This window comes from Camponotus floridanus, unplaced genomic scaffold (assembly GCF_003227725.1).
Source record: "Camponotus floridanus strain SB8 unplaced genomic scaffold, Cflo_v7.5 scaffold29, whole genome shotgun sequence".
NCBI lineage: Eukaryota > Metazoa > Arthropoda > Insecta > Hymenoptera > Formicidae > Camponotus > Camponotus floridanus.
This window is the reverse complement of record NW_020229425.1, coordinates 1,344,723-1,416,811: the sequence shown is the minus strand read 5'-3', so window position 1 is coordinate 1,416,811 and position 72,089 is coordinate 1,344,723. Positions and strand designations below refer to the sequence as shown.

Here is a 72,089-nt window from a genome sequence, read left to right as displayed (position 1 = left end):
AAATAACATCACATTGCAATATTACACACACACAGTAGAAAATTGCGCCCATATGTTAATATGCTTTCTTGTGTTACCACGTTTTGATTAGTATCTTAATGTAAAATTAACATACAACTTATATGTTATTATTTTTATAACGTTTTCATGTGCTACATTTATGTCAACTTCATAACTTGACACTTTGTATATGTCTTTTAGAAATGGAATATTATTTTGAGTATTTTTAACATAATTATTTTAGACAATCAGCATGTCTTAAAGTCAGTTTAACATTCTAAGAAAAGTTAAAGTGAATCTTCAAATAATCTTGAACCTTGACATACAATAATCAAATTTACTAAAATCAAATGCTTCTGTTACAAATAATTTAAGTTAAAATAATTACTATTATATGTTAATGTCCTCAACATTTCTTAAATTATTGTAACTATTTTTTCATGTAATTTTTAATTAATTTGTATGTTATTTTTACATTACACTTAGTCACAATAACAATAATAAATGTAAAGTATCGTGTCAATTATTTAACATTTTTAGTTTGTCGATAAGAAACATACGACGAATGAGTTAATTTAATTTAAAATTTAGAGTGAACTTTCTGGGACACGTGAAAAATGTTAAAATTAACATTTTATTTTTATTTTATTATGTATCAGAATGTTGAAATTATTACGGGATGTATGTGTGTGTGTGTGTGTGTGTGTGTGTGTGTGTGTGTTCTCCCAATTTATAAACTAAATACGATATAAAGACTCTCTCCTAGTTAAATTTTCCTAAATAGAGAGAGAAAAGACGTAGAGTCAGGCACGAAGCTTGCAAATGTAACTATCCAAATACTTTTCGAGCGTATCGAGAGAATTCGCGGTTGATATACATATGTAGATGTTATTTAATAGCGGCCAACCGTTGTGGGCGCAGTTAGCCGCAACGCAAATTCGGCTGTTGCACAAATTAGAGTGTTGGCGAATAACATGAATACTCGAATTATATATTGGTACGCGTTTAATTCTTATAATTAAATCGCGTTGTCAGTCTACGCGATAATACATCGAGGTACTATTTCTAAAAATTTTGATATATTTGAGGTAATTCGAAGTGGACGCGATATTGTATCTGTATATTAGAAGATCACCTGTTCTCTCGCGAAAGAAAAAAGGTACAAAGCTAATGAGAGAGAGAAAGAGTATATCGCGGGTAAAAATTTAACAACGGAACAAATTTATTATTAATTGGCGCAAAGTTTAATTTTAAATCAAATATAGTTGATGCGATTAATTCGAACTTATTCGAATTATCGCGCGCTCGAGAATTCCTTCCTTTTACAGCGAATCCACGTGTTATGAAAATATCTCGAAATAACGCTTCGAAGAGAAACATTTTAATAATTTCAGATTTATTTTACGTTTTCGATCCCGTGATTCTCAAATATATCCATGTCATTATTCCAACTCACGCGCTTTACTCTTTTTCTTTTCCTCGCGATCGTGTAACGACCACGATCGCTCGATCATTAACTCTACCAGAGGTCATGGTAAGCTCTATTCCCTCGCATCAGGAAAGTAGCAAAAATGTCGACATTTCTTCTATATATTTTTTATTAAGAAAAATAGAGTATAGTTAAATATAGTTAAATAAGTATAGTTAAATTAATTTAAATTAAATTAATTAAATTAAATTAAATGGAGACGAAAGTTGAACGATTTATAGAAATGTCATCTCGATCTTTTTAACAGAACGTCCGGAATTTTGGAAACGATCCAGCAAACACTAAATAACAGTTATGTAACTATAAGTAACATGTAATAGTTATATTGCCGAGTGGGAAATTACAACTAACAGTTAAATATTACTTGGTGTTTCCTAGAGAGTATATCTGGAAACGCAACAGGGGCTTGTGAGAGAGTCGAACGATTTCATTAGCCTCGGTCTAAAGGACTCTTTGTCTATCGACCACCAAGTCGACCGTAAGCTACTTGACAAACTTGGTCGCGACTAATTCCAAATGTATCCCGTCGCAAATCCAATCTGGCTCGATGCAACGCGAAACCGCGTTTTCCAGACACTACGCGCGGACTCTCGCCGCCACCTCGTCGTCGTCATCGTCATCGTCATCGTCACGAGCGTACGCACGCATACAGTGCAAATGCGTGCACGCACTCGAAGGGGGAAAACGGCCGGGGTGGAGGAGACGGGAGGAGAGGCTCCCCATGTTTTCGCGTCGGGCAGTAGCTACTCGCACGCAAAAGTGCATTTCGACGGACGAACAGACGGACGGACGGACGGACGGACAGTCGCGCCGACAGCAGGAGCGTCCCCATTCTAGTTGGGCTATCTACATCGACTAAGTTTACGTAATCGCACGAAACCCGTCGGCCGACATTTCGGCGCTAACCGGTGACATAACGTAACCGATGGCGGCCGCGCTCTCTCTTTTTTTTTTTTCCCGTCACTCGACGACTCGTCTCTCCCCCTCCTCCCTCTCCCCCCGCGTCGTGGATTAGCCGGACGGCGATCGGAAACCGCAAGGGCAGACTCGCCGCCTCCCCCGTCCCTCCCCCGCCTCTTCTTCCTTCGCCGGAGGCTTTCGCCGCCACCTCGCGAAAATCAACGTCCCCCCTCGTCGCCGATCGATCGTCGCCGGCGCGCCACTGAACCAGATTGCTAAGCGCGATCGATCGCGATTCGGGGAATTATATCGCGCGGGGAAATGTCAGCGATGCACTCGTCTCGAGACTAAACCGCGCCATTTTACACGCGCATTAATAATGGTCGATATCGTCAGCTTTGGATATTAGATTTCCTTCATCAGCGATTTGCCCCTCCCCCCCCATTCATTCTCTCGATATTAAGTATGTCAGTGGTTCGGAATAGCCTTGCAAAAAAAAAGAAAAATATATCTAAAGAAATACACACACTTTCTTAATCAAAATTTTAGATTTTTTTAGGAGGGAGAGGAAAGGGTTACGCATAATTTTCAGAATATTAGATTGCATGTGAAAAATATACCGAGACTCGATTTTTTTTGTTTTACTGCATAAAAGCACAATCTGTCTCTCTTTTATAGATACTTGTATAGGAAGCTATTGATTATCTTATAGTCTTTAATGTGCGGAATATCAGGCAGCCAACCACCGATGGAATTTAATGATCGAATTCAGTCGGAATATAAACTTGACTCGCGTGCGCGACTTACGCAACTATACAAAGCACTTGAACACACTGCGAGTAAGTTAATTAACTGTGGATTTTTGCGATATATTCGCCATCTTTTTTCCTTCTTCTTTCAAATTACACGCCTGTCTATCAAGTAGCGGAAGCGAGGTTAATTTAAAGGTTAATTAAAATTTTTCCCAGTCGTGCGATGGATCTTCGTGTACGAGAAATATCGTATCTCCATAACACAAAAAAAATTCGCATTAGTGTCGTGTAACAAGTACGAGATATTAGATTCAAATCGAGACGAGAAATTCAGATTCCCAAGATTATATCGGGAGGGATAAACAGAGAGTTCGATCGTGTTTGTCAACACGTGAGATGTATTTTTAGAGACTCATCATTCTGCGATGTGTCATTTATCGGCGATAAAACAATAGAGCCTCCTCCGCCTGAATTTGCCCTCAATTTTCTTCTCCTTGTGTCCGCTTTTTATTTCTTTTTTCAATCAGTCTTATTCATCTAGTCTTGGGTATGAAGTGTGCGATTTTGCCAACTTGATTACTCGAAATGATAAATAAGTGCGAATTAAAAATTAAGCATTCGATCTAATGAAATGAGGGTACGATTTTATATTTTTAAAATTTTTCGAAAGATATTTTCTTATAATAATTATGAGAGCAAAGGGTTGTTTGTCGAAACTAGCTCTAATACACACAAGTATTTATATCCGTGAAGGCACGTTTTTATTGTTAAATAAAAGCGAAAGGATTTGCCTCTCTCTCTCTCTCTTTTTTATCTACCAATTATGTCGCGAATTTGGCGTTGTTCCCGGAGTGCCACCGGGTGCAAATTTGACGTTTCATCGACGACGAAAGCAGCCGCGGATGTCGATATATATTATATAGCGATCGTGGCTACGTCGTGAGTCAACAAGTTATTCACCAGCGCAGACCAACCCCTTCCCTCGACTAAATTCCACTTCCTATAATTATTAGACGTCATGTATCGCGCCGGTGCCGACCAATTTATACAGCGGGACTGACGCGATGCATCGTAACCTCCGGCCGGTCGGAGTGTTGATTTTCGTGGCGCGTTTCAATTTTGCACATTCCCTGCCTTCGCATTGCCACGTGATTCCGGTCTATCCGTTTCGTTCGATCCAGCGCGCCCCCGCGCTCCCCCCCCCCATCCCCCTCGTTTCGCGCTCGAATTTTCGCGCACGCAGTGCATTACGAGCACCGACCCGAAGTAATTTATCCCGGCAATGTTCAACGATACTCTTTCGATACATGACGAGCGATCGGGGAATCTTATTTCGTAATTCGCGAAAAGGGGGATGATGTTTGATGCGAATAAAGTTTTAATTCATACATCTTTGAATTTTTCTATCGCAGACGAGGAACGAAATTTCGCGCACGCAGCGCGTTACGAGCACCGACCCGAAGTAATTTATCCCGGCAATGTTCAACGATACTCTTTCAATACATGACGCGAGGAATACATGACGAGCGATCGAGGAATCTTATTTCGTAATTCGCGAAATCAAAGGAGGATGATGTTTGATGCGAATAAAGTTTTAATTCATACCATCTTTGAATTTTTTTATCGCAGACGAGGGACGAAATTTCGCCTGGGGCGCGCTTTTCGTAAAGATAAAATTGCTAAGCTGTGAAAATTGCTAAGAATGAAGTTAATTTAATAAGGCTTAATTAAATTAATTTTACGAGGATTAGAGAAGCAAGTGTATATATATATATATATATATTTCCCGTGCAGTTTCGCCGCGAGAGCGGATTCGTAGATGGGTCGTTAAGGCGCACACGTATACGTCCGTGTGTAAGGAAGTCACAGCGAGCGCACGGGGAAACGTACCGTCGATACGTTTCTTTATACACCTATACGCGCGGCCAGGTCAACGCCCTTTCACCTCCCGACGAGGCGGCGGAGGAAATATTAATTTCAAGATTTTTTGTCGACCTTTTCCTCGCTCCACCCTCCTCGGCTCCCTTCTTCCTTGCGCGCGCCCCCTCCCCCCTCCCACCACCTCTCGGGCAATCCCAATACCGACAAAAGCGGAAGCGAGGAAGAGCTCGCGGCCGGTCGGCCGGGGCATTAATTTGCAAAGTCGTAAACAAGACGGCGCGCTGTCGATACTTTTAATAAAATGCCAGCAATTAAATTGTGCGGGGACCAGTAATGGTCGGATGGCCTCTGACGAGGGGGAGGAGGATACGGCGAGGGAGAGAACGGAAGAGGACGTTCGCGGGGGTGGTCGAGCGAGAGCGGTCGGGTGAAAGGTAATATCGAACTCGTATTTTAGGTGGACGGTGATAGGAAGTGAGGTGGAGAGAGCAGGCGGTGGAAGGAGGAAGCGAACGGAGGATGAGAGGGCGGATGAAGCGGGGGGAGGGGGGATGGCAAAGGCGAGCGGAGGAATCGAAGCTCTCTGACGGCGGGATGGGATGGGGTTGGGGTGGGTGGGTGGGTGGGTGGGTGGGGTCGGGCAACGGGGAAAGAAACAAAAAGGAACTCGCGGGGAACAAAAAGAAAGCCGCGTCTTTGGGGGGTAGTGGTAGTTAACCCCCACCCTACGCGCGCGTACGGTCCGCGACAACCCTCCCACCTTGTGCCCTCTCTTTTCGCCCCCCTCCCGCCTCCCCCCGCCGCCACCTCCGCCGCCTTTCCAGCCTCCTCGTCCTCCATTTCCCTCTTCCTCCGATTCTCTCGTCTTCTCTCCGCGGCGTCTCCCCCTCTTCTTCCGTCTATATCTCCTCGTTTCTGAAATTTTTGAATATCCGATCAATAGGTAGCCGCTCGCGCTGGGAAAAAACCGGGTGGGGAGACACGAGATGAGTACCGTCGGAACTGCCGTCTCTCGCCCCCCCTCCCACACCCCCTTCCTCCCGCACAACCGCTCCTCTACCTCTCTGCGTTGTTTCAGACAAGGTTTATCCGTATTTCATCGCGAGCGGGGAGGGGGAGGGGGAGAGGCCGATGGCACAGCGTGTCTTCGAATTAATTATTCGATATCCGCTCGTCGCTTCGCGCGTTTCGTTTTTGCATTCGGAAATGCTCGAACGCGATATCGCCAAGATACAACCCCTCGCCGTATCGGGGGTTGCGCGTACGTTACGTAATTACTCGTTACTTAACCCGCGCGGGAATACGCGCGATTTCGCTTCATCATCCACGAGAGAATATTTGAAACAAAAAAAAAATGTATGCAGAGAATATATATTAATCTTCTTTTTAATGCGAAACAATTGTGCGGAATAGACGCAGGGTAACGTCGGTTATTCGATAAATTTATTATAACCACTCGAGTTCCAATTTTGTCATCGACTCTCTCTCTCTCTCTCTCTCTCTCTCTCTCTCTCTCTTGCTTTTCGTGTCAAATACAAGAGCCGAAATATATTACTCGATTATATTCGTCGCGGAAAATTAAATGAGCGAAATTCGGTGTCCGTCGTACACTTTCGCGACACCTGTGGAACTTGCGAGTATCGATCAGCCTTTACTCTCCGCACACATTGTATATCCGTTCGGTACTTCTGTGCCGCGCGACTTCTTCGGGGCGGGTTGCACGCGAGAACATTATTCATGAGCGAGTCTTTCGGTAAGTTGGCATATGTGCATGTGGTATATGTTGCATATCGCGAGGACGAACATGTGTATACACTATATGAGAGAGAGAGAGAGAGAGAGAGAGAGAGAGAGAGAGAGAGAGAGAGTGAGGGGGGGGATCGCGAATCCGATCACGCGGTTAATGCGCTTGCACGTTTTCGCTCATCCCCTTTCCTCCCCCTCGGAAGCGGAATTTCCTCCTCATCCGCCGGCGAATATTATTCATAAGAATGCGAAGTTCTCGGCCTGTGTCTCTGAGAAACGACGCGCGAATATCGAAGTAACCACCTGTCACGCTTCCGAGATCGGGCTCTAGAGCTACCCCGGGGTCCTCTACGCGTTTCACGACGTAGACAATATAATTCCACCGCGCTCGGTCGTTGGATCAATTCGCGGCTATAATCAAAATGAGCCGCGGGTCTTAAAAGTATTGCTGGCTGGCTGGCTGGCTTTTCGTGGGATGGATACCACGGGAAATCCAGAGTGTATAACCCGTATGACTGAACCCGCGGGCCGTTTCCGCGAATATATATATATAAATAATCGATGCGTAATGCTTTTCACCTTTGCATACTTTAGTATAGGGCCTAATGATACTCGCAATTCGTATCGAATTGTTATTATTTATTTATTTTTTTTCTCTTAAACTACAGAGTCGCGGTCTTTGTCAACGGTCTCGATTGCTTTCATTGTTCTTTCAAAATCTTATCCCGCAACAAAAATAATTGGATTTCAAGTTACAAACATATTTTTGATGACATTTAATTAAATTGATCACACAACACGATCTCTCTCCCACAAATATCAAAGATATATAAATATGTTTGAAAAAAGAAAATGGGACTCTATCAAGAATGTATCACACAGATTGGGGGAGTTAAATCATCGCGAGGACCCCAATAATGTGCGAGGTTTTCGACAAGAGCACACTCTGCCGAACACCCCGTCTGCGGCGGACTTATCTCGCCTCTCGAAGTGTCCCTCTTCCCTTGCCAATGTCTCGAGAGAAGAAAGAGACGTAAGATGCCGCGCACAAAGGAAAACGCGCGCCCATCGACGTTCGCACATTTTCATTTGCCAAAAACGCCAAGGGGGAGAGCGTTTTTCGCGTCGGAGCGAGTGGCTGCAACGACAGAGTGCATCGACGGGATGCAGCGACGCGTCGCGGACCGAGGGCGCGGGGCGGGGGGGGGGCGAGAGGGGGAGATGAGGGGGATGAGAGAACTCGACGCGACGCTTTTCATCGGTGGTCCGCCATCCATCCATCCAGTCGTCTTCACGATGGGATTCACGTCGTTGCGGAAAAGAGCGAGAGGGTCCGAGGGGTGAGCTGGGGGGGAAGGGGTGGGGGGGCAGAGGGGAATACACTCCTATTTCGGAGCGTTTCATAATTGAGACCGCGCGTGGAGGCGGCGAGAGAGCGAAGGATCAATAGCATTTTTTTTTCGTCTTTTTTTTTCCCTTTTCGGGGTAGGAACCCAGACGCGTACGTGTTCGTGGCGTAGGGGCCGCGGGGGGCCGCAGGGACGGGATGCGACAGGAGCAGACGAACGAGGCTGGCAGGGTTGGTCGGGGGCGAAGGGAACGGGGGAGGGGGAGGGCAGGATGGAAACGAAGGGGTTCGCCGCTCGTGCGACACGTCAACGTGCGTGGCGCGACTCGTATAGCGGCAACGACGTGCGAAGAGGGTGCGCACGTAGACGACGACAGGGTAGGGACGACGACGTGGGGATTCGGGAGGGGGGGGAGCACGGGGGGGTCGCCCAGGGAGGGCTTGCTTTTCGACAAAGAGGCGACGACGTTTTTTTATAATTGCGTTTTTAATTTGATGGATTCTTTGATGCGTTTCGTCGTCCTTTTCCCCCGCGGCGAGGGAGTTAGCGGGCAAAGGAGCGAGCGAGAGGACGCAGAGAGAGGGGAGAGAGAGAGAGAGAAAGAGAAAGAGAGTGAGAGAGAGAAAGAGAGATCTCGCGCGCACGGTTGTGTGCACGCGCGTGCGAACGAGTGTAAAAGAGGGTGGTGGGCGAGAGAAGAGGGTGGCGGCCGAGACACACGACGAGAGAAGCTACGAGAGAGCTTTTCCCGTGCCCGGCGCACCCCGCCACCCTCTCCGCGCGCCCCCTTTCTACCGCTCTTCTCCCTCGCTCTTTCGCAATCTGGCGACGCGCACATCTTTATCTCTCCGTAGCACTGTCGTCGGTCGAGAAACAGTTTCCCTCTGCGCACGAGGATACGAGACCGACGTCCGTCGGTCATTGTCCGTCTCTCGAATTTTCTCTACCGCGTTTCTCTTAAGAGAGAAAAAAAAAGAAAGAAATAAATAAAACACTTTTTAGAAACACCTCTTAGAAAGCCCGGCTTTCTTAAATTTACGATAAGCTTAGGCTTCTGTAATTCTCTTGGCTTTTCCGCCACTTTTGACACGTTACGTCTCTTGAGGACTTAAAAATTGCTCGACAGATTTTTTTCAGTTACGCAATCTTGATAAATCTTTCAAATTTTAATTCGTTTAAAATTTTAATTTTTTTGCTTGTGGATTAATTTGAATCTGAAATGTGTAAGATTTTTGTACTTGACGTCATATAATTTATTTATCTATAATTTATTTGATTAGAATATATATGTATATTATATATACATATGCTTTGTATTTTAGTTTTCAAGAAATATAATTATGTTACAAAAAGATATTGAATATTCAAAGCGTACGATTTGCATTCTCTTTTCTCAATTAACATGTACACATATATACATGTCTGTGCTCTCTTAATTTCAAAATAACTTTGTTGCGTTACATCGTCATTAATATAATGTATCCGCGCATTTATGGAATGTTATGAAGCGAATGATATATATCGCGAGAGATTTATAAAATTTCATAAAAAGTTACACAATATAACAATATCATATTATATCATTTAACGATACGAAAATGTGATTCATGTTATAAAAAAAGATACACACACATATATATATTTGTTTTTGGTGGAAATAATTATTCCGAAAAATTAATGGCACAGAAAAGCTACTAAACCGCGCAAATAGCGCGATACGATAGCTTAATAAAAATCTCATTGACGCGAGTCCGAGTTGCCGGTGTGCTTTTTTTTTCTCTCTCCCTCTCCCTCGTCAAATCATAATTAATTTCATCCGATGTGCATTATCCCGCGGCGCGCGCGCGTTTTTTGCACCAGCGCGACGCGTGTGTGCGGTTCTCTGGGCTCGTTTTCAAATTCTCTCGGATCGCGGCGGCGAGCGAGCAAGCGAGCGTGCGGGTGAAACGAAGCGATTTTTATTGCATTTCGCAACTCGGTACCGCGGCTGGAAATTGCGCCCAAACATTTTGTTTCACAGCGTTTTCATCGTCCCTCTTCCATCCCTCTTCCATCTCTCATCCTTGTTCTCTCTCTCTCTCTTTCTCTCTCTGTCACGAGAGCAACCAACGCCTAACCAATGTCCACATTGGCCGCGCGACTTGTACGATGCATTTTGCGATGCTTTTATATTCCCGCTCCAACAAATAATTCGCTTCCCTTGCCCCACCCCCTCCCCCCATCGCAACCCTCGTTATCGCGTCATCGCGGTCATCGCGCGCTTTGCGATTGACTCGGAAATTGAAACAATTATATCGCCGTGGCGAGAACTTTTAATCCATTAGCGGTTCGAGGGCGTGTCGTGCATTTTTTTACGGCGGGATTTAAATAAAATCCTGGCTGCTGGTGGCTGCTTGTCATTAGCGGCGACTTAGGCTCTCGAGGATTCCATCTATGATCGAATGCGGCGATTTATCAGGAAAGTATCGACGCTTTAATCGCGGATAAGTGGAATCCAGTATCGGGCCGATCGTTTCGGCGAGTCCTTCGCTTCCTTCCTGAAGTGCGATTTCGATCGTACCTCGTATAACTGATGTGCGGGATAATTATCAATAATTACGAAAGCCGATATCTGCTCGCGAGCCTTTCCTATACGAAAACAATGGACGATTAATGTTACGTAACGCGTATCGTTGAAATAAAAAAATGTACCTACGAGCGCACCTCGATATTTAATTTGTACTATTAGACGCTCGTCAATCAAAAATTTGCCAATATCCACGAGTTTGTATGTATTGGTAAATTTATCCGCAATTTTCCATATCCGTAACGCTGCACCAACCGGCGTTATACGGGGGATATCGCGTTAAAATCGTTGCGCATTAATTTATCGCTGATTTCGCTTTTTACTCTGAAAACAAGCCCGAGCGTAGATCGCCATTAAATTGTCATAAAAGTATCGATTGAATTTTAACGACCCGTGTCCCGCGCCCGCGCCGCGCATATTCCACATCATCTCGTGAACGTTATCTTCCGCTTCCTCTCCAAGCTTGTTTACAACATATCAATAATAATACCAATACCGGTGCAACAATTTTCTTTTAAATCTATTTAGGAAGCAAGCCTTCCGTAGAAAAACTAATAAACTTGGAATAAATATCTACAACGCTGACGGCGGTGTATTCTTCTATAATAGTTTTAAAGCGTTTCACTTCTGCAAATCCCCTCCCGAGTTTATTTATTCTTTTTTCCTTGCGAGAAAAAAATACTGTAACTTTATCACGAATTGAATTTGCATATATACACTGAAAAAAGAGGCCAACTATAATTGCGTAGTAAAAAAAAGTTATAGTTGACATTTCTATTTTTAGTCATTACTACTATGTTGATAATAATAACCTTATGCGTAGTAATAATAATTTTAAATATAGCCGCCGATAAAAATAACTACATATTTTTGATAATTATTTTTTTATCAGTGTAGGGGACATTAAGTCAAAAATAAAATTTTTTTTTTAACTAAGGAAATGACTTATAAAATTAAATCGTACAAGAACAAAGGTGATTTCTCATATTTATTTATGTCTATAATTTTTTTTTAATGTCTATGATTTATTGTAAATATTTTAAAATTTACAATTGTTGTTAAGAAGGATATATAAAGTCTTTGTTATCAACTTGTATCATTGAAAAGAATTTTCATTACAATGTTGATGTTACAAGTTCTTACACATCCCCAAAAAAATGTACAACAGATGTGCCAGACATGGCTAGAGTAGAATTCACATGATCGCATGCTTTCATATGAGGCTGAATCTCGCATTGTGCGCGTCACATGCGGGGTAGAAAGTGGCGTCTGAAGTGTTAGGGTATCTCTTTTAATGTCGCGACGGTATTCCTGTAAGAATCGACCTAGAGTTAGTAGTTTGCAAGAAAGACGATAGAGGAGAAGAGGCAACTCGTCGGATGGACTGAAAGGGACGGAAAGTAGGAGCCTAAATTTACTCGACACCCAAAGTATAGTCGTGCAAGGGTGTATAAGAGAAGAGAAGAGGGAGTGAGTAACAGGGGGTGAAAGAGAGAAAGAGAGAGAGAGAGAGAGAGAGAGAGAGAAAAGAGGAGAGGAGAGGGAGAGAAAAGGAGAATATCAGAGCCTGGGAGTAGGTCGGAGGAAACTCTGTGCATTGGCGGCGGTTTAGGGTGGCAAAAGGAGGACAGAGGGTGGTGATGGTAGCCGAGGATGAAAGGAGGAGGGAGGGGCGAGGAACGAACTGTTGCTTCCCGAGCCGAGAGTCGTGCCACGTTGAGTTGCTTCCAGAGAGTGCGGGATTCTCGAGAGTTTCGAAACAGGATTTAAGCCTCTTTACCATCCGCGAAGGCTATCGTTTCCTAATATTCCACGGCAATTTTCCACAAGACGTTCCTCGGCTAAAGCAATCACCCATCCCCGCTTTTTGGTCGGCTTGGTTTTAATTCTTTCTTTAATTCGCTTTAGGGGAATTGCCTGATGTAAAATGCTGTTGGATCGATAATTTTCAACCGAGGTTTCCCAGTTCGACTTGGCCGGACTACTTCGTGATTTATACAACTGATCGCAACGCAATGATTACTGCCAACGTGAAATTACATGAGATTGAAGTTATATATTGATCGTATCTCTTTTCATACAGTGTACACGTATAAATATATATAATTACACGCGAAATTATTGTACGAAGAAAGTTCAACACAGCGCCCGTTCTAGCCTTCTAAACATTCTATGTGCTCCGCAACAAAAAAGAAGTATAGATAATTCATTCCTAATTTAATGATTGAAACGCAAACTCATCGTAAACGGATACAAACAGATATGAATCGAATGCGCTTGACAGGGAAAGCTGTGAGAAGTGAAACAGACATTGAAGTAGAGGGACAACACTGACAGTCGGTCAATTGCTGTGAACTATCCTGGACGATCCTCAGTTACTCAAGAGAGCAACAGAGTGAGAAAGGAGAGACAAGTGCGAGCGAGGGGAGGACACAGGAGGAGGAGGGGAGAGTATATAACCTTCTCTTCTGCTGCCTGCCACTGACCCGGGATTCTCTTTCTCTGTGAACGATACGCTACGTGCGCTACGCATCGTGTTGAGAAACTTCATAGACATCGCATACGACGTTACATTTTCTTAAAGAAGATAGTCACGCATCGCTATAAAGCTTATAAACGTGAAAAAATATACGCGTATTTTATATAGATGTAGAGAGATTAAAATTTAAATTTCGAGATACCTATATTTTCCTTACGAGATAATTTATTCGGATTCACTTATTTATCTTTAATCTAATAAATTGTGTGTTTTTTTTTAAGAGAAAAAGGCTTGCGAATTTTGCAACATTTTTTACCACTAATCGGATTTCAAAAAAAAACTGTCTGAGCAAGACAGTTTGCGAAATGACAGTTGCCATCGTGAAGATCTCATCTAGAGCTTGTCTCTGCAATGAAATGGTGGAAGATCAAAACCTTGGGATATCTTATATGCGAGACAGTTTATCCCGATTCACTTATTCATCTTTAATCTAATAGATTATGTTTCTTGAAAGGATTACGAATTTTATAACGCTTTCTACTATTAATTCAACTTGGAGCGAGAAAAAAAAACGTCTGAGCAAGACAGTTTGCGAAATGGCAATCGCCATCGTGAAGACCTTATCTAGTGCCTGTCGCGATCGCTGCTCGGAGCAGAATGTATCTCTCGTCGTGGAAAATCGATTCGAAACCTCGGGATCTTGACTCAATTGGTCCTCTTTCGATATCGTCCCGGACGCGATTCTTATCGGCGATGCTACGACGGTTCTGCCTTTGGCAACAAGTTGCACCAGTGACCCCGGGTCTCGGCTATAGAATGCCTTTGTAAATACTCGCTGCTCTCGTGCCTCTTAGAAATCCTTTGAGATTTTCTCGCGAAGCTGCGCATCGCAGCAATATTGCAAGTGTACCGTGCGCGCAACTTTAGTGCCACGATATTTATTCCGGTGATGCAACAGCGTCCTCGTTGTATTTGCAATATTAACGACCAGCGTGGTTGCAACAACGTGGTTAACTCTAGCTAAATAAGTTTTTCTTCTACGTCCATGTTACAGAAGATAACTCTATAATCCATAAAGAGAGAGAGAGAGAGAGAGAGAGAGAGAGAGAGAGAGAGAGAAAGAGAGAGAGAGAGAGAGAGAGAGAGAGAGAAAGAGAAAGAGAGAGAGAGAAAGAGATAAAGACGTGTTATCAATTTAGATGTCCGGTAATTGCGGCCTGAAATTACGTATAATTTACGAGTTTATATAATTGAAAAAAGAAATTGAACGACAAGCATGAAATTATGTTTTGTAATTTTTACTTATCAAAGTCTAGGTCGAAGTTAGAGCGAGGGAAATCGATCCGAGAAGCTTTAAGTGCGGCAACGATGTAGATTTGCAACTGAAAATATTGATAAGAAAAACTTCAACGCAAGAGCAGTCGAGAACTGCCGTTCGTAACGAAAGCTTTCCATTTTATTCGCGAAAGGAAATAAATAATGATCAAAGTGAAAGTCAAGTTATATATTTTTTTTTACAATTTACGCACACGAAAAATTTACAAAAAAAAAATTACAATCTTTGTAATATAATTAATTAAAAACAACAATCATCATGCATCATAAAGTAATTATGAAATGTAACTACTTTATAAACACAAGCTTAGAATAAGTTTAAATGAAGTGGCACATAGATTGTCTGTTATCGATCGACCAGTATATATATGTACGATCCTTTGTACGTACAACTTACATAGAGCCTCACTTAGATGGTATGCAGTAAGTGCAAATAAATAGCAACAGGAGGGTAAAACACCTCGTGTCGGCCATTGAGAGGTTCAACTAATCCGCATAATATCGCTCGTTTCGCGAAGTTCTCCACGTTTCCCTCTCGTAACAAAGGCTAAAAGGGGTAAGTGGGCTCTACTAATGGTGCTAGGGTTCACCAAAGCCGACCGGCCTCGCCCTCTCGCTCAACATTTCGTTTGATAATCGTAATCTTTTTCTTCTCAAAGTATTGCGTCAAATAGAGATGGACTTATAAACGCGGGGGAAAGATCAGAGGAATCTATTCGAGAGCAGACACTAGACTGAATCGTAGTTTACTGACATGTTGTAGTCATATCGTAGATTTCACGCATCGATACTGAAATATATTTAGTGCAGAGTCTATAAAAAAAAGGTCGATGTTGATATATTGTCATTGTAAATAAAAAAAAACTCAAAAATTCCAAATCTTTGTTATTAATAAAATGTATCTCACATTTCAAAGTGGACATACGATTAATTTCAAGCGACTAGATACATTTTAGAGTGACATTTTCGAATAAAAAAAAACTCAAAAATTCCAAATCTTTGTTATTAATAAAATGTATCTCTCACATTTCAAAGTGGACATACGATTAATTTAAAGCGACTAGATACATTTTAGAGTGACATTTTCGAATGTAATCCAGGGTAGAGGATATGAAAAAAAGGTTACGGGAGATAGAAAGGGACACGCAGGTACGTGTGCCGAGCTCGGACCAGAGGTTAGCGTCGGGAATATGAGGAGGCGCGGATGAAAGAAGGGAAAAAGCGCGAGACGACGAAAGGATGAGAGAGAAACATACAGGAGTACCATATCAAAGGGGTGGCGCCGCTAAGGGAGACGAAGGTGGAAGAGCACGATGGGAGACGCGGACGGAGAAGGAGAGGAAGGACGTAAAACAAAGTAACGACGAAATGCACTTCCCCCCGGTTCCATCCCCCTCGGCCACCCTCGCGCCCACTCGGCGTTCACCCGGAGGGAAACGTCGAACGAAACGTTAAAAACTGGGGGGAAAGAGGAATGAGAGGACGAGCGAGGATGAGAGGAAAGAGGAGGAGGGGGCGGGAGGTGAGCGGGCGTGCTAGGTGGTGGCTCGTCGGTTCGTGGGCCCCGTGGAGGCGCGAGGCGGAGGTTGGATGAGAGGGTGGGTTTGCTGTGGCAGGCGGGCCACCCTGGGAGGTTGGCGGGAGGTTATGACAGCCGAGGTATTGAGCGGATCCTTCGTTAAAAAAACGAGAAGCACCGCGCTGAGGCGTGCGGCAGGGAGAAAGAGACGGCAGAAAGGGAGAGTGAGCGAGAGAGGGAGCGAGCAAAGGGAGAGCGACGGCGAGGCGGCGACGGGAGAAAGACGGAGGGAAGAGAAAGAGGTTGCTGCCAGGAGCGGAGATGGGGGATGGAGTGTTACGGCTGCTGCCGCCGCCACCGCCGCCGCCGCCGTTGCTAGAGGCGGCGGTAGTGGTGGTCCAAGGGGTGAGACCAAGTAACCGAATCCAACGCACCCTTGCTTCGCGCCCATCGCCACCCCCAGCGGGGAAAAAAACGGAGCGCAAACGGATCTCCCCTACTTCTCTTCGCTCTCTCGCTCCTCGATCGCCCCCGACTGCTCTTCCTGGAACAGTTATGCCATCGTCTTCCTCTCTCTCTCTCTTTCTTTCTTTCTTTCTCTCTCTCTCTTCTTTCCTGGCCGCTCTATCTTGTTTGCTCATCGACGGGTTCCTTCCGTCTCTGAAAAATATTTTCATGTGGCCGGCATAACGCTAGGGCGATGATGGCGATGGTGTAACGTGGCTGCGAATCGAACGGCACAAAAGGTGGAGACCTCCCGGCGCGACTCTTGATTACTATTTTAATTCCATCGACGTGCCGCGGAGAAATGCGCCCGACGCTAATTAATTCTCTCCCGCGGGTCCGCGAAATTTGCAACCACCTCGAGAGAAAGAGAGAGAGAGAGAGAGTGAGCGAAGGGGGAGGGGGAGGAGAGAGTCCGCGATTACCCCGCGTGGAAACTTGCTGACCGTGGATATTAAACTTCAACGTCGGGCCGTCGTCTTCGATGCCCGCGAGCCGTATCGCGCCTCGATCAAAGGGCTCTTAATTGAAAGAAACGCAGGAAGCAATTTCGCGAGTCAATAAGACCCGCCACCGGCTACCGCGCCACCGGCGTTTTTCTCGTTCTTTTTCAAACTCCAATCTTTTGCGAAATTCAATACCAATTTAAATACGAAATAGAGATGCTAATCACGGTACCTCGATGTATTTTAGCATCCATTTTTTTTTGAGTTACATAGAGAGGGCATTTCATCTGACACTGTAAGAGAGTTTAGTTTGAGGGGAAAAATTTTTAATTGAAACCTACCATTGCTGATTGTGCTTCTGTCATTTATTTTTGAATAAATTTTTATTTATGCATGTCGCTCTAGACAATTTTGACGAAAACAATCATAATTAGCTTAATTTAATTCACGCTAAATATTTTTACTAAATAATTATTAAATGTATAATTTATAATCGTAAATAACACTAAGACACGATTACATCTTTTCATTTTTTTAAGTCATATTTTCTTCAAAATTAATCGCATACTTGTAGAAAATAAACGTATCGTGAAACGTTGCTTCTACTAAATTACTAAGATTGTTTCGAGCAAAAATATATCGCGATTAAATGATCTTGAAATCTGACGAATATATGCGAGTGAAAGAATAAAAGACGAGACGGACAAGGACGGACGACTGGATGACACATGGGCAAGAGCGGGAGATGGGGGCGGCGAGGTGAGAGGGTGGGAATCGAGAGTTCGTTTGTTCGTCGCGCAATGGAAATGCAGTCTGGAAGGGAGAACGTGTACACGGGGGGTGCTTTCCGGATTCGCGTAATGGGAAAATCGATTAGGGGCCGAGCGAGCAAGTAAGGCGACCGGCCAAGGTGTCGCAAGGACTGTCCAGGATCCTTCGGCTCGATTTACGCGCGTCGGAAGCTGCTCCGAGAGCTTCGGAGACGAGAGGGTAATCGAGCGAATGACACATCGGTGTTGAATTATTTTGGGTACCGTTAGATGGATCGTAAAATTGTTCTCCGTCTTTTTTTTCCACACGTGACTCTCGTAAAGATTGAAGGAACACGAACGATCCTCTCGGTGTTTACGCGCGCAAATAAGGCCGTTGTGTCTCGACACGTTCGCGTTACGCAAGAATACGCGTACATTCGAGACGCCGTTGCATTCCTCGCTGGCATTCGCGAGAATCGTAGAAATAATATTTACATATTCATAGCAGCAGCCCGTGCAACGCACGAGCGTTTGTGGATTCTACTCTGGCGAATTGTGCGCGTTGCGTTTTCTTATCGGTGACTTCCGATGACTCGGTATAGTTTCATAAGAGAAGAACAGTGCTTTGCGATAACAGCTGAATTGCGGCTCTATTTATGTATGTACAATGTACAATCGATACGCAGAGAACATTTTATTAAGATTTATAATTTTACTGCGACAGAAAAACAGATGCAGCCTCAGATATATTTTATTTTTATAAATATTATTCATTTTTATATTTTATATATATTATTCGTGCGACATTTCCTTTACGTTTTAACATTACTCACTCTGACAAAATTAGATGTTTAAAAAAAATTGTTGTATATTTGTTATATATTTGTTATATATTTATTATCTATTTATTATCTATTTATTATCTTTTCAAAATTTTATATATATATAATATTTACGTATAAATATCGCATCTTTATATTTCCTCGAAGAGGCAAAGTCGTACATCTTTTATTCTAGCTCGCATTTCTAGTTTCTCTTTCAATGAGACATGTAGAGCAAGAAACAATGCTACGTAAAATCATAGACATGTAGATCTGTACAAAGTTGATGCGTAGCTCAATTATTTTGCGAAAATTCGATCTTTCGCCAGATCTCAAAGGATCTCTCGTCTAGTTGGTTCGCCAAGTGTACGAGTATTATCGAGTAGTTTGATGGAAGTTGTCCGGTGTTCTTTGCAACCGGCATTCCATAATGACTCACGTCGTTACTTAGTGACATTCTATGCTAAATCGATTCGCGAAACGGACATTGTAACGTGGACTCTCGTACACTAAGGTCCCTCGATAATTAAATAACGACTGTGTTTAATTTTCACCTGCTCAAACTTTAAGTAAACTGTACGTTTTAACAGAGTTCCTCGAATGAAATAGAATCGGAATATATGTAATTAGACATTAGATTTAGCGTGATTGCAAATTATTTTAATTCACACTACATATTCTCGTATTTATATTTCCATTTTAATTTATTTCATTTCAATTTAATTAGTGTGAATTACTCATGCGTATTGTGAGAACTTGAATTTGGAGAAATTTTCGAAACTTGTCTTACATGAAAAATTTCATTTCGAGTATATATAATATGCAATTTCGACGAAAGTGCATACATCTGAGAGAGTCGGGAGTCGAAAAGGTTGACACGCAGACTTGATCGATTAATATTAGATTTCGTCCTGTGTGATCGAGCGATTCTAAGTCGCGCATACCACGACGGATGAGCATGCAAAATTGCGCGCCCCCGATATCGGGGTCCCTTTCTCAAAGGCATTAGGTATCGACGACAAACAGCTTGCATCGCGATGACGTCGATCGTGTATCGAACACGCGTGTGCATAAAGATATCGGCGTTTTTCGTTACCTTCCTGGAACGAATCGATGGCTTCTCGAATTCGAATATTCATCGCGCGACACTCCAATCGATATTACATAAAGTGCTTTTTGAGACTGAACGGGTATCAGGGATGAACATTTTCCACCGTATGGGAAGTTTGCGATAGTTCAATAACGATCATATATTGCAGAGAGATGTACTTGTAGGATAAAAGGAATTTGACGTCGCGAATTTTGAATTTCAAAATTATACAAGGCAATTTTCTTGTTATTTCTTGATTTATGCAAATTAATATTATCCATATATCGCCTTAATTTTCAGGACAAAAATTGAATTACATGAATCTTGTATACAGGGATACAGTAATTAAAATTTTGTTGTCAGTATTGATTGTTGTTGAACGTTCAATTGTGAAAGAACATACGCGAGTTTGTTCGATTAAATCATATGGGATGTTTTCAAGTGTATTTGTTTTCTACTTCTTCGTCCAGCTTGGTTCAGGCTCGATCGTAAGTTGAAGCGTCTATAAATATAAAGTGACCGAAGTGTAATACATTCAAGGATATTGAAGGCTGCGTGCCATAGAACGAAAGATGATCTCGATAATTATTTTTGAGAGACTTTTTGGATGTTGTATAAAAAAATTCTATTTTATGCATTATTCATAAATTAAATCAATAGTTCGAAATAGTATATATATAATATTCGTCTTTTTATTTATGCCAAATGATATCAACTGTTATCAAGTGACAACAATAAAATTGTCTATATCAAATTTTACAAAAAATAATATAAAGTGTATATAATATAAAGATACTTTTATTTTTTTTCGTAAAAATATTATATTGATATTGAGAATTTTCGAAACTTTAAATCTTCTCGGTTTTGAGTGAATCTTTGTAGAAAAAATTTCGTCTTGTATTGTCTCGTTTATGATTTTATTAATTTTTATTTAATATACTGAACTATTATTTTTAAAATAATCTTTATAATATGTAATAATTTATATATAAGATAATTATTTATACTATTTATGTCATTTGTTTACTTTTCAAAACATTATATATGTATTTTGTTAGCTTTATAAAAAAAACAATTGCATACAATAATATCAGAACAGAACGCGGTTCACGCATACACAATCAGAGAATCGCATAAATGTGACGCATGCAAAATTTTACACAGCTAAACTATTTTGTAAAATTTTATATTGTTTATTAATTGATTCTAAACTTTTTATTTATATTAAGTAAAACTTTAATTTCATATATATAATATAGTGTGATTTTTTCTGATTTGCAAATATACATATTTTAATTTTTTTCAAAATAATAATCTTGACAATTTTAATCTTGATAATTAAAAATCTTGTCTCGAATTTCGAGGCAAAACAAGGCAATATCAAGAATCTTGATATCTCGTGCAACTTTAATTCAACTCTAACATATGATATCTAAGTCATGAAAACCTCCTCTCAAATTACCCAACCGATCGTGGGAGGAGGTAATGATACCTAATTCCGAGATGAAAATAATTCCGGTCGTTTCGGAAGGGTTCAATGACGTCGTCGGGAGTATTCATTTCTATATACCTCGTGACAAAAGCGTAATGCGGACGGATAGCGAGACATATAGGTTCGATCTATGATGGATCCAATTGAGAAAAAGGTTGTCCCTGTCGCGTGTTCGCGCTTATAGTCATATGTGGCGGGTACCGACTAATTGCCAAGGTAGCGAGAGCTCTTAGAGTCGCAGCCTCATCAGCCGAGGCTGAATGACGTCGTCAGGCGGAGAACGGGGGAGAACTCGAGAGCACCCGGTATACATTCGCACATGCATGCGGCGAATGCGGAGCTGTGTGTGTACAAGCCTCGAAAGCCCGGCGCGTTTCATCGATATCGCTCGCATAGGCTTACCTAGGTACGAGCATCGAATCGATCTTACACCGTCAGCGGTATCGCTGCAAGTTAACCCGGACTGCGAACCACGAGGAGACGCGGGCACACGCGAGCGGAATATCAATCGCGGGGATCGAATGCTTTTAAGGAGCAGCGCTGGCCGCGACTTGGATCACTACGATCATCGCCGGATCTCGTTGCGTCTCTCGCGGAACATCTATGAAAATCGAAGCCGTGCATAAGTGTGCCTTCAGCTTTCCTAAACGCGCGCGATACGAGTGGTCAGGTTCGATAGACCATCAATATCGAACGAGATAATCGCGATCTGACCTTAAATATGCATGCAAAACTATTTTGAATTTTATCGCGAGAAATGTCAATATTGAACGTCAAATTTTTATTTTCGGTATTTCCCAAAAAAAGCTACACAAATTTCTTATGAATCATATCAATCGTATTCTGGAAGAGAATATGTGCGATATAATTGTTTCATGGATCACACAGTTTTCATCTCGAGATAAAATCGCGACGATCGAGTACAAGTCCTTTTCCCGAAAACGCGATCGAATCAAAGTCAGATACGCACAGTTGGTGAATTTACGGCGACGGGGGCGAGGAAAAGGGTTCGGGGACGCACGGCCGAACATAAAATATGCAACATTCTTCTTCCGGACAGCCGCGGAGCGAAACGTGTGCATGTGTGTGTGTGTGTGTGTTTATATATATCAACCGACACACGCTCTTTCCGCGATCTTTGGTATAAGTAAATTGCACCTGTGCGAAAGAAAGAGGCGCACACACTCGTACCTCGTCACGTGACCGTCGTCGTAGGTGAACGTGTCCTCGTACTTGTTTCTCATTATTGTGCGCGACGTAGAGTATAATTTCGCTTTGGGTCAACTGACCGCTAGAAACGCGGACAAACCGACCGGAGGGAATAAGTGCCCGTTCACGATGGCATCTTTCTCGTTTTATCTCTCGTTAATCTTTCAGAGCGCGGTGCGTATTTTCTTATTAATTAACAAAGTCACAAGGACATCGGGCGACTTTAAACCATCCTTGAAATCTTAATTCGCCCTTTGTCTCTCTTACTCGGTTTTGGATTAATTTTCAGAAACGGTGATTTACAAACCGCCCTTATTTACACACACGTGCGTCTTGTGGATCGTAAACATTAGCTGAAATAACTTGAGATTAATCTTTATCCGCTTGTCGGGGACGATCGATAATCTATTATATTCCCTTGTATTTCCACAAGCGATATTTGGAGAGACGCGGACATTTCTTGATCTCCTCGAGCATTCGCAAAGTAACGCCAGTTTAATGAAATCAACGAGGGTGTCGGGACAGAAGGAAAGAAATAACCAGCTAATTAGGTGATGTTTGGTCTTTGAGAACCGAGACAAACTTAGGCGCGCGCTAGGGCGGATGTCTCGGCAACGAAGGCGATGGAGTGGCGGAGTTTCGCGATGAACTCAAGAGAGAATCGAGAATGGGGGAAGAAAGGGGGGGTTGAAGGTGGCCGGCAACGGTGGGTTAAGAGGGGCGATGGCGCAAGGATGGAGACCGCCGAGACGAAAGGAGGCGAGAGAGCGAGAGAGGAGGAGGTGGGCCGCGAGAGAGGAGGACAGGGCGAAGGACGAGGTGTCCGCGGGGGCGGATGAAAGGACGCTTACCAGCTACTACCTATTGATCGCCAATTCTTTTTCTCTTGTTGCATATTAGGCGCACTCTTCCTTCTTTCTCCTTGCCCGTCTCTCTCCTTCTTTCGGCTCCCGCCCGATTTCTCTCTCTCTCTTCCTCCCTTCGCCTGTGGTGCGCTCTCTCACCCCTCCTTCCCTTCCCCCCCTGGTCGCGTCTCGCAGCCAACCTGCCCCCTCGCGGACGTAGAACGCGCGAATCCGCCCCTATAACCACCCTTCCGCGTACTCCCCTTCCTCATCCTCTTCCTCCTCTACTTCTCTGCTCGTGTCGCCTCACCGCGAGAGAGTGCAGGCCGTCCCTACCACTCATCTACTACTACCTACACCGCCGGTCCTGACGCTCTTCTTACCGGCAATGTTTCATTTCGAGCAGCAGCAGCAGTAGCCTGCCCGTTGGGGCCGGTGGCCGCCCACACTTTACTTTTCTCATGCAGGTGCAAAGGCAAAGTCGCGACGAAGTTGTAGACCAAATAGGCCAAACTTATGCATGCGAGGTTAAATAAAGCGCGAGAAGTTTAACTCGAGTCTTTTAAGAATGCAATGTAACACGACATCTTTCCCCGAGTACAGCATTTAAGAAAGAAAGGGATAGGGACAATTATCTCCAAGATGCGAGAAATTTGGCTGCATATCCAGACCGACGTTCTGACCAAGCACGTTCTCGTTTCTGTTTCAGATAGCAAGCGGCGATTTGCCGCGGAGCGTCTTCGCGTGAGGCGACGGAAGGCGAGAGAAAGGTGCGAGGAGCCTCCGATCGGAGAAAGGAGGATTCGGCGGAAGAAAAGGTAGAGGAGGGAGGGAGGGCGGCGGAGAAGGACAGAGGGAGATAGACTCGCCGGCGGCGACAGACTGCACTCTCGTGACGCTCAGGGCGCAAGCGTGCACGTGTGTTGTGCGTTTCCGTGCCCTAACCCTGTCCCGCTACCTGGGAGGAGTAGCGTGGTCGTCATCCCTCCGCGGCTACATCCCCACCTCGCCGCCGTTGCCGTCGTTGCCGCCACCGATACCGCCACCGCCAGCGACACCGACGCCGACGCCGCCGTCGGCTCGCCATCCCTCCGACGCTCGCGGAAGAGCGCTGCACCGCGTCACGGCCGACGAAACGACGGCGACGACGACGACGACGACGACGACGACGACGACGACGACGACGACGACGACGAGGACGACGACGACGACAACGACGACGACGACGACGAGGACAAGGACGACGACGACGGCGACGACGACGACGACGACGGCGACGACAGAGCCGCCACTATTGTTGCCACTAACATTGCACGTGCGGCTTGCAACGATAACAGCAACAACAACAACAACGACGACCACGGTGTCTCCGGCTGTTCCTGTCGCCGCGATACGTCACGCGTGACGTTGCACACCCGTTAGCGCGGCGACGTGGACACGCGCGCTACCCTTCTCCCTCACGCACGTCTCACGCTTACGGCGCGCGTTGAAAGACAAGAGAAACGTCGACAGCGGAGGAGCAGAGGGAAAGGAGGGACGGAAGGTGGTCGACGTGGAGGGAGCGAGGGTTGACGGGAGGAAGGAGGAAATCGGAAAGAGACGCGGAAGGGAAACTAGGGCCGTAGGGGTAGAAGGGGGGTGAGGCAAGAAAGAGGAGAAGGAGGAGGAGGAGGAGGTGCGGGAGAACGGCGACGAGGACGACAACGGCGACGACGACGACGACGACGAGGACGGAGGAGCGCCGGCGGTGGAGGGGGTGGACATCCACGCGGGAACACGAGGCAGGCGCACCCGGCCGGCACGCGCACACACATCCTAAGATGTGATTTCAAAAATGGCGGATTGCCCCTATGCCCGCTGCATACAGGAACGCAGACACATCCGACGGGAGCTGCTGCGATGGACAAAGAATATGGTCTTCGTAGTCGGTGAGTAAAGAGTCGTGTCGTTCCTCGACAGGACTTTGCCTACTTTTGCATGTCGTAGTACACGGATATGCACACGCATTGCGTGTGCGTGCGTGAGCAAAACATCCGCGCGGGGACACACGCGTGCACCAGCATGCGCGACCGACCGCTCGCGCGCGCAAGAGGCGTGTCGTCAGCTTGTTGCGTGGGTGTACACATGTGTGTCGTGATAAATTTATATATATATATATATATATATATATATATATATATATATAAATTGGAGAGCCTGTATACGTACATAGGTTTGCCTATGTTCCGCATGGCGATTTCCTCTGTGTGGATGTAGTGTACGAGCGGGTTCTCTATCAGTGTGCGAACATGAAGAGCGAGAAAGAGAGATCGAGTGAGAAAGAGAGACGAGACGAGAAAGAGAGAATGGGGAGGAAAAGAGAGAGAGAGAGAGAGAGAGAAAGAGAAAACACGCTGGTGGTTGAGACCTGTTGCGAACCGAAACGCCGAATCCTGGCTGACTATGTGCCAGGCGTGACTCCTACTCGCGCCTGCACGTTCAACAGGGTGGTACCACGTTGCCGGAAAATCCGATAATATTCTGTGAGTAGTTTCCCGTGCGGTTTCAAGTTTTCGTGCGTGTATTTTGGTTGAGGAACCGTCGTCGAGCGAGAGAGAAGCGACTGGGATTTCTACGTCTTACGGGCACCGTATTACAAACGTACTCGCATTATGCGTGAATTAAATGACGCGTGGCGCGATCGCGGTTGAAATGATTGCGAATATATATTTTTCACGTATATTTTCGTGAACGAAAATCCCGCACGCGAATATATAATTGCTCCTTTTCCCGAGAACGGTAATCGATATCCGGTCTATATATAATTAAAATTCATTCTCAACGGCGCTCGATACATTCACCGTTCGATTCACCCCACGTCCAGAACGAACTTAGCAACAGAGAAATAAAATTGCGGTGGTTAGAGCCGGGAGGTTACGCGGTCTTTGACCGTTGGTTGGAATAACGCCCAAGATTCAAGCGAGGAGGACCGAAAATCGAAATTGGAAGAGAGAGGAGATTATCGCTGGGAAAAGAATTGGGCGTCGCGCGCGCAATTTCCTGTGCAGATGAAGAGGGTGGCGAGATCGGGCTCCACGACCCTTCCGCGTCGACGGCGCTCACCCCTCGGTTCGGCCTCGCCGAGGGGTAGCAGGCGCGGGCATCGTCAGACGCGCAGAAAATACTGCACAAGCTGCGTGCCTTGACCACAGACAACCCCCGAGGAGCGATCCCGGCCGCCGCCCGAAACCTTCTTTTCTTCTTCTTACGGCCTTCCGTCCTCGTCCCCCTCTTCGGCCCACCCTCTATCCTATCCACCCCCTCGACGTCGTCGTAGTCGTAGCCGTCGCCGTCGCCGTCGTCGTCGTCGCCGCCGTCGCCGCCGCCGCCGCCGCGTTTCTCCCCACCAGCCCTCCACGACTTCCCCTTCTTCGCCTTTCGGTTAGTTCGTCAAGGGGGCGAGCTCCGGTAACTCGCGGAAGGCACGTTTCCGCACGCGTCGCTGTTGCGTGCACTCGCCGTTACGCTTCTTCCTCCACTTTTGTGACCTCTCCCGTCTCTCGCGCCCTCAATCGTCCCCCCTCCCCCTCCCCTCTATCTCTCCCCTCCTCTCGCTCGCTCCTCATTTCGGAACGCAGCTGCCGCTGGTGGTCGAGAAATTTTCGCGAATCCTTCCTTCGCGAGACACCCTCCCACCCCTTCCTTTCGCGATCCTCTCTCCGTCGCCCCTTCCTCCTTTCTCATCCGTACATCGCCTCTTCGTGGGCGAAGAGGTCCTAAAAACGGAGGCCGACGGAGCGCGGAAGTTGGACGGGGTGAGTGGAAGGGAGGAGGGGGAGGCGGAGGGAAGGTGGACAGCGTCGGAAAGGGGGCAACACGAGTTGCGTGTGTGCGCCGCGCGTTCCTCCGGCCTTTCCTCCCGAGACTTCCACGATCTTGGAGGATCGACCGACCAGTGCGCGTTCGGGAAAGGGTGACGGAGGGTGGAACCGGCTATCGAAATCTCGGTGTGTAGTGCTTGGAGTGGTACGCGCGCGAGTGCACGCAGATGCGACGCTTCGGGACGCGCGTCAACGAGAGTGTCCGTCTGAGGTGGACCCTGACCATCGTCGAAAGATGTTGGTTCGATGAATGAGTTCTAAGGGTTCTGGTGTCGGATCATCAGTTTTGCCGGGCGGACAATCCCCGCGAGTTGGGAGACTGTTGCTCCTGTTGCTCGGCGCGGCAGGAGCCTCTTCCTCTTTGCCCTTCGACAGAGTTACACCTGTTACACCTCGCCGGCCGGTGGATCGTCGCGAAAACGTTTCGCAGGAGAGAACGGGAGGGACGTGCTCCGGTAATGGTCACGCACCGCGTAATCCCCGGCGTCGGCTCCCACGCACGCACGTAATCGCCGCTCGACTGGACGCGAGAGAGGACACGATGATGGAACTGGACGTAACCAAGCCGCTTCTTCCGGTATCGAGGAGCCGAGAGCCGACCGGGCGATCTCGCGATCTCGCGAGGGCATCGCGGGTGGTCACGAGTGATCGGCTGTAACGATGTCTGCGCTCTGTGGATCGCGTTGCATCGTCAGGACGAGGACGAGGACGTCAGAGGCGGATTCTACGGGCGTAAAAGCGCGGAAGTGGATCGACGTAGTATAGGTAAAGGGACACCCCCGCACGCAGTTGCGAGGCAACGGCGTGCCGCGCGTGCACGTGCGCGATTACGAAAGCGGCGGAGTTTGCTCCCTTGTCAGTTGGACGAATCTTGCTCGCGAATTGGTGGCCAACGATGATGCAAGGGTTGAAAATCGCTCTAGAGAGGATAACGCGTTTTGTTCGTAATTGCTTTGTGCGAACCTCGTACAAGTAATCGCCCCCTTCTCGCGGAAAGAAACGCGAATGGTAAGAGCTGTAGAAGGCGCCAAATAGAGAGATTTGATAATTACTACTCGTCGCTGAAAATCACAGAGTACAAGTGGAAAGTAAAAGAGAAAAAGTGCGAAGAATTTGATCAAGCAACACCGACATCACACGTCCAAGCATGATCAAAACGCTCGCATTAATCTCTATGATATTAAGAAAAGTGAAGGCCCATCTATCTAGCGCACTTGTTTTTCATTCATGCGAAGCATGGATTATGCGAGCATGCGCTTTGCTGTATCCGGTAATATTTCATTGTCTAGTGGAAGATTTATAGAGGATAGAGGTAGCTTTATGAAAGATGCAATATTAATAGTTTTTAAGTGCCCGGGTTGTGTGTGTGTAATAAGAACGTGTTGCAACCGCTTCCCTCCCCAGCCCTCCACCCTCTTTCTCACGACAATGTGCGAAACTTGAATCAGAATCAAACGAATAAGGTCGTACTTTGCCGTTTCCGATTAGCTCGATTACATCCCCGTGTCGTGCCGCGGAAGCATTACAGACAAAAGCCGGACATAAGCTCGGGGAGCAATATATCTCGACATACGTATCATCCCTTTTCCCATTGTGCATTGCACACTGTTTCCCGAAAAAGGCTCGGCAACGGCGAGGCAAGGCAAGGCAAGGCAAGGCGAGCAAAAGGGGGCGGCGGATGGGCGCAGTTACTGCTGATCGTTAAAAGGCGCATAAAAAAGGTAGAGGAGAAGGCGCTGGGTGGACGGGCGGGTGGATGGGTGGAGGGAGGTCAGAGGAAACGGCGCGAGAAGTAACAATAAAAATTCGTCGGCGTTCGTGTTTCGTCGCCGTGGTAGGAGCGGAGGGACGTGAGGGGAGCAAAGTGAGGAGTACGACGGGGGGTTGAAGCGAGGGGAGAGAGAAAGATAGATGGATAGAGAGAGAGAAAGAGAGGGAGGGAGGGAGAGAAGGGCGGTTGGGTAGTCGGTGGAGCAGGGTGCGTAATGAAACGATATTGAGTAGCCGTGGTAGGGAGGGTCGCTGCGAGAGGGTGGGGGTCGTCTTCAGCCCTCTCCGTCGATTGACCTCGCTTCGACGAGGCGAGGGTGGGAGCGAGCCAGGGGCGGACGTTGGTAGAACACGGTGGGGACCGTGGCTTGAGAGAGAAAGAGAGAGAGAGAGAGAGAGACAGAGAGAGTCGGATGCTCGAAGGGTGGGGGGGGGGGTTGTGGGAGGAAGAGGGGGCCTGTTAAATTGACGAAAATGACACGGCACCTTCTCTCCGTCCGTTTCCCTCTCGCTTCTCGTTTACCCCTTTAGTTCGCTTTTTTTACTCCCCTATTTTGACGACGCCCGGAAACCTCGAGGAACTTCAAAGTGACATTAGTACTCGAAGGACGAATGGATCGAAATAAATCGCGATACGCGAAAAGTTGGATCGGTGTGCGCGTAACATGTGGAATCTGAGAAATCCTACGGTACTGTCGATGAGAAAAAGAAGTAGGAATCGCTGTAAGATCTAATTGAACTTTTAATGTCGTACTACTTTGACCGCGCAGTTAAAATTAAACTAGACGATAAACTTTGAAATTGAATCATATTCCAAAAATTAAAATTTAATTGTAATAGCACAATAATGTTGTAATTCCGTAAAAATAAAGAATTGACATTCAGTTTTGCAATCATAAACAATGATAATTTTATGGATCTTTTTATCGTTATAAATAATTTTAAAAGAATATAGAATAAAACATGTAGGATTTAGTATTAATTCTCTCTCTTACGCGTTTTTACTTATTTACTAAAAAATATTTATATACATACTTAATAAAAAATTAATATTTATTTAATAATTCTTTTTTGGAAGAAAATAATCAAATTATATAAATATCGCATCCAACATTACAACTTTTTTAGTTTAAAGTTGGGATGAAACTAAATTTCCTTGCGAAATTTAAAGTAACGCATCGCGCTCGCACAAAAATTATTGTGTGTTTTAAAGTTTAAAAATTTCGCACAACTTTCCAAATAAAAAACTCATATATTAATCTAGGCGGACTCATCGCGGCAATTAAATCGTTCCGCTTTGAAACGTCGCGCTTGCATAACCGATTGCCTCAGCAATCACGACGAAAGAAAAGTTTCTCGATAGTCGACGACTACATGCATCGACGTGCGAAGTGCCGTTTTTTTCTTTCTTTTTTTTTTTTTCTTTAAATAGTAATAATCGTCCCAGGCCGCGCGCGGCTCGCGCGTTTCGAAAGTGGAAAATGGGTCAACGTCCTATACACAATCCGATAACAGGGTATTAAGTGATTACATAGACTCCCGGGATAATTAGTGCGGCCGACTGCGGCTCGTTAACGAACAACGTTAACGTTTAGCAGTCGCGAAATGGCAAAGCGCGAGTAGTAAAGTATAGATAAACCGGCCGTGTGTTCCCCGTAACGAGAGAACGACGGATGCTCGATTATCTCCCTCCTCTTCCTCTGGCTGATTAAAAAAAAAAAAAAAAAAACAAAAAGACCAAAAAAACCGGCGGCGTATCGCGTATCGCGATACACCACCGGCGGCGTCGATGAATCCGCCGCGCATTTATTTGACATTCATGGGCGCGCGCAGCCGGTCGTCTCGTGTAGATGACGTCTCTCTCTCCGGTGTAACTCCAGTTCATAAATCAGTTACTTCGTTTCCTCGTGCCTCGTTCGCGTCCGAATACGTCGTCGGGAAACCCGCAATACGATAAAGCAATTTACAACTACTCCTGTGTTCTTCGCGTCTCCCCATCCTCCCTCCCCGGCCCCCCTCGCGTCAAGTTTCTCCTGTCGCGCTCGAAGTTAGACGCTAATTTCGCATAATTAACGCCGCTGGCTTTTAAATTATTTGCGGGATACATGTATATAAATAATATCGAACGACTGGCAAACTTGGGCTATCATCGAATCGTGGACTGTAACTGCTAATCAGATCGAGATGTTTGCTTGATGTTTTTTTTTTTTTTTCAATGTAAAGATTTACGATGAAACGTTGGAAGGCGATCTGATTTAAAAAAATTCATTAAAATCAGGTAGATTGAGATGTATATTTTTTTTCGACGAGAAATTGCATTTTTCAATTTCTGCAGTAAAGAATTCAAAAGGTTTTTTACGCGACGTGTATTTTTTAATAAATTTTTAGACTACGATATATTAACAAAGAAATAATACATTTCTTTCTATTTGAACGTTAATTGATTTAATAAATTCTATCTTAATTTTAAATTATTAATTTATTAATTTGATAAATTCTATTTTAATTTAGTTCTATTAATTTATTAATTTGATAAATTCAATTTTAATTTAATTTTATTAATTTATTAATTTGATATAAATTCTATTTTAATTTTAATTTCTTAAATAAGTAATTAAGGTGAAGATAAAAAATTTCATTTCTTATCAAAATCCACAATGTATCCTTGCAATTCTCCCCCTCCCACTCGCTCCTATCGCTTCGCTTCACATCTGTGATCTGGATAATAATAACAATAATAATAGAACGAAATGATTGCGGCGCGTAATGTAATTCATTTCGAATGACGAGACGTCCTATTGCATACACGTTGCTCGTGACGATCCGCGAGCGGGCCGTTGGAATATCATTCGCGAGCGGGCGAGGAGGCGAAGCGGAGTTGAAAACACACGGAGAGTTAATCCGGTGACGGATGGCGGCGGTGATCTGTTGCGTTTTAATCGTCCCTCTCGTGCGTACGCCGCAAAATTTCATCCGCGCGCGCGAGATTTCGCTTTATCACGCCGACCCCGAAACGCCGATATCCCAACCGTTGCGAGGCTCTCTCGTCGTCCTCCTCTTTGCCCGAGCAGAACGTTGAAAAAGCGATGCACTGCGAGACTCTCTCTCTCTCTCTCTCTCTTTCTCTTTCTCTCTCTCCTGTTTGCGTTTCACCTCGACTCACACACGTGCACACGTCGGCGATGGCGTGTCTCTTCGCACCATGCGCTAACTGTTGCATCCTGCATGCCTGCGAAGCTATCTCTTTCTCTCTCACCCTCTTTCCTCATCTCGCTTTTATCTTCTCTCGCCCGCTTCCTTCGCTTATCGTCTCACTTTCCTTACATTTCGTCTCTTCTGTCTGTCGCAACATTTTCGTTTGCCGTCACCCTAATGGTGCACTCTTGGAGACAATCGATGCAATTTTTTTTATTAATTAATTATTTATTTAATATTAATTATTTATATATAATAATTACAAATTATTTAGATATAATAATATTAATTGATTATTTATTAGTTATATAATTCATTTAATTTACTATTTTTGTAAATTGATGTTCAGAAAGTGTTGCTCCGACAGTCTCGTTGGTTTACATTTTGGAGTAATAAGTATTATATATATATATGGAGTCATTTTATTACGCTCGATAAAAAAAACTGTCATTTTAAATTTAGCACATCTTATCACGATAAGTTTAAGGGCGACAATAATTTTCAATATTTTCTCATTTTGACCTCAGAATGCGCTGTTTGTTTCGAGACCCTCTCGACAGGGCGACTTGGGGGTTTTTGAATCTCTCTGGCAATCTTATCGGACGCCAGTTATCGCTGGGAAAGAAGATCGAGGAATCTCGATAGGGCTGACCTCTTCTTCCGCCGATCCGGTCTATCACTGTCGCGCCTTTGTCACTGACGAATCTATCGCGGTCCAGTACGGTAATATTTCGCGACGCGACTCGGCTGTAATACTAGACAGCGTAGAGCGATAAATGGGTCACCAGACAACAACTCCGCCACTGCCACATTCGGTGTCCGATTACCGCTTAGGCAGACGCGACTGCGACGAAAGTCTTGTTAGGTGTGACGTGAACGAAAAAAAATTGTAATGCCGCATTCTCGATGCAGAAAAGTCGCTGATCGATCAGATTTACTGCTGCTCGAACGTTTCGTTTTCGCCTCATCATTGTATTTTCGCGCATCGTGACCTTCATCACTTATTCAGAGTGTCTACTTCTTGCAAAAACATGGAAAGTCTGGAATTCTTTGTTCCTGAAGAAATCAGAGAATTGTCATGGAATTTTTTTTTTGGATTTTTTTCCCTCTCTTTAATAATTTTGCTCTTATACTCAAATTTGAATTATATATTTAAAACATATTATAATTTTATATATATCTGTTTATACAGGGTGTTTCTTAATAAGTGCGAAAAATTGTAGGAGATGATTCTTTGCGGAAATTAAGGGGGGTTCTTCATATAAACATATACTTCTACATCCCTCCTTGTGGAGTTACACTCCTTCAAAAATGGAAGTAAAAATTAGGTTTTAATTTTTCTTCTCAAATTTGGAACAAGTTAAAGAAATGAAATTAGGTGGATATTTTCTACTAGTGAAAAGGTTATTTATTAATATTTTTTTCAGCCTTCCGTATTGTTATAAAGAGAATGAAACTAGCAACCCCTATTCAATTTTTTATTAGAACTTTTTAATGGGCCGGAATATGATCATCTAAAAATATACATTATAAAGTTTGATTTATTTAGACATTTTCTTTATTTCTTTTATTTTTTTCGTAAAATCAGTAATTTTCAAGAAAAAAAATAAAATACATTATCGTGTACAGCACGAGCTAAATAGCATAGGTTTCGAATTACGAAAAGTTAAATTTTAACATAAAAATAAAATTAGAGTAAATGTTGGAAAAATTGGAACAAAAACAAAATTATAATAAAAACCTAAAAAATAAAAAGGAGTATATGTTTATATGAAAAATTCCCCTTAATTTTCGACAAAGAATCATCTCTTAAAATTTTTCGCATTTATTAAGAAATATCCTATATATATATTTCATGCCTTGACAAAATATTTTGAATATTTGTCAATACATATTCTTTATTTTAATTTTTAATAATAAAAGAGAAAATATATGAAAGTTAAAAATTTTTATATCAACGAAAGCTGTTCAGTTTCTTTTCAGTACATTTTGTAAATCTAAGGCTTGAATCTTAAATGGGGGCTTTTTGTTTTTTCTTTGTATGAGTGAAAAGCATTAGGAAAAGCGTACAATGAAAAAACTTATTTTAATATATACCAAGAAATTTTTGAAATATTTTTCTTTGCTTGAAATTTTGGATAAAAGTACCTAGAAGATCAAGAATTTCTTAAGGAATTGTTTCACAAGATTTGTTTGAATAGAGCTATCTAAACATTGTTTGAAAAATGTGTCACGATTATCGGACCGCGATTCTAATACTATATGTCAGATATATCGCCTACATGTGTGAGTTTCCTCTTTATTAGCTTCAAAGAAGTTGCAATCGTCTATGAGTGTCTTTTTCTCTCTAAAGTCTTCATATACGCTTGTTATTGCAAAGAAATATGGGAGTGGCCGTTGCAAAATGATTGCTGGTTGCGAGCTGTAGAATAATGAACGGTCTGAGCACTAATGATACTAAAACTTAGATATCCTGTGAATGTGTTTGCGCGGAATATATCAACTTGGCCTAATTAGATGACCATATTATCCGTTTAACCAAAAATTATTTCTCTTTAGAAAGAGAAGATTAAAAAAAAACGTATATTAGCAATAAAAATTTGAAGGATACCTCCTAGATATCTAAAAATATTTGAAACATTGAAACGTCAATCAGATTTGAAAGTTTTTCGAAATTTCACGTCTCGATCGATTAATATGTATTCTTCAAATTTACACCGTTATTATGTTAAATTTGATTAAGAGAAGAATCATCTGCCAAGTCAGCTTTCTTTCATATACTGAATATAAATAGGAATTAATGAAATTTATTTTCAAATCTCGACAACAAGACTCGAGGAATTAATCTTTCGTTGGGAAACATTTGTCAATATCTTAAAGTCATACATCACGTGGGGGATCGAATACTTTCTTTCGACGTCTCTCCAGGCTTTATTATACCGTTGCGAAAGCGCTCCTCAAACTCTTCTCTAAAAATGATTAGCTTCAGATCTCGAGAAGTCACTATCCGAGCCTGTCTGCATCTCTGCAATGTACGCGTATGAACGTGTGCATGCGCCTTTGCAATTGCCGTTGAAGAAAAGGAAGCGACCCCTCGGATAGAGAGAGAGTGCATTGGCTGCTTCACGGCCGTTAGTAAGCCAGGGGACTCTGAATGAGAGGGGAGGAGAAGAGGGGAGGACAAAGAGAATGGCTGTAAAAGATTCGGCAGCTGGTACCCTCGCCCTCCTGGACGTCTGAAAAGCCTCCGGGTGTATTTTCGGTGCCTCGCAACAAGAGCTATCGCCGAAAAACCTCAGCACGTCACATGCGATGTTGTGCGAAAACGGAGGATTTTTTTCTTCGGGGAAGAGTTTCTGCGGGGAAGAGGGAATTCCGAGGAGTGTGTTTGGCAATTATTTCTCCTATTCTCTCTCGAGTCTAGAGCTAATTACAGCTCGTCGATTGCGATCTTGGATGTCATAGTAGGTGGCATGCGCCACTCGTGACCGTGTTCTCTGTCGCAGCAATGGGATACTTTCGTGCTCAGGGGGACACGATCTCGGACAACGACCGACAACAATAAGTCCCCCATGGGAATTCGCACAACTTAGTATTTATCTCACCGCGATTTATTTTTATTCTGGATACGCCCGTAAAGATCGGGAGCCTCGACGATCGTCATTTCGCGAACATTAATGAGGGCAGACAGGGCGCACCGAGAAACGGGCAAATGTTCTCTCGAGCCTTTCGACATCCATTCGTCCTTCGCTTCGGAAACGAAGCTAAGCGATCCCGCCAGGTGAATGGGATTCTCGCGATCGTGCAACAAAGCGAGGCAGATAACTCGGCGCGATTGCCCGGTTTCTTTTCTTTCTTTCTTTGCATCAAATCGCAAGCATTGCGCTCACCCGAGATTGTCACAAGGTGAAACAAGCTTTGAAAGTAATAGCGGTCTAATTTTTTCACCATGACATTATGTAAACAGGAGTACCGTTAACTAGTTCTGTTCGGCATTTATTCCTTTTATGTCGACATTTATATTTCATCTATAATTATTGATAATTTCAATTATAAATATAACGTAAATTAGTAAAATCTCACCGAAAGAATTAATATCAATGATTGTTTTAATCAGTAATATTTTAAATATGTTTTAATATATTTTAATATTATATATGAAAAGAATTTATAGTATATTTATAGTATATTTTATTAGTATAATTTATAGTAAATTTTATTAGAGATATATAAATTTGATCGAGACTCTTGTTTATTTTTCATGAATTTATGGCATCTAATTATAAAAAAATATAATATATATGTAATTTTGAATTTTTGAACACAAGTCATACGTGTCTTATTTCGGATATTAATATATGCAGGCTTTTCTTAAAAATAACATTTCAAAATAAATGAAAAAACCTTGTAAATATATATGATTATTACTGATTCTTCTTATTAGCATAATTATAATAAGGCATATACACATGCGTAAAAAAAGACAGAAGAATAAAATTTTTACTGAAACTAAGTTAGATATTTTATTTTCAGTGAAATTTTGACACTTCTGCCATGGATGACATTTTTATTTAATCAATTTGCGACTAGACATCCATTTAATTATACAATTTTTAAACGTGCTCGAGTATGAAGTTAACAAGTCAGCATATTCTCATGTGTTATTATAAGTGAATGTAACATATCGATAATCAATTTCATTCGAAGGATTATTTATTATACTCATGGATTTCGTATCATACGTGATATATCAAACTTATGTCTTAATAATAAAAGGTAATATGTATTAATGATAATTACTTCGCAGATATAACTTTCGTGATAAATTTCGACATTTCTCGCGAGAGAAATCATACAAATCTAATCGGGCGGCGATTTATACAATTTAAAAATAGGAGTTTATTTTCGATGCAATCTATCGTTATGTAGGACCGATGAATCGGTGCCGATTAGGCATTGAAGCGACACGAATCACGGAGGAAAATACTGTCAGATATTATATATACCTGTGGAGTGGACCCGGCCGCTCGTTAACGCAATTATAACGCGATTATAGCGACAGGAGACGTTTTCAACGCGGCTGAGTGGGTTTCGGACAAAGGCCAGCCTTGCGTACGCGTGTCTCGTGAGAGTCATCGCGACCAAGGGGGGAGAGAGAGAGAGAGAGACAGGAGTCATCCGTTTCCGAACGTTCTACTCTCGTCCGAACACTGTATTGCCATTGGTCGAAATGGGTCGGCGATTAGAGAAGGCACCGACGTGGTGTAGTTAGTAGCTTAGGAACCATGGCGAGAAAATCGTGGCTCCTCTATTGGTCGAGCCGGGCCCCTCGAGGCCATTCGATTTAGAATCGAGGAATGGTGCCGCTACATCCGCGGACAGGATGATCGTGGAAAGTTGCTTCGTTCTTGAATCTTGACAATCATGATTTTCAATCGCCATCGACTCCTCTTGGTCAATTTTTCAATCCTTCAATTTGTCGACAATCTTGCCTCTGTCAGCGCCAATTTTAGGAGGATATATCAGAACGACTTATATGACATTTGATTTATCGATTCCAATTGATTTCTCGGATTACATTAGTAGCAATTGATATTATAGAAGCATGAATAATTATCATTATTAAAATAATGATCGTGAATATATGAATGTATAAGCAATTGGGATACAATGAACACGTAAGTCTGGTACAATACGAAGTGCGAAATCATAGTCTACGAGCGGTTCGTCTAGCCGTAGATAATGATTTTATTCGTCGAACTGATATAACGTCATTGGTTTAATCCCGGGCGTGGTCACCCTACTTCTTCGTCTTCTTAAATGGCACGAGAGATAAGATTGGTTCGACACCTCCTGGAAATTCATCCGGGGAGGATCGTGTCTGAAGTCTAATTACTTCTGGATAAAATTGATCAAGCATTTGAACTGCACTTGCCGAGAATATGTAAGGAAAATTGACGCAGATTTTTCATGATGATTTTTCAATGATTTTTCAACAAACTGCGTTTCTTACTGACTAATGTTCTCTCGTTTGTTTAGAAAAAGCATCATAAATGTCAATAATGATGACAATAAAATGATTATTTCAATAAATAATGCTAGTTTTATACATTATCTATTTCTTAGAAAACCTGGGACACTAAAGGATTTCTTTTGCATCTGAAAAAATCAGAGAATTCTCATGGAATTTTAGTAAAATTCTTTTAAAAAAATTCCTTCTTTGATAATTTTACAATTAAATTATAGCAATTCGTCGATAACCCAGATCGTAAAATTATATATTTCAAATATAGTATTACTATTACTATCATCTCTCATATTCAATGTCTTAAAATATTAAATCTATAATATATATTCTTTATTTTAATTTTCAATAATAAAAAATGAAAATGTTGTGAAACTTAAAGATTTTTATTTTAACGGAAGCTATACAGGTTTTTTTAAATACATATACAAGCATTTAGCACTTGAAATATATCTTTCCTTTGTAGAAGTGAAAGGGATTAGAAAACGCAAGGAATAAAAAATTTTATCTTGAAAAGTTGCATAAAAAAATCTTTAAAATATTCTTTTTATCTGGAATTTGGAATAAAAATTAAAGAATTTTCAGGGAATTTTTTTAGGAGATTATTTTTTAAGTAGACATCTCTTCATTATTGACAAGTAAAAGTTTATTGCTATCCAATTAAATGTATGAAGAGTGAAACGATAATCGTAAAACAATTATTAATAAATTTTACAATTCAATAATATATATTTATTACTAGAATATAATTTTTTTGTATAGAAAATATGAAATTCGTCGAAGAATAATTCTTTCACGTTTCGCAACATTGTGATCAAGTATCTTAATCTTTATTTAGGGGACCATAAGTACATAATACGATTACACATCTTCTCTTTCTCTCATTATTCTTTGTACTTTGCTTATTTATGCGCAAGAAAGGAAGGTTCTCATTATCAATACACATCCGATAGAGAAGCGCTCAATCAATTGATACAAGCTTGCACTTCACCTTTGTTGGTCGCACTCTTAATGAAGCTAATCCGATCTACGGGGGAAAGGAGCACCGTCGTTCTAGGTCGATGATTAATCTCACGATAATCCTCGTGCAGTCATCGCGCGAATCATTGTGAGATAAGCGAGTCGCATATATGTGACACGCATAATTTCCACGGAAAACGAACTGAAACTTCCGCGTAGCGTAATGGACTTTCGCGATTCTCCTCGATGCAGTTAGATAAGTCCTCTGGGAATCATCCAAGTCGAGGAAATATAAGGATTCGACCTCTCGTCTCGTTCTTCTTTTTTCACAAATTTTCTCGCAAATATGCACCGTCGCAAATCTCTCCTGCTCGTCGGCGAGAAGCGGATTTCGAGAATCGGAGAAATCGAGACGCGAATTTCTGCGAGGCGAGAAAAAATATTCACCGGATGATCAGCGGCGAGCCACGATCAGATTTTCATGCGTCATTACGCAACCTTGAAGTTTGCACGCTCTGACGTGACGATGACTTGGCCGATTCCCGTGGATCGCGATCGGGCCGACACGTGGCGCGCGGTTCCAAAGAAATTAGCGATTTTCTCCATTAGCGTTTCCTCGCTAATGCGTAACGATGATTTTTCGTGATTCATGCGATCGGGAGCTCGTGGACGATTATTCTGAGTCATCGCTCTATTATGTGAATCGAGTCTCCAAGTAGAGAACAAGGAGATCGAAAATCAGATATGGATATTGAAGAATTTGAAAGAGAGAGAGAGAGAAAGGGAGAGGGAGAGAGAGAGAGAGAGAGAGAGAGTGAATTTATAGGAATTATGATGCTTCATTCTATACAGCACGAACTATTATTGTTACATTGCAACAATATTGCCGCAATATTGCTGCAATGTAACAACAATGGTCTGTGCTGTATAGGATGATGCTATGTAATATTGCATGAGAGTAATCTGCATGAGAGTAATATTGCATGAGAGTAAAATCTGAGGAATCATGTTTTCTACAAATTTTGACATTGTATAAATAATGTTTCAGACAAAATTGATAGAATAGAATTTTAAGGAAGGGGAAGTTTATAATCTTGAATTTTAAATAGAATCATTTTTTTCAAGATTATATAAGGGCCAATAATATTCGCAGTATTCAATGTAAAAGTTATAAGAATAGGTTGGCCAAAAATTGAATACGAGATATTTTGATTCGACATAATTTGACATAAACTACGAAATCTTGTAAAACATTTATTTTTAATAACCTTGTCTCTGTATTTTTATGCACAAAACAATAGGAGGAACCAATTGGTTTGAAAAAAGAAAGCAGTTATTTTTAAGAGAAAATAAGCAACGGGCAACTACATATTTGCGAAGAATCGATTTACATAAAAAAATTAGATTAGTTTTATTTAGAAAAATTAGGTTGATCTTTATCCGATTTTTCAAATTTTTCTCTATCTCAAAATTTTATCAATTTTATCTGAAACGCCTTGTAATATTTCATGCATCTTATATGTATACTTTTATAATATTGTATTTGTAATACATTTTAAATACACATATGTAAAATTATTTTTGTAATCTATTTTAAATACATATATTTGATCTTATTTGCGACGAAACTTGAAACGATATTATGCAATCTCTCATTACACTTGCGCATAGTTTGAATTTCACTTAAACGGCTGATTATATCACGTCGTCGATGAAAAATTAATGCTCATTGTGAAGATACGCTGCGTATCGCTTCCTCTCCGCCTCTCCGCTTCGCACATGTGTATATTCTGCTTCTTAATTAATGCATCTTTCGAGCGCATTCATCGCCGATTATCGTAAATTTGCAGCGCGATAAGAATTCGTCGATAAGCAATTAACACTTGACTGCGAAAACTCGCGTCGCGAGTCACTTACTTGCGGGAAAAATTTGGTTAATTTATATGAGATCTCGTAATAGAAAGAACGAATGGTATTTCACTTTCGCGATCGATCGAAATTCGGATTGAAAATCGCATCGGAGCAGCTTGGGTCAAAAGGTCGGCGGAGAATTACCTCGAGAAAACCCGCGCAAACGCTATTAAGAATATCGCTGACCGCAATGTTTTGTCAGCGATTGGTATACTTTCGTTCTCTTTTTCAAGGAGATTTTATCTTTTTCTACATTTTCACCTTTAAATGCGACAAACGGATATTGTCGGATATTTCGCGACTGAAGTCAGCGAGTCATTATTGATTGTCGCGAAAATTCTCAGTTTGCGAATTCTCGGGTGTTTGTTGGGACGTAAAAGTCAATCTCTAAAACTTTACTGCCAGAGACACAGATCTTTGTCGATTAATTTGTATCCATTCGAATAGACAGAAAGGCAAGCGACATTATTGATACGCGTAAAATTTGAATTCTGTAAATATTTTTCTGTGCGCTTTCATGAATTTTTCGGACTTAGTTATGTAATTTTTCTCTTCTCGAATTCTAAATATATATTTAAATTTATTATATATTATATTTTTTTAATTAAATATGTTATGTAAATATGTTATATAAATATATGTTATATATATATTATATATAAAAAAAAATATATATATATATATATATATATATATATTTTAATTCTATAGAAAAAGTATGTTCTGAAAATTTGTTTAGATATCTGTCTTATGCAAAACACTATTTTTCTTTTCTTTCTTTCATTAACAGATCGCTATTATATGATAGATAGATTGAGATTAAAAATTATATATTCTATCCTCTATTCGCGATCAATAAGAATGCTGAATAAATTTTAACGATATATCTAATATGTACATAATATGTAAAAATGTAAATTTATATAGTTGATTACTTTGATGCTAATTTATCAATATTTAATTCATGATTTAACAGCGGAATATTGCAATTAAAAGATTAAATCAATTTGCACTCGATTTCATTGTAAATTCAACTAGCAATGAATCCTGTCAAACTATATGATTCGCGAAGATGATTAAGAACCGCGAGTCAGTGCGTCATTAATTTTTTCAAAAATAACGATAAGGGTGTAAGCTCCATTTAAACGCGTCCCTGACCATAATATCAGTCATGCATTTTTCTGACAAGCATGCGCAAACGCAAAAGCATGCACACAACATGCACACATCTTGCGGCGTGACCGACGTGGATCCAGTTCGCGTTTCCGCAAAGCGTATTATACCTATATTTGATAAGCTGCGTGGAAGTAGAGCGTTTAAATAATGGCCGCACACGTTGGCGATGGACTAACGCGATGGGCGTCGCCATTCGCAAACGTTCGACAAACAATAATAATTTATTCAGATGTTTTTCATGCGCGCTTTCAAGTGACCGCGTTAATTCGAATGGGTTTTCCGGCTTATTTTTTTCCTAAATATGTCTAAAATAATCGGATCTAAAAAGGAGAAATGTAACGAGCAATTTTATTTTTCACGTATTTCCAGGTGTCTTCCAATTTTCGTGTTATTTCTAAAAAAATTTCTCAAATTATGAATTTTTATAAAATTATATACTTGAATTTTATTAAAGTTAATTATATATAATTTTTTAATTTTATACAATATTTTTGCATGCAATATATCTTGTTTCTATATTTTTTGAAATTTGTGCCTAGTCATTATATCTGTCTGATAAGAGAAATAAATATGAAATGTTTATATTGTCCTTTTATTTCAAATTTTTCTAAAACATGTTTACCTGATTTAGCTAAATATAATGACAAGCTAAAATAGGATATATATATATATATATAAGTGCGAAAAATGAATATCGTCGGTCGAGAATTAAGGATTAACGTTTCGTTGAGCGTATAATTGCAGGCTATCCAAAATGATCAATTGCATTCTCGTTCTTCACGAGCTAATTCGCGTTTATTCATGAGTCGAAGCGAGAACCCACGATATATCTTCCGCGATTACTTTACAACAATTCCCGAAATTTGTATGCGCTTCACACGGTAGATCGTCCGTCCCTTCGCACTGAAAACCAACTTCCCTACTTGTTACAGGCTTTCTATCAACTTTGTTGGAGAACCGGTTAACATGCTAATGCCGTTACATATTAATCACCATTAATGCCGACGAGTGCTCCGGCTATCCTGAAAACAAACTGGTGCTGAAATTGATAATAAATTTAAGTGACAAGCCTGTCAGCACTCACGATCTACAATCAAAATCATAACCGCGCGAATTCAACCGAGTTAATTTATTAAGAAGTCAAGTTATTAAGAAATTTAATTATTTAAGAATTTATTAAAAAATATTATTAAGAAATTATTAAGAATATTATAAAATATATATATATATATATATATATATATATATATATATATAATTTTTTAAGTGGATTTACGTTTCTCTAACTAACCCAACAAACACCAAGCAGCAGTTAATAGTTATAAGTATAATTGCTATGTAACAATATAATTGTTGTGCATTAAATAATAATTACATTGCTGAGTGAGAAATTATAACTAACAATTATATAACAGTTACTTGATGTTTGTTGGAAATTCATTTTACGAGGTAAGAGTTAAAAAGCTAGAGCCAAAAATGTGAAAAAAAGTCCGATTTTTGTTACATTAAATTTGACCTTACAAAACAAATTACAACAATATTTGTAACACGCAATTGTACAGCTATCAATTTCTTCCACCTGCATCGGCGCATCGGTCGTCGATATAGGTATGAATCGATAGCGCGGTAATTATCGAGCGGAACGCATAATTAGCGATTGAACTAATTAACGGTTAAAACGCATAAGACTCATTACGCTCGCGAAATTCCGAAGCTGCGAGATATGGCCCCCCGTTCGCGGTTCTGATCGTGCGCGACTTTGATTCTCGCCTCACGGAGTTTGCTTCGATACTTAGTCGAGACGATAGATTAATTTGTACTACGCGAGCGTGTTGTATCTTCCGAAGAATATAACGCGATTAAACCAACTCTCGATACGCGCCGTTGAATCAGGCGATAATAATTGCGGCTCGCGAATTACGCCGCGAAATAATTAGCTGTGTGTAAGCGAGTGTCCATTCGCGTGAGATAAACCGACCTTAGCGGGCTTTAATTTAGAATAAGAGTCTCTAATGTACTTTCGAAATTGTTTTCGCGATTCTACGACTGACCTTCTCTATTGTCGTATAAATTCCACCTATCTGTCGTTCTAAACTGAAGATATTTGCTTCTCGATCTTCATTTTAACGCAGTAACTTTAATTAATAAAATCACCAATGTATTTATAAAAAAAAAGTTTAATTATTCGAACGTGATTGTACAAATAATACGAGCAGACGATTCATAATCGCGTTACCTATGCGCGTTTATAAATGATATATTATTTTCCTTCATAAATTTATGCCGGTAAAATGTGATAAAAAAACGCGGCTTACGTTATTTTAAACGCGCGTAAACTTTCCCTCTGAATTTTTCAACGGTTCCGCCACAAAGCTGTCGGGAGGTTCGCTACAAATTGATCCTAAATTAAGCGGCGCGATGTGTAACACGTTACATTGCATTCTGGCGGTGTATCTCTCGTTAACGAGAAGCTCGAGCAACATTTGTAAAAGTGTTATAAATGGAAATATTAAATGCGATCCAAGATGTCTCTCGCAATTTTAAACATTTTCGCCTCTTCTTTTATTACGCGGACGAAATGACAATTGTCAATCTACTCGAATTGGATTCAGATTTAATTAGCGCGCTCGATAAAAGCCTCGAAATTCCAAGACACGGCGAATCGTGCGTGCACGGTCCCGCGTATCGATCCCGCGTGCAATTTAATTTGCGAATTCCCCGTCGTTTCGCAGAAAGCGAGGCATCGTTTCGCGGAAAACGCGACCCGGCTGGCTCTAATGACTATCCTGCGACGCGACAAAATCAGTCCAGCTGATTGTGAAAAATCGCCGCCTCGGACTCGATTCTCACGCGATATACTTTCATAATCACCTACAATGTGTATATTATGTGTAACGGTGTGCGTTTTCACGATCGTCCCTTTGCCTCGCGAATGAAGCGGGAGAAGCGCTCGCATAGAATACAGAGACGTATATTTGTGCGATAGACACACAGATACACACACAAGGAAGGGAGCACCGATTGGCGTGACGGTACGTTGCATTTGCGCCACGCGCGCCCCGATACCGGGTGTCCGAGAAGCACGGCTGATTGGCGTCCGAGCTGTAATTGGCCGGCCGTTGTCGGTTTGATCGACGATAGGATGCGCGGTAAGAGCTCTTTGAGAGATAGAGGCCTGCGATTCGACGATGGAAATTGCGTTTTGTACTTTGTACTCGCCGGGAAAAGTCGTAAAACGTGCATAAATTAAGGGATTCGATGGGACGGAATGTATTCTTCACGGCGATATATCGTGATAAACGAAAAGATCCGATCTCTCGATCGGGTAATGTAAATTATTTAGAGGAAGGTTCTCTTCGTCGCTCTGTAATTTATTATCATTCTTTATGTTATAATTTTCTTATAATATATTATTATTCTCAGCGCGAGGAAAATTTCGAAGAAATGTCATCAGGCAAGATCGGCGTTCACGGTTGTTCGATGACGAATTATAGATCAGATCCTCCGAGCTTTTACTCGAATGAATATCGAATATTGTTTGCTAAATTGATGAACGAGCGAAAAACATAAGCTCACGCTGGCGGGCATATTTCTGCGATGTTAAATATTTATTCAGGAAATTAACATCCGTCACACGCTTCGTACTATGGCGCGTATCTGATAATTGTTTCGACTAGCATAAATATCTCGTAATTTGTAAAATCCCGCTGATGATTCCACGTCGGAGCATCCGGTTGGCATCCGCGAGACTGAAAATCGCGAATCTTTTCGACGGAGGCAGCTACGCCGACGTCACGCGTCGTGATAACAGTCAACTATTCGGCCTTTGGATAACGAAGCGAAAAATTCTCTTATCCTTATCGCCAACACCATTCCGGGGAACGGAGCGGGATTCTGACTGACATAATGTTGGTCAGAAATCAATGCCTCTGAGAGATGTTAAATGCGGGGAAAAATGCCTTCTTTTCTCCAAGGATTATCTGAGACAAATAATGAGTGTGCGTCTCTCTCTCTCTTCTCGATGTATGGATCTGCTTTCGTTATTGGGGGGATACGTCAAAGATTTCTCTTATCTTTGAGGAGCGTTTCAACCGAGTAATCGCTAAAGAGTATATTTGGAAGGAATTGTATTTCAATCTGCGTAGCGTCCATTTATTTGTCCAGGGCGAAAAGGTTAATTAATTAGATCAACACGTTCCATATTCCCACGCACGTGTAATTAAATACTCGGGAATTCTCAAATGCTGCGATAAATCTCCAGTAATTAGTGAAACGTGGCGCGTTTCGAGTCATTAAAAAAGAGAGAAAAAAAAACAGCTGTTCTTCTCTGGTAGATGTTATCCTCCTTGTCGCTCTAGAGTAGGAATAGTGCAACCGTGACCTTCGAAAACCACCATGTCCGGTTGCGATCTGCATAATTTCGTCCGCGAAGTGCACGAGTCGCATCCGCGTTCGCTTTTCCCTGGAAACTTTAATCATCGTCCATCATTTCCTATGACAAACGAGTCGGTCGAGGCGCATTCGCAACGAGGTGAATTTGTGCCACGGGTTATAGATCACATCCGCGACGAATACTTTCTCGGGTAACTCGGTAATTATGCAACCGCGATTGCAAAACCGCGGGTCACTTATTTTAGCGCGACGATAGTTGACGTTTAGCAATTCGTAGGGAAGTACGTATCGCTCGACTTTCGGCACACGTTGGTACCACGCAGTTGTACTGTTTGATAGACTGCTTCGGGACCGAAAATCTGTTATGTTTCGTGTTCTCTTGAACAGTGAAATCAGTGAAAATGTCAAAGCAATGACATGTGAGTATTTGACGGATTTTCAGTGAAAATACTTGTACTTTGCTTCTCCGTTTCGTGTGTTTCACTGATGGTGACAGCAAGATTTTACTGAAAAATTAGTAATAATCGTGCATATTTGCAAGATGTAGCTTCTCAAGCTTCTTTTATTTAATTTAGATTGTTATTTTTTGGAAAAAACTTTTATTCAAATTTGACATCAACGTATTCAAAAATTCAGATAATTTATTTTTTCTTATGTTTCTATTAAAGTGTATTCTATTTGATAATAGTGAATCATTGAAAATGTCAAAGTAGTGACACATGAGTATTTTACTGATTTTCAATAAAAACGCTTCTCATGCTTTGCTTCTTCGTATTTCACTAATTATGGCAGTAAGATTTTACTGAAAAATTAATATTAATTGTACATATTTGCAAAATAATATAGATTTAAAAACTTTCTATTTTTGATTATTATTTTTCGAGAACTCTTATTCATATTTGAAATAAAACACGTATAATTAGTATAAAAATTTAAAGTTATATTACATTTTTTAATTCTTAAAATGTAGCACATATAAAAAATAAATAAGATTCTTGTCAAATCAAATTCTCTCAGATTTCTTTAACCAAATATATTGCCATAAATTTATCTCATATATGTGTAATACATATTAATTTAAAATGTATTTCGAAATATTATTATATTATTAAAATATACATAAATATTACATAACATATACATTACATAAATATTATTATTATTATATTATTAATATTATATTATTTTTAATATTAATTGAAACAGCTTTATTACTAATTATCACTAATTTCTTCAATGAAATTTTAATCATGTATAGTGTGCTATATTTATTATTATACCATATCAGAGTCTATTCATTATTTCTTAATGATAATTCTCACTCATTTCATTGAAGAAAGTAATAAAATAATTAGATAAACAGTGAACTTATATAACTTATTTGAAAACAATTTTCCGAAACTAAAGCCTAAAATATTTACAGAAATTTCATCAAACGGATAATAATACATTTGGAAAATTTATCATAATATTCACAGTGTTTTATCATTTATTTTATATCTTTATAATAATAAAATTTTTTTATTACCCTAAGCTTATTCATTCGATCCTCGAGATTAATGAGCTAGCGTGAAATGTCTAGTCGAAAGTATCACCTCCTTGACGGGGGACTCGTGTACGTCATTGTTTGATGTAGTCGCGGTGATGTCGCAGGTCTGGAACGGGTAGCGGAGGAGTTGATGGGCCGTAGGAGATGGAAGCAATACCAGGACACCCTGTACAGCGGCACCCGCAGCAGCGAATCAACGACGGCACAGCCCCACCATCGGCTTTACCCGGCGTTGTCGTCGTCCTGCAACCCGATACCCGGGGGCCTGGACCAGATCGGGCCGCAGCTGCATCACCCGGTATCCTCGTCGTTGCCGGCGGCGATAGCGTCGACGGCGCTGACGACGGCCACGACGACGACGGCGACGACCCTCGCGAGCAGCGGGGTGAAGCAGGAGAGTCTGCAGAGGCATCACCTGCAGAACCACCACCACCATCTGCAGCAGCAGGAGGACCTGCGCCGTCTGAGGCCGGGCGAGATCAAGGTCGAGACCGGCGACGAGGAGCCCGCGGACGGTGTCACCGCGCGCGAGGACATCGCCACGACGAGGACGACGGACCCGGCGACGTCCGCGACGGCAATAGCGACGGGTGCAACGACGACGACGACGGCGACGGCGGCGACGACGACGGCGATGACGACGACGACCGCGTCGGCGACAACGACGGCGTCCGGCACGACGACCATCACGACGAGACGGCGACGCGGACGCCGGCAGATCGACGGGGAGGACGTCGACGGCGAGGAGGACGGCGACGAGAACGACGAGGAGACGGGACGGGGCCAAAACGAGGCGGAGAAGCGGCTCAAGCTCGACGTGGACGCCGACAGGTCGGCGGCCAGCCCTCTCAGGACGGAAAACGATCGTGCGAATCATCCGATTGCCAACGCTACCGACACGGAAGGGACCAAGGTTGCTATCATTTTTTCTCTAATATTTCCATAAAATGTTTTCATAAAATGGGAGGATTTTTTTAAATAATCGTCTTTCGATAATAGGATAAAAAAGGAATAATGAAAGTAATATAGGGTACAACGGTGTAATACGCCCTGGCAGGGAAAATGCCCCATTCATTTTGCTCGGTTATAGTGAGCTTACTAATAAGTATTATTGAAACAGGAGTCGACATATAAGAGTGCATAATTAACCGGAAAACCGCACAGAACTGCTTTGAATGCGATTTTACATAAAAAAGAATTGCAAAACAATAAGTTTTAAGAAAAAAAAGTAGTAAGATATTTCTTGGTAAGTATTTTTTTATTTAAATATAATTGTTATTATATTTATATAGGCTCTTACTGTTTCCTGAAGGTATAACTTATGAAATAAAATCGATGACAGTTATATACAAATGTTTTTTTTCTATTTAATCTGCATATGTATGGGGATATACATTTTTTTAAAAATGCAAGAATATATTCCACACAAGGGTAAGATTCTAGTTTTATTATAACATTTCTTTCATCATTTTTTCCTGGCAGATTCTGGGCAAAACATATAAAAGAGGAACTACAAGAGCTGAATGGAGCAAAGAGACATTGCCAGAGGCAATGGCGAAAGTCAAGACACTGCAAATGAATGTCAATGTTTTTTTGTGGAAAAAATAGAGAAAGATGCAATTTTTATTATTAAAATAGTCAATCAATATTTTTGTAGAATTAAAATACGAATTTTTATGTTTCGTCGAATTTTATAATTTAAAAAAAAAAATTGTACCTTTGTCGATTATTTGGGGCGTTTTTTCAAAGTCCGAGGGAAAAAGTTCTTTTCAAAAAGTTGATCTTCAAATGACGATCAAAAATTGATGCAATTATTAATTGTAATATTAATAAATTCTTGTAAATTTCAACTACCAATAAAATCTATTCATCATAAATGTATTTTACATTGATTGAACAAATATGGGGCATATTACACCGTTTTACCCTACAATAAGCAAGGAAATAAGAAAGATAAAAAGAAAGAAATGCTGAACAAACAAATCCATCTTAAATTACGAAAACTTGCATAGCATTATTAGAATGAGTTACATCTTCGTCTCGACCTTTCCACCTTCCACTATTCTCCATTTTTCGACTTTCACGTCTCAGGAACGAACGGAGGAGATCGCGTTGGAGCGGGCACCGGTAACGCAGGGCTTACTGAGGGTAAAGAAGGAGGAGGAGCTACAAGAAGTGTCGGGTTCCGGCGGCGGCACGACGATACTGACGACGCCGGCGACGGATTCGGAAGGGACCAGGTCGGGGCTGCTATGCCGCGAGGGGAACGCGACGACGAGCGTCGCGACGCCGTTTCTCCTTGGAAGACGCACGAGCCCGCCGCCGGAGGACTGGAAGCCGCTCGACAAGTGTTACTTTTGCCTCGACGGCAAGCTACCCCACGACGACCAGCCGCCCCTTGTAAGTAACTTACGACGAGTTTGTGCCCGGTGTGAGGTTGCGCATGGCTGAGCATCGACCTCGTCCTTCATCGCTAACTTTGTGTAGAGATTACATACTCGAAAGCGACGAGAGACGCGGAAGAATAAGAGTCACAGACTTCTATGTATTGCACCTAGATTGTTAAAATCCAAGGGTAGCCGTTTACAATTGGTACCTAGGATATGTAAGTTGGATTACTGTACGTTTTCGTAATTCAAGTTGCTGGCAGTTGAAGCCATGATCCAGTCTGGACAAGAGTATTGATTGATAGTTTTGGACTAGATTGATTGATTAATATTCTGCAATTGTATTTTATCCAATTGTAAATGGCTGCTCTGACTTCACCCTAAGTTGTTAGCGCAGTCTAGGTCTAGTGTATAGAAGTCTGTGATAAGAGCGAACGAGTCATCTTTCCTTGTGCGCGAAATTCGCAAGATCCGAGGTTGCGACACCTCCTGCGATTTGGATCTTGCCGATAACCGGGTAACGATAACGCTAACGTTGCTCGTTTTATCTGCCACTTACGCAATCGCGTCATCGGAATCTCCGGTTTCATACCACTCTCCATGAGCCTGTTGTGCCGTCGCGAGCGCGATTCGAGTCTGACCCGGTCTTTGCTGCTTTTGATTAAGTCGTGCGCCGACCGCCACACCAGCCTCTCTTTCTCTCTCTCTCTCTTTCTTTCTCTCTCTCTCTCTCTTTCTCTCAGCTTTGATCACTTTGACGCGCCCATACAAGATTCACGAGGACTCGCGAAAGCGACGTCTTTTGAAAAATGAATTCGATCAGAATTCGATCCTCGCATCGCGTCTTTCTCGCGAATCTCTCTCTCTCTCTTTCCTCCTCCCTCCCTCCCCCTTTTTCTCTCTTTTTCTCGGCATATCCGACCAATCCTGCCAATCCGCCAGTCCATTCCGCCCGATCGGCGAATCGCGCGAGCACGGGATGACACGTTTCTCCGTGTTGTGCCCCGCAGAGTCCGCAGAGCGACAGTGGCAGCAGCTCGCGATCGGCGGAATCACCGATGTCGGTCCAGGTGGATCCGATGGCGGCGTCCGTGGTCGCCGCCGCTCTCAGCGGCACTTACCCCACCCTGCTGCCCCAATGGTGCTTACCGCCGAGGGAGGCGCCCCTCGTTGGGGTGCAGACCCACCAGGACAGCGCCGCGGTGGCCGATCAACCGCTCGATCTCTCGGCCAAACCCAGAAATTCTCAGGTAAGCGCGAGACCGTTCGTGCTCGTGTGTGTGTGAAGGTACATTTTCTTGATCTCTATCTCTCTCTTTCTCTCTCGGCTTCATTTCATTTCTCTGTCTCATATAACGCTCATTCGAATCACTCTTCGGATATCCGTTTACGCGGTTCGTAAAGTGTTCGATGAAAGATCGTGTAACGAGAGCGAGAACGTTTTTGTAAATTATCCGTTGCATATATTTTTTTTTTACTGGACTTGTCATCATCTACTCGCGATGATCGCTATTATGATACATATTGATATATACTGCTGAAAAATGGAATTTCTTTTATAGTGTCTTCTTAGTGCTTATATTAGTCGTGTTATTAAGTAACTAATGCTAACGTCTCTAAATAACTAAGCCGTATGCTTGCGTAAAGTATTAATTATTTTTTTAATTATCGAGGTCTCTCTCGATCGATTTTTTTATATTAATATTATTATTCATTTGTTTGTCTTCAGGACAACAACATATCCCTACTAGAGCAACAGAAAATACCTCTGAGAATGCCGACAGGCATCGATCCCAAGACTATTCTCAAGTAAGTACGATGATTTTTTAAATATTTTTTCAATAATTAATATTTCAACGGAGAAAAAAATGGAGTAGAAAAATATCATGAAATATCTTATTAATTGTCAGTGATTTATACATTAATCGTTTATATAAATCAACCCGATATGTCGCGATGCATTTAATTTAAAATTATATATCTCTGCGCGTTATTCGTTATTCGATTCGTCAAAGTGATAAAATATATAAAACCCAAACGAAGGACATTAATCATAAAACAGTCGTAATTAAATCGCTGTGGAGATACGAAAATAAAAATTGAAATAAATTGGAGTAATTCCCCGCTCATGTTCACGAAAATTATAGTTTTATACAAGTTTTTTATTTTAAATCTGCGGATCTTTATCAATTTTATTAACAAAATTTAAGAAGTTTTACATTTGAACAAATGATAGAATTAGTATTCCTTACAAAATAGTCCTCATAAAATAGTCCTCATAAAATAGTCGTAATTAAATTACTGAAGATATAAATACAAATTGAAATAAATTGGAGTAATTTCCCGTTCATGTTCACGAAAATTATATAGTAGTTTTACACAAATTTTTAATTTTAAATCTGTAGACATTCCTCTATAAATTTTCTTAATAAAAATTAAAAAGTCTTACGTTCGGAAAAATGATAGAATTAACATTCTTTACAAAACAGTTCTCATAAAATAGTTGTAATTAAATTACTGATGAAGATATAAAAATAAAAAATTGAAATAAATTGGAGTAATACTGATGAAGATATAAAAATAAAAAATTGAAATAAATTGGAGTAATTTCCCGTTCATGTTCACGAAAATTATAATTTTACACAAATTTTTATTATAATTTTACACAATTTTTTATTTTAAATCTCTAGACGTTCCTCTATAAATTTTCTTAATAAAAATTAAAAAGTCTTACGTTAGAAAAAATGATAGAAATAGCATTTCTTACAAAACATTCTCATAAAACAGTCGTAATTAAATTACTGAAAATATTTAAAAAAAATTGTTATAAATTGGAGTAATTTCCCGTTCACGAAAATTATAGTTTCACACAAATTTTTTATTTTAAATTTGCAGACCCTTCTCTATAAATTTTATTAACAAAAATTAAAAAGTTTTACGTTCGAAAAAAAATGATAGAATTATTATTTCTTACGGACAAGAATGCGCACAAGAACGTGAAAAGAGAGACAATATTCCTGTCTATTCCCGAATGCAGAAGAAACGGCAAATAGTAGAACATTCGAATATTCAGGATCGGAAAGGCATTCTTTTCGATGGAAAAATCGTCGTCCCGATCGTCAACGACGACGAGATGCCGTTTCCGGCGGTTATCGCGCGGCTCGCTTTACACCTCGAGGCGAGAACAGCTGATACGTATATTCCTACTGAACGAAAGGAGGAAAGAAGGAAAGGAGGAAAAAAAAGAATGGAGAAAAAAATAAAATGAAAAGATCGCATTCCTCCTAGCGAAGAGAACCTAACGTTCCTCCCGTGATCGAGTGGCCGCTTAAGCTGGCCGGCTATTTCGATAAGGCGTCGATTAAAATGCCGCCGGTAAACGACTTTCGAAAAATCGCGAAACTGACAGCCAGTCGATCCGGAATGCCGTCGCAATTAGGTGCCAATCACCGCGGCCAGGCATAACCGTGATTTATCTCCCTCGTAAAGACGTCAATGCGCGACAAGCGCGAGAGGAATCGTATCATTCTCGAATGACGCTCGTTCGATCGGCTCGTGTTTTTGGGCTTGTTTACACGAAATATATGAGGTAAATTTAATAATCTAAATAATAGAATCGAAAATTTATAGATTCCTTGTTACGCGGATTCAATCAGTTTACATATATGATTAGAATTAAAAAAAAAATATTAAATTCTTAATTATGGAATTATTCTTTAACTCTTCTTGAATTCTTGAATTTTTCATAATTAACAGTCATATTTTCAATCATCTTTATATCGTAAAATCACGTATTTGTAGAATTTTATTATTAAGCGTCTTTTATTTTCATTGCGTGTATATGTGATTCTTTGTGTGACTATAATTGTAATAAAAGACGAGCAGGGTTACAGATAAAGAGCCACGGTTATCAGGATCTAAAATCGCGGTGAAGCTCAAGTTTGCTGGATGAACTTGATCGTGCGTTCTATCAAGTTGACCTTAATACCAGTATAGTGAACATTCGACGGTTATCTTAGACATGTTAGAGAGATATGCAAGTCTGGAGTACGTCATGTTTGATCCCTACTATCATTTTTCACCTTTTTTATGTCGTCAAAATTTAATTAAATTATAAAGATCACAATTACTTTGCAAATTTAAAATTTTCCTCTCTTTAATTTTAATTTTAATTTTAATTTTGAAGAAATAATTATAAAAAAATGAGCAGTCCTTCAAAATTTATATTAAATAATATTACATGTGTATATTATTAGAAAGAGCATTAATAAATAATTTATTTATTGCAAATACTTTGTCAAGTATAAAGTTCAGATATTTCTAAAGAAATTTTATCATATGATGGGAATAATAATATATCTTTTTTCTTGATAAGGGAATATTCTTTGACACAACTAGATAGATCGCTTATTACACAGTCCTTACGTGCAAATAATTAAAAATAAAAAGATATATGGTACTCCAGTGTTTTAAACTGCACGAAAAAATTTCACTGTAATATGTTTGCACGATCTCGCGATAAGCAGCTGGTACCCTTTAAACCGTAATAATACCGACGAGTTGCTTGAACTTTTCAACCCTTTGAGCTTTAAACTACTATACGTCTGTGGTACGTACCTCGAATAAATATTTAAGCAGTACGTTTCGCAGAATCGATGCACAACTCTGTTGTGGTCTCGAATACGAAACATGGTGTAGCAAATTTTTCGTAAATCTATCCACACATGGAACAAAATGACAGCGAGAGAAGGGGTGTTTTATGCACTTTTATATTATTTTTATCGTGGAAAAGTTAAAAACTGGACCAATTATTACGATATTATATTTATGCCGTATTAATTTTCTTCCGTTCTTCTGTTCCTGATAAAATTTAAAAAGGCTCGATAACACATGCATATTGGAGGCTCTCGATTTTACTTTAAAGAATTGAAATTGCTTCAATTTTTACTATCAAATTCATGAAAAATTACTGGATGAATTGTAACAATTTATGAGAGTAGAGAATTTTTTAACAAATGTTTATTTCAGAGTATCAAGATCTTTCTATCGTTGACGATAATTTTTACTTTACTTGCGCGAAAAATTGAAATGATGGTCGATAGTTCGGATGAGTCGAGTGCGATGTCAGATCGTCGTGCTGAAGCATCGAAGGCGTACGTTGCCCCCGTGTTTTCGCTGTTTTCCCCCGCGGAATATTTTGCGCATCAAATTTTTATCGTCGTCTATTATTAGTCCATCGTAATCTGCACCTACCGACACATCGAAGACGTCGAGAGTACCTCGTGTGTATCGCGGCCTCGATTACGAGGAGCGTAAAGGGAGAGTGCAACTCGAAACGCGAGAAGGGGAGAAAGAACGATGAGGGGGCGGAGAAGGGGAGGGAAAGTAAGGAGCGAGCAGAAGGGGGACGCAAGAGACGAGAAAGATCAAAGGGGGAGAGAAAAGAAAGAGGCGAGGGAAGTTCGCGCCGACGCATGCTCGACGTAATTAACGATAAGATAGGACCGTCGACGAAACCGCGCGGTGGCCGGATCGAAATTAAAACCCAATTCAAATTAGATCACAGATGTGTAATTCTGAATTCGACGGAAGATGTGAATTTATATCTATATTTAAAACTATATGGGAATCATAATTAGCTCTTATAAATATTAGAGGTAATTAATAAATACAGGTGAAAAATCGTCGTTTTTTAAAGATAGTGAATTTTACAGATTTTATTATTTAGGAATGACTCAAAATCGAATGTCATAAAATATATAGGTATCATAAGTCTTAGATAAATATAACAAGACAAAAAAATTCATTTTTTTAATTATATTTAATGACATTTTCGTCATTAAATATCATCCCTTTGTTGGAGCCGCATTATAACACATTTCGAATCTTATTGAAAGAGCCTACAATGTTAGCGCAAGCTACATGGTGTTTTCTTCCATTTAAGACACTTTTGTATGAATGAACTCGAAAAAAATCTAAGGCTCGACTTGATCTGAATTGGCATTAAACATTCTTGAAACGAAACCGCTTGCGATCGAGCTTTCGAGCTGTCTTTGAAGATATCAAAACCACGTGAATTTTTCGGAACATTCTCGAGAAATACAGTCCTGTTGCTTTAATTTGATTGTTACATATGTAACTTTGAAAATATTAATTATGGAGGTTTTCGCCTCTTTCTCTCCACTCGTCTGGCTGCGCACAATGCACTGTTATGTAGAAGTTTCGGATAAAGTGAAAATTGCATTGCTCGTCAGAAAAGTTTGATACTGCTCTGTAATATAGTCGTATATATATTCGTATTAAATCTACTTGAATACGTCAAGTTTTTGTACTTCACTCTGCTGTTACAAACTAGGCGAATCTCGAGATATTTATTATCCTCTATAAACTGGTATTACGCAATCGAATACTTGACTCTAGTCGATGTAACTTTAGAATTTTCTTTGAACGCTCACTTGCCATGATGACGACATCTTTATATCAATTTTTTATATATTTTATATATTATATATTTTTATATATTATATATTTTATTTATCACATAAATATTTTCTATATATTTATTTATTATATATATTTTATATTTGTTTCACTTTTCTATCATTTTAGCTTTTGGAGCTGAAATAAAATATTGTATTATAAAAATCAAGGAATTAGACTTCAAATTTCTCTTTAATATTTTCAGATTATTCTGCGTATAAGTATCAGCAGTTAATTTAAATATTATTTTTCAGCTCGAAGATTTTCGAGATTCTTTTGACAATTAAGGAGGCTACGCGGATGTATAATAATATTTTAAGTAGATCATGAATTTTCTTTTTAGAAACTTGGGATAAGGAATGCGACTAGATCTTGAACGTGCCTTCGCCGTAGCAAGTCATAAACGAAATTAGACATAGAGTTCGCGTCCGCGATAGTGAAAAATAGGCGAGCCGCAATAAAACCAGACAGGAGTACTGAAGCAAAACCGGTTCGTAGAAGGCTTTGGAGAAGGTTCGCTGGCCAAAGAGGTATTGACGTCGCCGCGAAGGACAAGATTATGACTATCTGGTTCGCGATTGCGTGAGCCTCGCGATTTATCTGCGAGAATTTACAGAACCGAACCAGTTTAGCTCGATCGTCGAAGCTCTGACTTCGGATGCGTAAATACATCCTTGTCTACTTGCGCACAAAATCACGTTATCGGGCAAGAATTCCTCTCTCACGATATATTTCATCAAAGTTACGTCATTATTTTTCCCCTCGATATTTTTTTTCGATTTTATTTTATTTCTTTAATTCAATTTTGACGCGTTTATAATAATATAATTCTAATATCCTGTTTTTACGGAAACGCGATAAGATCTAAATTTCTCGCGGCTTTAAATGCGGGCGCCACGTCGTTTCATTTAGCGAATACCGTTTTCTTCGAAATTACGCGACAGCATTACTCGAGGAACGTTGAACCTTGAGACGTACGCGGGTCGACCGAGTTTCCGAGGGACGACGACGACGACAACGACATGGTGCATATCGCCGCGTAAAACCGCAGACGAGTCGACAAACAAAAATCCCAGATAAATCAACGCCGGTCGATGACTGACGTAGCGGGACCTATCCGGGAGGACGAAATATACGCACTTTTATCAGCGACTCAGGTCGACGAACTTGGGAGACAGAGGGGGGCATGTGCAAGCGGGGGTGGGACGAAGGGGAGCAATGATTCCTTACGCCTCCCCTCTCTCTCTCTCTTTCTCTAATCTTATCGTTGCGCACTGTGTGCGACAAATTGCACCGTGGCCCGATATCCATCGCCTTCGTGCCATGTCGCGATTCTTTTATGCAAGCGAAATATCACCGGCCGAAAGCTGTTACACTCTTGTCGCATGTTTAGCGTGAGGTGGTTCAGAAAGGCCTATCAAGAGCATTCAGCAGGAAAAAGATTTGTCTTTCTTTTCGTCATTAGATTAGATTCTTATTAAAATTTTATTTATATATTTTAATTTTATTTTTTTTAATTAGAATTTTTAGATTATGTTTGAGCTTTCTTGTCTTTCGTTTAAATCGGCAAACAAGTTTAATGAGAAAAGAAAGAGAATAACGCTGGAGATACGTGTAACGTACAAAACGCTGTCTTTTTATAAAAGAATAAAGATCAGCTGATCCAACACTTGGTGCCATAGACTGCTCAGGAATAATTCGCTGGAACGGAAACGCTGTTTGGGAGATGTAATGCGTTTCGGGAGGTGTAATCGCGTACTGACGTGACAATTTATAATAACGATAAAAAGAAAATTCTAACGAAGACGGGTATAAAATTATTAATATACGCGTTTGCCCTCCGGCGATGTTAGAGCGGTTCTATGCGTCGTTTTAATTCTCGTCTCTCGGCGTAGATAAATCTCGTCCATATGACGTACGAGTATAAATCACGATGAGCGAAATGATATTTATGTAAATGAATTACGCGGTTAAAGAGATGTAAATGCTCGAACATCTCTCCCCCTCCCGACGGTTTTTCTAGCCAAATATTATCGATTGGCACGTGGCAGTTTGCGAAATTGTCGAGTTTCACACGTTCAACACGTCTCTTTGCGTTTGAAAAACATAATTTACATGACTGAATATCTCGAAGGCGAGCTTAAAGTTGCACGGATTCGCTATTCATCATCGACGTCAAACACGTGCGGATGTCGAAACGGCCACGTGGCCGTTTAATGCGGATCGTCTATCGGGTTAGTTCCAGAGAACGCACGTGAGCTCGCGAAAAGCGATGGATAGTCGGACTTTGCTGTTGAGAACTCACTTACGTTAATGTTTGCTGCGAGATGTTTGAAGATTTACCGGCAATTACGTTTCAATTAATCTCCTGGATTGCTTTCGTGGCAATTTTAAATTGCATGCAAAATTGTTCTTGTTATCAGAATATTCCGTGCGCTTTTCCTCGAAAATAAGGAAAGGAGCAATTTTCCAAGATGCTTTAGAATTATTTTTCTTTCATAAAATATATCGATTTTCTCGAATGATATACCTGCTTTTAATACGCTGCTTATTTGAATTGATACTCCGACATTAATGTACGAAGATAAACGAGATCCATTATGATGATTGATGGATACTTATAGAAGCTGTATTCTAAAAGTGGAAATTACAAAAATAAATTCTCCTGTAGTAAAAAGCAGTTGACATCCAACCATTTGTTTTCGTGACGTTTCTTAATACTTAATATCTAGAGTGAATCTGATAAAAAGTTTACCGCATTTTTCTTGAAATCGGTTAAAGATAGGGGAAGATTCATTATCAAGTTGTAGAAGGATATAGAATGTCCTTAATTTTCACATTTTCAACTAAAATTTCCTCCTTTTAAATATGAAGAGGGATTTTTTAATCATTCTATCGATTCTCGATGAATTTAATAATTTTTGAGAATACTCGTAAAAAGCAAGAGGTTTCAATTTTTCCAAACGAAGGGTCAGTCTGACTTTCAATTTTATAAATATCTTGCCAACGGTAGATTCTTTGAAAAGATACAAAAGCTCATTGAACCATGGGACCATTCGTTGGAATGACTTAAAAGTATCTTTTCCTATTTGCAAAAAGAAAACTTTGGTTGGTTCGTATGGAAACTAGGGACAATCATGGTTACTCAAGACGATGCAAGTATGCAAGATGTTCCTCCACTTGTTCTACAATTCGAATAATAAATTTGAATAACAAATGTCTACCTTTAATCCATTCTGAAGAAAAATGTATTCAACTTTTTATCAGACTCATCCTGTATATTGGGGACTCGGTTCACCAAAATATACACCCGATCTTTACGCTCCCCAAATCACGTTTGCCCCAAGTCGCTTTGCAGGCAAAAAATCCTAGCATCGAGTCCAGCTGATGTAACCTTGATTGACGCTGTTTCAGCTCGTGTTACCGCGCGAAACCGCGAATGACCGGACCGGTTGCGGCCGCGGCGGCAGCGGCAGCGGCAGCTGCGGCAGGCGTCGGTGGTGTTCCAGTGGTGGGTGCCGGGGGCGGCAGGAGGACTTACACCGAGGAGGAGCTGCAGGCTGCCCTTAGGGACATCCAGAGCGGCAAGCTCGGCACGCGGAGGGCCGCGGTGATCTACGGGATACCACGTAGCACGCTGCGCAACAAGGTCTACAAGCTCGCGATGGAACGCGAAAGGGACGCGTCCCTGACTAGCACCCATTCACACCCTCACGAGCCCGGCGCCCCAGCCACCACCACCACCACCATCACCATCACCACCACCACCACTACTACTACTACTACTACTACTACTACAACACCACCAAATACGACCCAAAACGCCTCCGCGACCACTCCGCCCCCGCAAGTGGACGAGGTAGGTTTTGGGGACAGAAAACGGAAGATATGGCTAGAGATTTAGAACGAGAGAGGAAGAGAGAGAAAGAGGGGAAAGATAAAGAGGGTGAAAGAGGAGCGAGAGTGGGCGAGATGCAGAGATGCGAGGGGTGAAAATGTTCCACCGACACGTGCCGAACTCTCCTCGTCGGTCTTTCGGGCGTGTCGGGTAGAGAAAACCGAGGATGCAAATTGGTATGGACAGCGAGACGGGAATGTTCTCGTGAAAGAATCATGCGACGAGACATTTTCGTCTACCGAGACGACTCTCCATCGAGTATAGTCTTTTTATCTCCGCTGGTTTCCATTGTCGATATCTTTATCCGGAAATCGTTGGCGCGCGAGAGAAGTGATTCGCGGGATTGATTCGTTTTGATATCGATAACAACGTGTTTTTAATATTTATATTCGCGATATGCAAGTGCTTGATGATAAAATTGCTTTCTACATTTTCTTTTCATTTGTACAGATATTAAAAAATATTTTAATCTATAAATTGAATAGGTCAGTAAGAATATGTCACTCTCAAAAGAGTATAAATTTCAGACTTTTCATCTGATATGTTATAAAACAGACACATGCGTTGTAATATCTGTGTGTTGATTGTTACATAATTATATATAACATAAAAAACGAAAGAAAAGAAATGTAAAAAAGCAGCGTTTAATTAGATTTTTATCAGAAAATTAATGATGATTGTTCATTTAAATTACAGCAATAATTATAAATAAATTTTATTTAGTTGTGTTTGTATACAAGATATTTTAATTGTAAAAGAATATTAAAAACTGAAGAAAAAGATACGTAAAAATGTATTAGTAAATGAGAAGGAAGAATATCTTCCTAAAAAATCTTTGAAATGTAATTAATATTATTAGAATATATCATCAGGCACTCTCGAGAGATCGCATACAGTTTCTTTCGACTAAAACTGTCCGCAAGCGAGTAGTAACTCACCATGATTTAAATACACAGTGAAACAGGCCGATTACCATGCAGAGAAATGTGGAGGGGTGGGTGGGGGAAACCGAACGATGCACGAGGGAGATCTCGTTGAGGGAAAATTCGCGGATACATACCGTCCATTTGTAGCTAAGTGTGGTTTTGGTTAGGAAGAACGAATGAAGCTTCCCCAAAACATACCTCTGGCACGGCGATCGTGGATCTCGCGTGGACCGAGTGTATATCTCGTTATCTCGAGACGACGCTCAAAATTCGGACTCGGTCGGAGCGGATCCAATTCAATTTCTTCATTAACGAATATCAGTTCAACGCTTTCGCTAAATTTCATTCGCTCCCTAAAATAATGCAGAAAATTTAACTTCGACAATCTTGCTTCACTCTCGTATAAATGAAATGTGAATCTCATCAAATATTAACTCTGTCTCTTTTCCCTTTTAAATAAATATTTTATATACTTTCCAAGACACACGTTTGCAGAGAAAGTTAAACCTTTACAAGTCAATAGATTTTAATTTTCTTTTCCAAAGATTTTTCAATTTCTTTCATATTGCGGAGAGTATCGACCTAGTCCGAAAGAAACGTCAAGCGTGCGTTTTGCTCGGTGACACTACGAGACGCTGGAGGAAGGGGACGATGGTCTACGCGACTCCGTATCGGTCGCCGTGGTGCTAATTAGTGTCCAGTGTTTTTTTGCATGGGCTGTTTAACTTTTTTTATCTCACTATTTGTAGTTTAACACACGGCAACTTGGTGTCCGCGAGGTTGCAAGACTCGAGGTAAGTCTTTGGGAAGGTCGTGTCGAGACGAAATAGAGAGAAAAAAAGAGAAAAAGATAGATGTCTGTCCGGGCTTGATCTTTCTTTTTATCTTTGACGAGGGCGCTTGAATGGCCCCGAGAATTCAATAAATGGTCGTGAATGTACAGTGCTTCTGGACCTCGACACTCTGCATCCTCGATGTGCCGCGCATATAAACCCTACGCCGTAGAGAGACGTCCAATCAAATAATTGTTCCGAAATAGACGGATCGCAATCCCAGTGCGAACGCGCTGCCATGCATGAAACAGTCGCGCGATCGAAGATTACGGCAGATTAAACACGGTGGCACGATTTAATCCTCATCACCTGATAATGTCTTTTGCCTTGATTTGATTGCGATTAATTTTGCTCAACGTATAGGACGGGAATTGATCGCAATTAGATAATCGAAAATATCCAATGCACTAAAGCGCAAGGATCACCTATTTATTTCAGCAGTGTTTATCCTTAACGATCCTGTTATTAGGACAATTCTATTAAAATTTAGAAGAATAGCTTTCTTTATTAGAGGAAAAATTGAATTGTTCTCTGTTGCATAAAATGTAAGATTAAATTCGTAAAACACCCAATGGATTTTTTCAAGTAAGAATAAATTATATTTATTGGGAATTTAGACAAATACGTTTATTTTTTGGAAAAAAAATTGTAAGTATAAATCATCCTATAAATATTTTGTGAGATTAAATATCCTTGCATATCTCATATTTTCTTAAATATTCCAGTTGCACGATTAGTTGCCACTTAAAAATCCAAACTACGTCTTAGCACGAGGCTCTGTTTGTTTTACGGTATAATTTGTCGAGCTCGCAAGCACGGTCTATGCACGAGGACGGTTAAAGTCTCATTTTTCCTGCCTGTATTTCATGCGATCGTTTATACACATACGTGGTAACCGTCGCGGAAGACTGTTGCTTCACCTTCAGTGCAATGCATGCGCCTTAAACGAGTCCCCCGAGCACTTGAATTCCGGCGTATCTCGTCGAAACGCACGCCGAGGATGAGTTTTCTCTCTTCCCTCTACCCTACGCGAATTTTTCCGCCCTCTTTTCCTTCAACCGGGGACCAGCGAGGAAAAGATAGTCGCGATTATATTATATATATTGTCATCCGCGAATTGATTCCCGAGAATATCGAGAATGTTTTCCCGTAAAAACGTCGATCGCTTCTTTGACAAGTACTGTTTACTGATTAGCAGCTGATCCTGCATGGCGCTTGGCTGGCTATTCTACATTCGATGGAGATGTATGTATATATATATGGAGTGATTCGTAAAGTGACTCGATTGCAATCTTCAAATTAGATAGGGAAAAATTACAGCATCATTTTTTATTTAATTATTTTCTGAGAGAAACTTTTTCTGTAAATCAAGATAACGACTCTCGATGATTAAATTTCTCGAGAAGAAGTTTTAAAGCGTCATTTATTCAAGATTCCAGAAATGTTTTCATTTCAAAACAGTGAAAACTGGCTCGCGATTCTTTTTACGCAAGTACCGAGTTTGTGTGTAACGTCCTCAAAGCCAAAAGTACCCTTTCCCGCGCGCATTACGCTTTTTTTCTCCATTTTGGTACTTTTTTTAAAATATGCAATGCGGTCGCTTTACGAGAAACGCTTTGTATATATTTACATGGACAATTGACACTTACACACGATACAGATACACGTACATTCTAGACACACACCTCTCGACGAAGCATTCTCGAACAAGAAGTTGTAATTTACGAGCAACAACATTTGCCTAATGACTATCGATGATAAGAAGAGCACCGCTTCTATTCACGTCTCCGGAGACGGAGAGTAGAAGCTTCTACTTTTACTTTCCTCGAGAGGGCAACTTGACCGTAATCTGCAATTTAGATGCTCTTTCACGAGCAAGGAGTATATGTAGAAAACGCTAGAAGAGATATTTTTAACAGGTGGACGACAAAGAATTATCCGGCGCGGAAGAGGAGAAGGAAGTCGAGAAGGCCCTGTTGAAGCCTCTGCTCTCGTTGGAGGATCTCGTCAGGTTCTCCGCGTTCGAAGGGACCGGTGGTGATTCCCTCAGGAACCTGTTACAACGGGGACACGAGACAGGAACTGAATGGCCGGGATTGGAACACGCCAACATCGGTCCTTACATTCAGAAGATGTTGGCTGCCGCTGTGCCATTAGGTAAAATGAAATTCTTGGTGTTTTTTTTTGTGGAATTGGAAGTTTACTCTCGCCTTTACCTGAGGATTGCAATGCAGTTTCGATAGCTTAAGACACAATTATTGGCGATAAATTTGCATGAGTTATTATATTTGGGTCATACATTTCCGGCAGGTATTCGTTTCTTTTTATCCACTAAATGTGACGCCAAGAGAGGAAAGCCGAAAAGTGTATTATGTCGCGATAGGACTTCCAAAATCGATAGAAGCCGGGTCCTGGTCAGTTAGCTCGACGATAATTCCTCTGTTTTTGAAGACTGCGAATTAAATTGAGTTGCTTAAATCTGTATTTGAAATTGATAGAAGGACAAATAGAAATGTTACGAAAGCAATAATAATTATTTCATTAACATTGAACTTTGTTATGATTAAAATATTCATTGACATCGAACTTTATTTGCATTCTTCGTTGTTTATCTATTTTATTTATTTTATTTAAAAATATTTCGAATAATACGCATCTCTCACAGAAACTTGAATTAAAATTTATGAAAAAATATCACTATAAAACTTATTTCTTATTTTAGCAACTTATCTTATAATCTTATAGTCTTATTAATCAAGTATAATAATGTATTAGCAATATTGTTTGGATATTTATCAGCCTCTGGTATGTAAACAATAAACAATAAATAATAAAAAAATATTTTCAACTCTCACAGGACTGGACACGCGAGATTATCGCATACCGGAAGTGGTGAGAAAGCTGATGAGCGAAGATAAGAGGCTGAACAAGAACGTGAACGGCGATCAGTCGCAGTCGCATCATCAACACCTTCACCATCCCCTAGCTGCGCATCAGCAGACGCAGTCGCAACAGCAACGCGTACCCATGACGAACGACGACTTCAATCCCAACATCGAGGAGGAGGCCAGCGACAGCGCTCAGGGCAGAGCGATACTGAAGATTCCGTCCTACAAGCCCGCCAGCACGCCGGGCTGTTCCAGCAAGAACGGCGAGCCGACTTCCGCCGCGTTCGCCCAGGGTTTCGCGGCTGCCGCCTCGAGTCCGGGCCTTCTGGAGCGAGCTAGCCCAGCGTTCTCCGGCACCAGCAGCCCAACGAATTCGCTGGTGGGCAAAGCGGTGGCCGTCAACTTCCGCGACGTCATCGCCAAGAGCATCAGCGTCAAGTTTCAGGAGGGCCAAACGCCCGGCGCGGCCGGTTTGCCGGGTTGCCAATCGGCCGGTGTCGTTTCGTCGCAGCAGGCCATGATGACGGATCCGAGTCCGTTCAAGAGGGGTCGTTACACACCCCCGCAACCGCCGCAGCAGCAACAACCGCCATCATCGCAGCAGCAGCAAGCCAAGCAGCAGTCGCAAGACGCGAACAAGTCGAAGCAGAGTACCGGTGGCAAGGGTACCAGACCGAAACGCGGCAAGTACAGAAACTACGACAGGGATAGCCTCGTTGAGGCAGTACGCGCGGTACAGCGCGGTGAGATGAGTGTGCATCGTGCTGGCAGCTTTTACGGAGTTCCGCACTCCACCCTTGAGTACAAAGTCAAGGAGCGGCATCTCATGAGGCCGCGAAAGAGGTGAGTCGGGTTAAGCCTTCTTTCTTATCTTTTATTAACGATACAATATTTATGTGACGAATATAAAAGAATACCTCGAGCTTTAATAAATTAAACATGTAGTCCAAGAATGATAGCATTGGTTACTAAAAATTGAGAACTATATCGCTAGCCTTTATCGTTTTCGCAGGGACCAGAAGCAACCGGACGACAAATCGAAGGAGACCACGACGACGGCAGCGGCAGCGGCGGCCGCGGCAATGCGGCCAGGCGCTGCCGGCGTCGACAAAAAACCGCAACTGAAACCGCAGCAGAAACCATTTACGCCGCCGGGCGGCATACCCGGTCCGAACGGATTGAAAATGCCTCCGTTTATGGAAGGCATGCCTCACTTGCCGTTCGCGCCTTTCAACTTTTGGAATCCGGGACCCTTCATGCCCTCGCCCTTCATGGGTGGCGCACCAAACGTGCCGATTCTGCCGGAACAATACTTTGCGGCGTCGCAGAGGATGCGCGGACTGCAGGAGCAACAACGAAACGCGGCGATGGTACAACAGCAGCATCAGCAACGAGATCGAGACGGCGGCGTTGGCGTATCCGGAACGTCAGACGCAGCCGGGACTTCGAACTCACGAAGCGCATCGATAGCGAAGGCGCCGCGGGACATGGTGGAGAGCATCTACGACGGGTCCGGGGCGAACGGCAGTTTCTTGGACAATCTGATCAGGTCGAGCCTCGAGACAGGCATACCAAGGGACCAGCGGACGATGGCGGAGGTGAGGAACCAGCAGCAGCAATCGTCGTCGCAGGTGCAACATCCAGAGACGATGAGTAGTAAAACGCTGATCGACCAGCTTTGCAGAAATTCCAGAAGAACTCCGCTGCCGCGTATGGCGCAAGATAGCAGCGAGGACGAGAGTTATCGAGGACCAGCGGGCAGGATAGTGCCGGAAAGGCCGGAGCGCGTGCCTACGGTTGATCTCAGCCCATCGCCATCGGAGAGGGGTCGCACGGAGGACGGCAGCGATCGGCTCACGTCACCACCGACGCCTCTGTCGATCTCCCGGGCGGGTAGCAGGGACGAGGATAGCACCCGTGACTCGAGAATCGATCGCAGCAGCAGAGAGCGCGAAGTTCACAACGGCGGCCAGGAGGATCGCGATAGGAAGCAGCCTTTGAGCCTGCAACAGCAGCAGCAGCAGCAACCACAGCTGAACCATTACCCGGACTTACACAACCTCTACGCCGTATCAACTGACAAAAAAAGTGCCTGTGATAGTAAGCTTATAGTAGATCATTCGAGCCAGAAGACTCAGCCGCAGCAACAACAAAAGGAATACGCTGCCGTGAGCGGGCTGGTCGTGCAACTGCAGAGGGGCTACAACACCGCGAGCAGCAGATCCGGCGAGCCGACTAACAGCCAACAGCCGGCGGCGGAGCAACGTGGCCCCACGCTCAGCATGGAGGACTCCGTAGAGCAGTAGACGAAAGTCAGTATCAGTTATCAGTAAAGTATACAATTATGAGTACAGAGTAAAAAGGCAAAAGGAAACAAAGATCCAGTATATACAGTAAGCCCACATTCCCGCCCAGATCTCTCCGCCATCTCTCACAAGCACCGAACCCGTGCGCCTTCTCTCGTTGTTGCGCGAACGAGGCTTCCCTTCGCGCTTGACTCCGATGAAATGAATTTGGACAAGCTTTTCGAACGCATCCATGATGCGGGGTGCGTTTACAAAGAGCACGAAACGACGGGAATCCTCGAATACGTCGGCAACGCGATGATGCTCCGACTATTCCACACACTCTCCTGCTCTCTCCCATGACCTCTTCGTTCCAATCGAAAGACAAGAAAACCCTCGAACGTTGCGAGGCAAGTCTAGCGCAGGAAGGGGAGAAGAAAAATAGCAATGCAAGTGGTGCGACGCTAGCACAACCAATCCCCGTAGGACCCATTGCGATTCCGCCAGTTAACCCGCGTCCAGCTGGCCGATCTGGCATCAGGCGCGCGTGCAGGAAAAGATCCTTTCGACTATATTAATAGGCGAAAGCGCGGATTTCGGACCGGAGTATCGCAGGACGAAACGAATAAAAGGACGCGCGCGCGATATCGTCGTGCCGAGTACGGGACACATACGCTTCAGCAGATGCACGGACCCATTCTACAAATGCGTTTCTACAAAGCCGGACATTCCACCAAACGTATCGACACACACAACACACAACAAGTGGACATACACAAAACGAGTACCTACACACATACGCGAGTATACAAAAATGGGGAACATAACGAGATACTTGGACGTTGCGCGCGTACACGCGTCGCAGCCGAGACCTTGTCACCAGGAATCAGTGGCTTCGCGAATTCCAATTGAAAGTCGACCCGACAAGCCTGTTTTTACCTTAGACTTTAGGCGGAAATTCCAAGAGACTCGGCGCGCATCCGGGCCTCTTTGGCCCCTCCCCTCGCGAATTTATCACAGAAGGGAGGCTCGTACGCGATGTACGCGCGAAACGCGAGAGCGTTAGCCGTTCGATGATTATTATTACGATTATTAATTGCCGCTACCACTACCAATCACGGTGGACGACGACGAAAGGTCAAACGATGGAACAAAAAAAAAAAAGAAACGCCGACGCGACAACATATTTTTTCCTCTCTATGAGTGTAAAACTATCTAACGCAAAAGGGAAAAAAAAGGAACTTATTACTTAACTATTAACACTACTTAACTCGTAAGGAGCGACATAATTATATAAGGAATAATATATTATATATACATATATTTTTGGTCATTACACGGGAACGTGTGCGAAGCGAGAAAACAAGCCAAGGCTTTTGTTGGCGCGCGTAGGTGACGTTTTTTCCACAGAGAGGCGACAATATTTCTATAATCTCGGTTGTTTCGAGGCCGGCGTTCGACGCGAACGTGTCCCACATTTTCGGGCACGTTGAATGCACAGAAAATACCGGACAGCGATCTTCGTTGTCGAAACATTGCCCATAGTTTGCTTGTTTCTCCAATTCTTTTATTTACAAATAGATTCTTTCTAATGTTGTTTAAATAAACGGGACAAATTTTAGATTCTTTCACATTCATGGACACGATGAATCTTATTTATAAGGGTCTTGAAATCTTTTTTTTTCTATTAAATTAATTTCTATTCAGTTTTAATTTCTTTCTAGCGTTTTTCTTTATCTTGCAGAGTTCGACGATGCGACAAGCTCCCTTCTCTTTTTCCGAGCAATTGCGACGACGAGGATCGCGATCCTTTGAATTGAAAGAACGGTCCACAAATCCAGGCAAAAGATGCAAACGCAAAATTGGAACGTAGGATAAAGAAAGAGGAAATTAAGAAGGAAGGAAGGGGGATATCGTTGCAGCGCGCGCCCGCTCTCGATTCGATTTCTCCGATACCGAAAAGATGTTTTTTCTTAAGCGCGAGACGCCCACTTTTTGATACGAATACAAATTTTCTACCGCGTAGAGGAAAAAAAGAGAGAGAGAGAGAGAGAGAGAAAGAAAGGAAGAGGGGCTGCAGTTGCAGCCGCGCGAGCGGAATTGTATCGTTTCTTCGCGAGGGAAAAGACTCAATTATAAAACTTAGGAATGCGTTTTAATATCCGATCTTTTCGTTTTTTTTTCCTCATCGACTCCCGCGAGCACACGACATATTCATCGGGCAATTCAGCAGACTTTTATCGTGACGCGTCGGGAACCTCTTAGGAAATAGCGCGTCTCGATCGTCCGTCGCCGGTTAATGAAATAACGACGATACGATTAATTATCGAACGAATGACGAAAATTGACGAGTTGATTCGAGCGGCCGCGCATGTCTCTCCCATTCGGTTTTTCTGCAGATTCGCACGCGATCGTGCACGTCCAATTACGTTCACGATTGTGATAAGAGGGAAAGCACACTCGGGAATACGATAAATTTTTTCCGGATCGATGAAAATTTGGAGTCTCTGGATGGAGTCTGAATTTTTATTGCGCGTATAATTGATAGTTACGACGAGAGAAAATGACTTGTACAAATGTCGATACGATGACCTCAGTCAAAATTCATCGAATTTTGTCTGACGTGAAATTAAGATAATAATTTGATTAGGATAGACACACCGTGTATCTAATTCAGACTTGAAAATTTTTCCTATTCCAGCTATGTATATATATGTTGAAGATAATTATTATGTGAAAATTTATAGAGATAACGATATTTTGAATTTGCATATATATATTTCTTGGGATATAATCTTCAAATTAAATGGTAAAGGTTGAAATTTTTGTATTTCTCTGATAAGTCGGCGAGATGTGCACGATCTCACACAGGGGTATCTCGTACCTCTTCGGTTATAAAATTGCGTTTCACGAATAGACGATCCGCGGATGGAATCACTATGAAAGGACGATTTCGTCACTTCGTTAATATGGCAGGCAGGCCGTTGGACCAAAACGAAATCGACGGAGACGAAAAAGCCGGAACAGGACGGATCGGAGGCCAGTCGAACGCGAGAAAACGGCGACAGAAAAAAAAAGAGAAAAAGATATAAATAAAACGGTGCTGTAGTGCGGGCCAGGATTTCCTATTTTTCTCGCATAGTCGAGGCGAAAACGACGCGAACAAGTGCATGTAAGAGAAGGGAAAAAAAGAAAGATATAAAATATAGAGCAGCAGAGCGCAAGAAACGAAAAAGGATGATCCACACGCACTCATCTCATGACTCTCTTTAAAAGTAAACGACTGAAAGACTCTAGGCTGTACATAAAGTATAAGGCATGTATGTTCGGTGTTTTAAAAATGCAAAAATTCCTTATTAACGCAAAAAAAATTATACCTACGAAAAAAGTAAACCATATTAAGCAAGGCTACTCTCTCGGTGTTTTTTGGAACTAAACTTAAAATTTACCCTATTTAAAGCAAAAAAACCGTGAATAATGTAACTTTAAAGAAAGCGCGCGTAAACGCGAAAACAAGTTATATGAGTGTAAACGTTAAGGTCTCCTTAGGGTTAAAGAAAAAAAAAACACAAGAACAGCAACAAAGCGAAATGCAAGCTAATTATGATTGTGTGTAAACGTAAATTTAAACCTTCCCCCTCTTTACCCTGTGTCCGTTAGATCACTTTTTAACTGTCCACCTGTCTCCCTCCCCCCTCCCTTCACTGCCCTTTTTTCTCCCCTTCACTTCACACCCCCATTACACAGAGACACACTTTCGACAAAGATATATATATATATATATATATATATATATATATATATATATATATCACTCTCGTGTGTGATCCGAGCTACTCGATGCCTCGAAGTCTTTTTCTAAACATTCACCAGGCGTTATTATATTATATGCGAAAAGGAGGGAAATATGTTTATACACTTGTTCCGCGACCACTAATTCACTCATCCCCCTCGACACCCTCTTCCACAAACCGCCCTCCTATACCCGCGAACTCGCATCATCGACAACACCACACCCAGAAACTTAAGCCTCGATATCCCCTATCGAAAGATTTATCGTTAGATGTGAAAAAAAAATGATATTTATCGTGCGGATGATAGTAAAATACGTGCGTACACTATGATTGTCGTTAATTCAACTTACGGTTACGAGATGTTTCGTCACGACGTTTGGTGCGGTCTATAATCGGCGAGTCTCAAATCTCCGCGATCCACATTTTTTTCTTTATTTTCACGAGAGGACAAGTGATGCGCCGGGGAGGAAGAGGCCGTGAAAGTGAAAAGTGTGCGGGACCAACTGTCCGCATCCGGTGTCGTCGAAAATAATTCGCGGTTACCGCGGATATGTGTCTTTTTCGTCCATCGTATTGCTCGTAATT

General features: G+C 41.7%; 1 protein-coding gene across 3 annotated transcripts; it reads left to right on the top strand.

The window, feature by feature from the left end:
• Nucleotides 1–24,925: 24,925 nt before the first annotated feature.
• Nucleotides 24,926–71,311, top strand: LOC105255462 (mushroom body large-type Kenyon cell-specific protein 1). Of its 3 annotated transcripts, XM_011264760.3 has the most exons (10): nucleotides 24,926–25,103; nucleotides 48,118–48,926; nucleotides 50,105–50,413; nucleotides 51,411–51,650; nucleotides 52,130–52,209; nucleotides 60,295–60,739; nucleotides 64,457–64,694; nucleotides 65,395–66,268; nucleotides 66,438–67,737; nucleotides 69,455–71,311. In XM_011264760.3, exons 1-9 carry the CDS (start codon nucleotides 25,010–25,012, stop codon nucleotides 67,729–67,731), a joined length of 4,383 nt encoding a protein of 1,460 aa, XP_011263062.2. In that variant the 5' UTR covers nucleotides 24,926–25,009; the 3' UTR covers nucleotides 67,732–67,737; nucleotides 69,455–71,311. The 3 variants fall into 3 exon arrangements, with proteins under 3 accessions (XP_011263062.2, XP_011263061.2, XP_011263063.2); XM_011264759.3 differs by lacking the exon at nucleotides 69,455–71,311 and having other exon boundaries at nucleotides 66,438–68,874; XM_011264761.3 differs by lacking the exons at nucleotides 51,411–51,650; nucleotides 69,455–71,311 and having other exon boundaries at nucleotides 66,438–68,874.
• Nucleotides 71,312–72,089: the final 778 nt, after the last annotated feature.

What these genes read in the sequence shown, in the direction of transcription:
- LOC105255462 (XM_011264760.3), top strand. Translation starts at nt 25,010, where the DNA reads ATGGCGGATTGCCCCTATGCCCGCTGCATACAGGAACGCAGACACATC. An exon ending in CCGACACGGAAGGGACCAAG is followed by an intron (nt 48,927 to 50,104) that starts GTTGCTATCATT and finishes TTCACGTCTCAG; the next exon opens with GAACGAACGGAGGAGATCGC. An exon ending in CCAAACCCAGAAATTCTCAG is followed by an intron (nt 51,651 to 52,129) that starts GTAAGCGCGAGA and finishes GTTTGTCTTCAG; the next exon opens with GACAACAACATATCCCTACT.